Source organism: Camellia sinensis, chromosome 7, assembly GCF_055761805.1.
Source record: "Camellia sinensis isolate YWXY chromosome 7, ASM5576180v1, whole genome shotgun sequence".
Lineage (NCBI taxonomy): Eukaryota > Viridiplantae > Streptophyta > Magnoliopsida > Ericales > Theaceae > Camellia > Camellia sinensis.
The window spans coordinates 169,564,876-169,636,964 of NC_138967.1; the positions used below are offsets into that span (position 1 = coordinate 169,564,876).

Sequence of the window (72,089 nt, forward strand, 5' to 3'; positions counted from 1 at the left end):
CCTCGACTGTTTCAAGGCCTCCAGCTCGGCCTTTATTGCATCTCTCTCCTGCTCGGTGGCACCTAGCTAGCCGAGCAATTTGTTATTGTCTGCATTTGCGATTTGCAGAGAAGACTTGGCCCGCCCGATCTCGGTTTGGAGGCTTGCAACCTGGCTAGCAGAATCATTGGCCTTCTGCCGGAGTCGGTGGATGCGCTCCATGACCAAGTACTGTTTCTGGAAAGTTTGGTTAGAAAGGAAACCGAACAAACACTTGAGAAATTTTGAAGGAGGTTTGAGATTCTTACCCTGGTCATGGATTTAACCGACGACTTCACCAACTGGGTGTCTGGCATATGGTCACTGCCAACCACGTCGCTCGGTAGCAAGAGCACTTTGGTGAGGTCAAAGGCGAGCAAATGCTTTTTGTCGCCTTTGACAGAAGCTGTTGCCGGGATCTCTTGGCCCCGGTGTTTGAGCTGCGGTTTCCACACGGGCGTTGGGTCGACCGTGATGGCAGGTTGCTCGGTATTGAACTCCGCAACCAGCTCGGCAGATGGGTCTGCACGAGGCCTTTTCCCAGCACGGCGGATGTCTTGGCTTGCTTGCCCAGCGGCGGGAGATGCCAACGCCACCATGGCCTCACTGGATTGACCGGCAGCAAGAGAGCGGGTTGGTATGCTCGGTATCTCAGTGGAGGTTGCTGTGAGTAAGTTCTTGATACGACTTCTCTTTGCCATTTCTTCTGCCTCGGTTAAACGGATGAAGGGGACGTCTGGCAGTGTGGGATCTAGAGGAGGTGATGAAGCACGGAGAAAGTCTGTGACCTTACTCCGGCATGGAGCAGAATACCGGTATGTTGGAGTGTAGCCGAGGAGCTCGTTACAATCCCAGTTGCGGTAACGGAGCATGGTCCTGATGGCTGCTTCGTTGGGATTGTAGTAGTTAGTTTGCAAGGCTTGGATCGCTGCAAAAGAAAGAAGAAAAATGTCAAGTACAGAATAATGAAGATAAGTTGACCGAGCAGTTAGCACGGCTTACATGTCTCGCCGAAGTTCTTGCTAATGAACCAGCCCGGTACGTCAGCTGTTTCATAGTTACCAGACACCCAGAAGAAGTCGTCGTCGTGTAAGTCCTTGTCTGGGATGCCAGTCACTATTTTTTCTTTGCCCGGTCGAAATTTTAAGTAATAGGGGAAGCCGTCGCCCGTGTGCCTAAGGGTGTATTGACGGAGTATCTCGGCTAAACCTAAGTTGGTTCCTAGCCGGTTGTTCAACTCGTGGACCCCATTGATTATTCGGTAAGTGTTGGTTGAGACTTGAGTGGGTGCTAGCCCGGTGCAGCGCAAGAATTCGGTCATCAGTAGGTTGACCGGGAAACGGAGGCCTCCTTCAATGATGGATAGCACGGTAAAGGGGCACTGGTCTAATCTGCCCCAAGGGGTTGTCTCAATTTCGCCTAGCTCTAGGTGGACGTCGGCTGGGATGCCATACTCCTCCCAGAATACGGCCAAGGCGGCCGGAGTGTCAACAAGGAAGCGGAATCACCCCATGTGTAGCTGACTAGTTTAGCTCGGCTGAATTGGTTTGGCATAGACTGGAGTTTAATGGCTGCTCGGTCTTTGAGAACCTCGGTAATTGGTCAATGGTCCCCTTGGACTCTGCAGGAAAAGGATGGCAAGTGTAAGTGGAAGCGCGGTCGCGCAAAGCGAGCTTGACCTTAGCCCGGTCATAAAGAGCACCAGACCATCTCGGTCGCGAAGGCAAACCAAGGAGCTCGGTCGCTCAAGCAGACCAGTTGTTAGCCCGGTCGAGCGGCCAAGTCCTCTATCTACCTCGGTTTCTACTAAGGTTTTGGCAAACTTGTAAATTACTCGGTCTAATTGTTTTTTGGATCAAAAAGCGACCTGGAGCCCGGTCCACTCCAGTTCTTGGTGCGTTCATGTGTTCATCACAGGGACTGAAGAACATTGAAGAGAATAGGGGCAAGAGAGGGTTTTTGGGGGGTATATCCTAAAACCTACGGATTTAGCGCCCTAAAATGTGAAATATCAAATGAAATAGCAAAAAAAAAAGGCTCGAAGGACTTACCAGTTGAGGGCAGGAGCTTGTTCTTCGAACACGAATGCAGGGGAGGGCAGGAACGAAGCTTGCAAGAGGCACAGGAGCTCTGGAACAATTGGAACGCAGGAGAGTCAGTAAGATCGAGAGGAAGTGAGTTATGGCATGTTTGTAGGGGTGAAAGAGCGCCAAAAGTTTCGAATGTGAAGGGACGTGATGGTTAGCTGCTCGAGGCCAATAGACGAGAGACACGTGTCCCCAGAAATAGCAGTGTCAGAGTTGAAGAGACAGGAGGGCAAGACGAGGCGTCAACCGAGCAAGTTTTGAAGACAGGCATGTCAACTAGCCTGATCATCAGCTTGCAAAATAAGTACCGAGGAAGAGTTAACCCGGTCTGAATAAGTAATCCCAGTCACGCTTGCGCGGATGGAATTAAGGGGCAATTGAGAGGAAGATTTATGATCTGGATTGGGCCGTGGTATTGGCCGAGCAGATTTGGGCCGAACACAGTTGGGCCATGGTAGCATGGGCCTACTCAGAAAGGTTTTGCTCGGTTAAGGCAAGGCATGGTTGAACCGAGCTACTTGGCTTCAGGGTGCAGAGACCGGTCGAGTGATGGTTCCACCGAGATGTCCGCTACCTCACTGGGTTCCACGGTTCGTGGGATAGCTCGGCAGGAAGGCCGACGGCTGACCAGCATGCACTATCCCGAGCTCAGCTATGCCTAAATGTAACTGAGCTCGATCGTCATTGAGCTTGGCGAGCGGAGCTCTCTGGCTAGCAACACAGCGCGGCCTTTAGCAGCCGAGGTGCGACAGCCCGGCTGCCGAGCTCCCAGTGGTGTGGGCTGGCAGCTTCATTAGGTGATGTTCAACTAGATTTGCGCTGACAGATGGGATAGCAGCACCACGTGTCGAGAGACTAATGGGAGTAGATTTGGGGTGCAGAAGGTATATAAGTGAGTCTGCCCCCCCATGCTGAGGCAGATGAACATTTGGTGAGACTTACATTTGGTGAGACTTACATTACACACTCAATCCTCTCTCTCTCTCTCTCTCTCTCTCTCTCTCTCTCTCTCTCTCTCTATCCCTGTGTGTGTGTCTAACTTGATCATCGGAGGGGTATTCCGGCCACACACCGCCAGGTAGCTCACCGCTGTTGTGCTCGCAAATCGATCGGACAGGCAGGAGCTTGGAAGAAAGGAATACGGGCTTGTCGGAATATTTGCTCCCCGTACAATCACCATATTTTATCTTTTAATTAATTATTTTCTCCAATTATTAAACTGTTTCAAAAATTCAAAACCATATTTTTCTTTACTTTGTTTGAGTGGTCGGTAATTATTTTAAACAAACTGGTCATTGTGGATTTGACCTCAAACTCACCGAGTTATATTACTTCGCGACATCCTGCACTTGGGATTGCAATATAAAAGTAGCAGCAAGTTTTTGGCGTTGTTGTCGGGAACCTGCATCATTGTTTGAAAAAGTACCAAGGAGGTTTGCATTGCGATTTCTCGCAATTTTGATAAACTTGTTCCACTCTTTTTAATTTATTTTATTTTTAATAAGTAGGATTTGAGCCTTTTAAAAAAAATAAAAATAAATAAATAAAAAATAGTGTTATTGTTGCATCGGAACAGTGGGGTAGCGTGTTTGCTAGTGTGATTGTGATAATCTTAATTTTTTTTTCCACTATTACAATTAGCCACTGTTTTATTACTTAAAAAAATATTTTTTAAAAAAAAACAATGTTACCTTTACTTCGGAACAGTAACCAAGAATAAAAAAATTTATTTAGGTAGTGGGTTTGTTGATGTGCATTTGGTAATTAGTCACTGTTTTGTTACATTAAAAAAAAAAAAAAAGTTTGTTTATGTTGCATGCATATTGGTATCGTGATCATCTTGGTCGGTTGGTAAGCATTGATTCTGATTCAAATACATTGTTTGGTAACCTCTTTGAGTTTGAATTTGATTTATTCGTACACCCTCACACACCTGACACGATGGCAAATAATGGTGGTAATAAGAATCAAATTCAAATGGCCCAACCTGTCCGAACTTTGCGTGATTATTTGCAACCCACAAAGAGTAGTGCTCCATCTTGTATTATTTTTCCTCCAAATGCAAATAATTTTAATTTTAAACCGGGTATCATTACGTTACTTCCTAGATTTCATTTCCTTGACTCTGAAAATCCTTACCTGCATATTAAAGAATTTGAAGAAGTTTGTGCTACCTTTCTTGACCAAACCTGTAGGGAGGAGACTATAAGGCTGAAGTTATTTCCTTTTTCTCTAAAAGATAAGGCAAAAATATGGTTAAATTCATTGAGATCTAGATCAATAAGTACTTGGCAAGAGATGCAAACTGAATTTTTAAAGAAAATTTTCCCAATACATAGAACAAATTCTTTGAAAAAACAGATCATGAATTTTTCTCAAAAGGAAAATGAAATTTTTTGTCAGTGTTGGGAATTTTTTAAGGATTTGTTAAACTCTTGTCCACATCATGGCTATGAATCTTGGCGAGTTATTGGTTTTTTCTATGAAAGTTCGACTCCTCAAATGCGCCAATTCATAGAGATGATGTGTAACGGTAAATTTTTGAATAAAGCTCCCGATGAAGCTTTTGAGTACTTTGATTTACTAGCAGAGAATGCCCAATCTTGGGATACCACTGATACTCTAGGACATTCTAGTAAAACCAAGCCTTCTTCTACAATTTCTGGTGGTGGTAAGTACCAACCAAAAGATGAAGATGATTTAAGTGCAAGAATATCAACTTTGACCAAAAAAGTAGAGGCCATGGAATTAAGGAAAGTTAATGAAATCACAACTATGCCTAAAAAAGAAAATGTCTGTGACATTTGCGAGACCATGGGACACCTAACACAGGAATGTCCAACTATTCCAGCTTTAAAGGAGGTGTTGCATGATCAAGCAAATGCCATAAACACTTTTAAAAAGCTTGTTTCATCCCCCTATACTGAGACTTACAATCCAGGATGGAGGAATCACCCAAATTTTAGTTGGAGTAATAATGTTGCACTACCCCCACAACCTCAAGGACATTCTAATTTTGTTCCATATGCTCCCCCGCCAAAGAATAACCTTGAGGATACATTGCAACAATTCATACAAGGCCATACAGTGATAAATAATCAGACATCGTAGGCAATAAATGACATTAAGAACACTCTCACCAAATTGACATCTTCATAGAGCATTCAAGAAAAAGGTAAATTTTCCGCTCAAGCTTAACCCAACCCATAAGGACAATATGGTGTGAGTGATTCTTCATCTTCTGACACTCAGCTTGAACATGTCAAATCTATTACTACACTTCGTAGTGGAAAAATTATTGATAAAATTATTCCTGTCAAGGCCCCAAAGCCTAAGGATATTTCAAAATCAAAGAGTAGTGATGATGTTGACAAGTCCAAGCCAAGTGAAGAAATGAGATGTCCGATTCCTGCTCCTTTTCCTCAAAGATTGCAGCCCCCCTCAAAAATCAAATCAAAATGCTGAAATTTTTGAACTTTTCAAGCAAGTCAAAATTAACATCCCCCTGTTGGATGCAATAAAACAAATCCCGCCATATGCCAAATTTTTGAAAGATTTGTGTACAATCAAGCGAAAGCTTAATGTACAAAAAAAAGCCTTTTTGACAGAGCAAGTGAGTGCAATAATTCAGCAAACTTCCCCACCGAAGTTTAAGGATCCAGGATATCCCACAATCTCTTGTGTGATTGGGAACTATAGGATAGAGCAAGCTTTGCTTGACCTTGGGACAAGTGTGAACCTTTTACCTTGTACAGTTTATGAACAGTTAGGTCTTGGAGAGCTTAAACCGACTACCATTACACTCCAACTTGCAGACCGTTCTATGAAAATACCCAGGGGAATTGTGGAAGATGTGTTGGTTCAAATAGATAACTTCTATTTTCCTGTCGATTTTATTGTATTGGACACACATCCTGTTTTGCATACACACACAAATTCCTGTCATTTTAGGTTGTCCATTCCTTGCAATTTCCAATGCTTTGATTAATTGTAGAAATGGTGTGATGAAATTGTCTTTTGGTAATATGACTTTGGAGTTGAATATTTTCAACATTTGCAAACAACCAAGGGATAGTAATAAGATTGAGGAAGTGAACTTGATTGATACATTTGTTAAAAAGCATTTCAATAACTCCTATTTTTCTGATCCACTTGAATCTTGCTTAGTTAATTCTTGTGATTTTGATAAAGATTTAGAAATTACATACATTTATTCTTTATTGGAGTCTGCACAGGAATTAAAAGACTACAAGTGGAAGCCAAAGTTTGAGCAGTTGCCAACTTCTGTGAGTAAGCCTTTGCCATCAAGTGAACAAGTACCGAAACTTGAGTTGAAACCTTTGCCTACAGAGTTGAAGTATGCATTTTTAGGACCCGAGGACGCATATCCAGTGGTAATATCTTCTAAACTTGACTCTGTGCAAGAAGGTAAATTACTCAATGTTTTGAGACAACATAAAGGGGCAATAGGATGGACCATTGCAAACATTAAGGGAATTAGTCCCTTGGTGTGCACTCACAGAATTTATTTAGAAGAAAATGCCAAACCTTCGAGGGAGATGCAACGTAGGTTGAATCTTACAACGAAAGATGTTGTAAGAAGAGAGGTCCTTAAGCTATTAGATGTAGAGATCATTTATCCCATAGTTGATAGTAAATGGGTAAGTCCCACACAAGTATTACCTAAGAAGTCTGGAATAATTGTGGTAAAAAATGAGAACAATGAAATGATTCCAACTCGTGTTGTTACGGGTTGGCGTATGTGCATTGACTATAGGAAATTAAATTCCATGACTAGGAAAGAGCATTTCCCTTTGCCATTTTTGGACCAAATTTTAGAAAGGATAGCTGGACATGCATTTTATTGTTTCCTAGATGGTACTTGAGATATTACCAAATAGAAATTTCATTAAAGGACCAAGAAAAAGCCACTTTTACATGTCCTTTTAGTACTTTTGCTTTTCGAAGGATGCCATTTGGATTATGTAACGCTCCAGCCACTTTTCAAAGGTGCATGTGTGAGTATTTTTAGTGATATGGTGGAACAATTTGTAGAAGTTTTTATGGATGATTTTTCTGTATTTGGAGTTTCTTTTGATGATTGTTTAACAAATTTACAAAAAGTTTTGTCCAGATGTGAAGAAAAGAACCTTGTGTTAAATTGGGAGAAGTTTTGTCCAAGTACAATCCCAGAAGTAACCATGAATTGAGGTAGATAAATCTAAAATTGAGTTAATTGCAAATCTATTTACCCCCAAGACTGTTAAAGATGTTAGATCATTCTTAGGACATGTAGGTTTTTATAGGAGATTCATTAAGGATTTTAGTACCATATCTAGACCATCATGTAATCTCTTATTAAAAGATGCACCTTTTGAACAGACTAATAAATGTCAAGAGGCTTTTGAAAAATTGAAAACCATGCTTACTTCTGCTGCTATCATGCAACCACCTAATTGGTCTTTACCTTTTGAAATTATGTGTGATGCTAGTGATTATGCAGTTTGAGCTGTTTTGAGACAACATATGGACAAAAAGCTGTATGTCATTTACTATGCTAGTAAAACTTTGAATAATGCCCAAATGAACTACTCAACCACAAAAAAAAGAGTTGCTAGCAGTAGTACTTGCTCTTGACAAATTTCGTGCTTATTTAGTTGGATCACCTATTGTTGTATTTACTAACCATGCAGCTTTAAAGTACCTTCTCACCAAGAAGGATGCTAAGCCGCGCTTGATTAGGTGGATCCTTCTACTATAAGAATTCAACATCACAATCAAAGACAAAAAAGGAGTAGAAAATGTTGTGGCAAATCATTTGTCTCGACTTGTGTTTGATGACTCCATAGAAACAATGCTCACAAAGGATACTTTCCTAATGAGCAATTGTTTACTATTACTGATTTGCCTTGGTATGCTGATATCGTTAATTATCTTATTACAGGCATGATCCCAGTCAATAGAGTGCACAAGACAGAAGGCAATTTTTGGTTGAAGTAAAAAATTTATTTTGGGATGATCCATATTTGTTTAAATATTGTCCAGACCAAATCATAAGAAGATGTGTCCCTAATAATGAAATAAATAGTGTCATCTCCTTTTGCCACTCTAAGGCTTGTGGAGGCCATTTTTCTTTAAAGAAAACCGCTGCAAAAATTTTGCAGTGTGGATTTTATTGGCCAAGCCTTTTTAAAGACAGTCATAATTTTTGCAAATCTTGTGAGCATTGTCAAAAGTTAGGAGGGATAACCCATAGAAATATGATGCCCTTGAACCCTATTTTAGTGATTGAACTATTTGATTGTTGGGGCATTGATTTTATGGGACCTTTTCCTTCATCTTTTGGATATCTTTATATCTTAGTTGCTGTTGATTATGTTTCCAAATGGGTTGAGGCAATTCCTTGCAGGCATAATGATCATCGAATTGTTTAAAATTTTTGAAAGAAAATATTTTGTTAAGGTTTGGAATTCCTCGAGCCATTATAAGTGATGGGGGTTTGCATTTTTGTAATCGATCTTTTGAAGTTTTGATGAAAAAATATTTTATTGCTCATAAAGTTGTAACCGCTTATCACCCATAGACAAGTGGTCAAGTTGTGATTAAAAATATTTTGGAAAAAAACGGTTAACCCAAATTGCAAAGATTGGTCCTTGCGACTAACCGATGCACTTTCGGCATATCGTACAACTTATAAAATGCCGCTTGGCATGTCATCTTATAGACTTGTCTATGGAAAAGCTTGTCACTCGCCAGTGGAACTGGAACATAAGGCATACTAGGCTATAAAAGATATTCAATTGTAATTTAGACAAAGTTGGCTCACTAAGAAAATTGCAGATGAATGAGTTAAAAGAAATCCAGAGAGATGCTTATGATAATTCTAGGATTTACAAAGAAAGAATTAAGGTGTTTCATGACAAGCATAATCTTTGGAAAAATTTTGAACCTTCACAAAAAGTTTTTTTTGTATAATTCTAGATTACATTTATTTCCTAGTAAATTGAGATCTAGATGGACTGGCCCTTTCATTGTTAAAACTATTTTTCCTCATGGAGCCGTTGAAATTGAAAACCCAAAGAATGGTCATGTTTTTAAAGTGAATGGGCAGCGTTTGAAACCATTTTTGGAAAATTTTCCAACTGAGGATGAGTACATGGAACTTAATGATCCAATTTATTAGGATTTGTAAAACTTGGATTTAGTTTTCTTTTTCATTTTGTGTTATTTTCCTCGGTTTTTTTTTTTTTTCTTTTGGGTATTGCTAACTCATTGTAGAAAAAGCAAACATGATTCATTATTTAAGGTAAACCCATTCTTGTTTTGTTTTTTTACATTGAGGACAATGCACCGTTTAGGTTGGGCGGAGGGATTAATTATCAGTTTGTGTTGATTGCAATAAGTTAGTAAAAAAAAAATGTCAAAAAAAAAAAAAAAGAAGTTCAAAGTTATCTCTTATATGTGCATTAAAGTGATTGAGTTTAGTTGTGATATTTCTGTTGCCTTAGCTTGAGAATTGTGTTGAACTTTATTATGCTATCCTCATTGATAAAGTATCTCATGTGTTCATATTTAGAATCTTTGCACTGCACTTTAGCCACATGAATACAATCTTTAGTTGATAAGTGGATGTGACTTAAAAGTCTTGAAGAATGATAGTGGAGACTTTTTACCCTGTGAGTTTCGAGCCATTCTTTTTTTTGGAGGGTTATTATACATTTTCTCTTGATTTTTCTCGGGAAGCACATTAATTTGTTGTGTAGTCTCATTATTCTTTGTTTTGGTTAAATGCTGAGAATATATTTATTTGTTATCACACTATTATTTCCTTGAGATCATGAAAATTGAAGGACCATACCAATTTTTAAGATATGATTTTAGGCATCTTTGTTTCTCTAAGCCTTTTATATATATATATATATATATATATATCAGCAGTGATTTAGACCCCCTCAAACTTCAACCCCCACCACCCCCACACATACGTGGCGGGTGGTGATTGGAAGAGGAGAAAAAAAAGAAAAAGAAAAAGAAAAAGTGACCAATCAAAAAAGAAAGGGGGTCAAAAGGGGGTGGGGGAAGAGGGGTCCCAATCTTTATTCATATATATATATTGTCACATTAATCCCTTACAGCCCATTTGAGCCTATATTTAGCCATTCTTTGTTAAACCCCACATCCAACTTGTCTTGATTCGTTTTGAAATTTGTTGTTTGGGATGTAAAAGGGGACGCATAGAAGGGGTTAATAAAAAAAAAAATTTGAAGTACATGAAGTGTGCTTACTAAAAAGCACAAAAGAAGAATTTTTGAAGGAGTCTGGAAAAATGAACTATCTGCAATAATCTCCTAAATTGTATTATATTTATCTTCATTACTCTGAAGACCTCAACCTTCATTTATTTTTATTTTTTTTTTTCTCCACCTTTACCCTTACATTACAACCAAATAAAAGCCCTATTTGATCTTAGGAATGGTATGGTTTGGATATGGACATGATGGATAGTTAATAATGTGTGAATTTTAATTCTCAGTATTTGGCATTCATTCAATGAGACTATTTATTTACCCTTTCTTATGAGCATTTCTCAACCAATTTAATATGCGAGAAATTTTGCTTTTGGTTTACATTATTCTGCTCACATATATTGAAAGTGATATTTACACCATATTCTGAGTGATTCAATTGTTGAGTGTAAAATCCGGTGATATTGTAGTCAAAGCATATTTCAGGTAGACAATTGAGTTACATTTTACCTTGAGGCTAAGAATTTGATTGATTCTTTTGTTAGTATAATGAAATTCACGACTTTGTTCTTGAACTTTGTGCATGTGAATAAGGGAGACTTTGAGGTTAAATTTTTTGATCTTTGTGGGTATCATATCTGAAAACCCTCACGAGACTATAAGGTTGCGTTTGGTAGAGTTTAGTAAATATGATTTGAGAGTATGAGTTGTATTTTGAGCTTGTGAGTTTTAGAATTATAATTTGAGTGTGGAAAATTTGTTTGGTGAAGAGTTTTGAAAAGAGTTTTGAATTGAGTGGAAAATTTTTGATGTGACATATGATATTTGATACAAAAACTTACAACTCATTACCAAACATACAACTCAAAATTCTATTAAAACACATTAAAAAATTTTAAAAATTCGGAAAATATTTTTTTTGAATATATAAAAATTAACATATGTAAATTGTTAAATAAATAAATAAAAAAAATAAAATTCACTGTTCCGGTCAACCGGTGGGACGATCGGTTAGGCAAAATTTGAAAAAAAAAATTCTGAAAATCGCGCCTGACACAGAGTGTTTTTTGCAGAGTTTTTGAAATGTGTTTTGAGAACTCTAACCAAACATGATACTTGAATGAAGGTGTAGAATCATGATTGCAAAACACAACCAAACATAGCCTAACTCGTCCACTAGGGGTAACGTAGAGGTTTAAAGGCTTATTGCATATACTAAATGCAATCGCGTTTTTCCTACGAAAATGGTTTACATTTTTTTGTTAAGAACTATATTTTTGTAATCGCCTTAATTGCTAGGGACTAGCAATAAGCTGGTTGGGAGGTGTGATGAATGGTTAAAAATGTATAATTATTTTATTATTTTTAATCATTAAGGTACCTTTATTAAATTAATTCCCCCACTTTATTTTTAATTGTGAATTAATGATATAATTTTACTTTATGTAGGATAATTCACAATAAGGATAAGGATTAGGCAAGGTAAGGAAAAGAAGAGGGCAAATTGAAGTCAAACTTAATTCTCAGCAAAAAAACATAATGAGGCCAATGGAAAGGTGGTTTGTTAAATTAACACAACCAATAGAAGGATCTCACGTGAATCAAGGCTCTATTGGATGAATGAAGCAATAAAGAAATCCTATTGGATGGATGATGCTGGAACTGCTAGGAATTTGCCTTAATTTGCGCCTCAGCAGGAGAGGGGAATTAATTTCAAGAAAAAAAGCACATTTTAATACATATTATTTTCCTTTTGCTTTGATGATGTTCTAAATTTTCTTTGTTAAGGTTAGGGGTGAAACCCCAATGTTTTCTTTATAAACATTTTATGATTCAATCATGGTTTTCAATGTCAGATTATTTTAATTGATTGATTTATTTATTTGGGAAATTTTTTTTATTCTGTATAATATCTTATTGTATTGTAGACTCTGGATACAATAGAAGCTTGATATTCTCTGCAAATCAAATAACTAGATTTTTATGGCGTAATCAATCAGTGAAAATAATTAATTTTTTTTATTAATTTTTATATGGAGTAATTATTTTTATCTTTCGATTGAAAATACTTTTTGTGTATGTTTCAATTGAGTTATATAGATTGAATCTAAAATATTTTAAAGAAATCATTAGTGGAGGATCCTTGATACCTTAGCACTCTTTTTATAATCACCTTATTTTATCTTTTAATTAGTTATTTTTCTCCAATTATAACTGTTTCAAAAATTCAAAACTATATGTTCTTTGCTTTGTTTGAGTGGTCGGTAATTATTTTGAACAAACTGGTCCTTGTGGATTCGACCTTGGACTCACCGAGTTATATTACTTCGCGACATCCTGCATTTGGGATTGCAATATAAAAGTAGTATTAACATCCAAACGTAACACTAATGTAACACATAAAAAAATTCCTTGCTATACTTTTCTCAAACGTAACACTTCAATATAACACTCTAAAAAAACTCTTTAGTGTAACACTCTAAAGTAACACACAAAAAAATTTGTTATTGTAACACTCTAATGTAACTCTCTAATGTAACACACAAAAAAATTTCTTAGTGTATTTTTCTCATACATAACACTTTAATATAACACACAAAAGCTCCTTAATGTAACATTCTAATGTAACACACAAAAACTCTTTAATGTAACACTCTAATGTAACATATAAAAAAACTTATTGATATGCTTTTTCCAAATGTAACACTCTAATATAATATTCTAAAAAAATTCCTTAGTGTAACACTCTAATGTAACACACAAAAACTCGTTAATGTAACATTCTAATGTAACACACAAAAAAAACTCCTTAGTGTCATTTTTCTAAATGTAACACTTCAATATAACACTCAAAAAAAAAAAAAAAAAAATCTTTAGTGTAACACTTTAATGTAACACGTAAAAAAACTCTTTGGTGTACTTATCACAAACGTAACGCTCCAATGTAACACAAAAAAAAAATTTTTAGTATACTTTTCTTAAACGTAACACTACAATGTAACATTAAAAAAAAATGTGAGATTCTTCAAACTATTCTAAAAGGAGTACAAATATTCCTTATTAAATTTTGAACAAATGTATAATTTCAAACTATGAGTGTTACATTTGAAAAAAGTGTACTAAGAAGTTTTTTTTAGTATTTTTGTATGTTACATTGAAGTATGTTACAGTGGAGTGTTATGCTTGAGATTACACTGATTGAAGTGTTACTTTTGGAAAAAGTACACTAAGGATTTTTTATTTTTTTATTTTACATTGGAGCGTTATGTTTAAGAAAAGTATACCAAAAAATTTTTTTGAGTGTTATGTTATTACGTTTGGAAAAAGTACACCAATGAATTTTTTAATGTGTTATATTGAAGTATTACGTTATTAGAGTGTTACATTAAAGTTTAGGCTTTTGTTCGTAATGTGTGATTTGTTCTAAAATGAGAAAAATTCAAAACTTCTATAGTGTAAATTGTCCAAATGTATAATTTTTCATTTTGGAAAAATCATTTTTATCCCTAAAAAATTAAACCCAAACATAAAAATGACTACCCTTTTATATAATTTTCACTTTAATAACACCTTTAAGTTTATAAAAAAAAAAATGAAAGATTAAACCATTTACAAAATTATATTTTAAGATTTATTAATATTTCACTCTTATATCTTTAACTAATTATAAAATATTATTTCTCCATTTACAAAATTATATTTTAAAATTTATTAATATTTCACTCTTACATCTTTAACTAATTATAAAATATTATTTTTTCATTATTTTTCAATCAACTAATACAAAATTGCGAACTTTTATTTTTCATTAATCACAGGGACACTGCGTGACATCCGCATTCTTATCTATATATCAAGGTCTCGGTTTTCCCGAAACAATGTGCTTTTATGTACAGATATGTATTTGTATTTAGCCTCGTTTGGTAGAGCTGTGGGAAAGTGCTTATAGCTTATGCCTAAACAGCTTATAGTAGGGGTGAGCAGCAGATATACCGATCCGCCAAAACCGACCGAACCGAACTGATCCGCCGCATTTTGGACGGATGCGTGATGACGAGCGGACGGTTGCGGATTGATTTTCTCTAATCCGCCAATTTGGCGGACGGATGGCGGATTTGAGATTTTTTGGCCGCAACCGAACTGCCAAACCGCCAAATCGCAAGCACCCATAATAATTTATAAGACTTTGTATTTTCAATTTGTTTAAATATTATGTTTGTGTTTTCAATTAAAAAAGAATTTAAATATTCTATTGAAAAAAAATTTTCAACTTGAATATATTTTTTGCATTGAAAAAAATAAACGTATTATTCATCTATATTTTTTAGTTTTTAAATCTAACTCTAAAAATAATAAATAGAAAATATGATATATGCTGGTTGGTTTTTGTTTTCAAAAACATATGTAGATGTAACAATACAGAGACATTCAATCTCTACTACTGCTCTGTTCATGGTTTTGGTGGTTTGAATTGTTATTATATTTTAAGAATCACAGATTGTAATACTTTATGGGGATGAATCATGCTGTGATTGTAACATGTGGATGAGAGATGCAGTGATCGTGATATTCTAAAGTTTCAAACTTTCTTTCTTTGGATAAGGCATACAGTGATTGTAATACTTTTTTAAGTCATTGACTGTAATACTTTCCTTTTTTTTTTTTTTTTTTTTTTTGAGGAAGTGCACAAGTTGAATTATGTTGAAAATTTATAAAATTTTAAACCGTCAAACCGATTCGCATCCATCCGCCAAACCGCCAATCCGCTCAATCCACATCCGCCGGATTGGCGGACGGATGCGGATTGATTTTCTTCAATTCGTCAATCTGGCGGACGGATGGCGGATTGGAGGTTCCGTGGCCGCAACCGACCCGCGCCCACCCCTAGCTTATAGCTTATAACTTTCAGCTTAAGCTGATTTCCAACTTATTCTTAAAGCATATCCTGCCCCACTCAAAGAATAAGCTGTTTTCTGACTTCCACAAAGCTATAAGCTATAAGCTATAAGCTAAACCAAACACATCAAAATAGCTTAAATTAAGCTGAAAGCTGAAATAAGCTGAAATTAAGCTGTACCAAACAGGGCCTTTATATACATCCTAACTTATCACTTGTGCTATGTACGAAATAATTATAAATATTATATTTATTTTAAATTTTTTTAATATATAAATTATGTACTATATACCGATTATATTTATAATTATTTATGTACTATACACAGATTATATTTATAATTATTTATATATGTGAATTGTGATTTTTAAATATTTTTTTTGAAATATTTTTTTATATTATATTAAAATTTAATATTTTGATAATAATCATATGTGTTAGACTTTTCAAGGAATTAAGTATCTTTTTTTTATTATATTATATTAAAGTTTAATATTTTGATAATAATCATATGTATTGGACTTTTCAATAAATTTTTTTTATACTTGTTCTTAATGCATTAAAGTATTATTATGAGGTATAACAATCATATGTGTTGGGACTTTTCAAAAATTTCATGTGCGTTGGATTTCAAATTTTTTTTTATGCTTGTTCGTAAGTGTTATTATGAAGACTTGAGGTTAAAAACCCTATTTTACTTAATATATAGCATAAATATTAAAAAAAAAAAATCAAGATTAACTTGAGAAAACGAGCCGAAAAAAAAAAAAAAAAAAAAAAAAAAAAAAAAAAAAACAGAGTATCAAATTTTTCTCAAATTCATGAGTAAGCTCGACAAAGCAAGCTTGGCTTCACGTGTTCCCGATCCATACCCTGCAACCTGATTCTGATGGTGGTCAGTCCTGACCCATCTCTCTCTCCAGTGTCCCTGTTTCGTCTCTTGTTATTTTAGTCCGATTATTGTTTGGAATTTTGTGCTGACCCTTTTGGGATTTAGAATTCGTCTTCTTATACCCTGCAATTCTCATTTGGAGTAGAATTTTCTTCTTTGTTTTCTGGGTTTGATTGTGTGCGTCGTGATCTTGAGAGTTGTAGTTCGTAGGGTGGTTTTGATTTTTTTTTTTTTTTTTTTTGTGGGTAGTGATTTTGAGGGTTGTAGACTGTAGAGTGCTTTTTTTTTTTTTTTTTTTGGTGGTGAAATACTAGTTAGATAAGTTATTGGAGAATCCATTTATGGGGACCCTTTTGTTTTCTTTGGTGGGTTTTGGGTAGAGAATCGAATCATGGGATGGGTTTGAACTCTATCACCTTCTTTTTCGAGGGTTGTGGAGAGAGAAAAAGTTGGTCTCTTTTCTTCTTTTTCATGATGCCCTCTTAAATTTGGTAGATACTGTTTGTTAATTTGATTTGGGTTGGTTTGATCTGAGTTTATTCTGTGAATTATTTGGTATTGAGCACATCTTTGGAGATTCCATGTCGGAAGGACTTGAATTCCTTTTGGTTTTTTGTCTTGTTTTGGAAGATTCCATCAATCTATTGTAGAGAGGTCATAAGAAGTAGAAGTGGAATTGAAGTGGAATTTGAGTTAAGAAATGTCATCTAAATCCACAAACAAGACGAATTGTTCCAGGAGCAGCTCTGCTCGAACAAAGCACGATGCGCGTGTGGTTGCACAGACGCCCATCGATGCTAAGCTTCATGTGGACTTTGAAGAGTCGGAACGAGGGTTATTTGATAAATCCACATCGGTTGATGTTAATGTATCGAGTTCTACAGGTAATGTCCCCTCTTCTACTGTATCTGCTTATTTGCAGAAAATGCAAAGAGGTAGTCTAATCCAGCCATTTGGTTGTATGATTGCTGTTGATGAGCGGAATTTCGCTGTCCTTGGATACAGTGAAAACGCCATAGAAATGTTGGAATTGTCCCCCCACGCAGTTCCAAGCATTGAGCAAAAAGAAGCTCTGACATTTGGAACTGATGTTCGGACTCTATTTCGATCCTCAAGCGCTGCTGCACTGCAAAAAGCAGCGAGTTTCGGGGAAATTAATCTCATTAACCCGGTATTGGTTCATTGTAGAAATTCAGGAAAGCCCTTTTATGCAATTCTTCATCGCATTGATGTGGGATTAGTTATAGATTTGGAGCCTGTCAATCCAGCTGATGTGCCAGTGACAGCAGCTGGGGCTTTAAAACCATATAAGCTTGCAGCCAAATCCATATCAAGATTGCAGTCTTTGCCAAGTGGGAATATATCACTGTTATGTGATGTGTTAGTGGGGGAATTAAGTGATTTGACGGGTTATGATCGAGTAATGGTGTATAAATTTCATGAAGATGAGCACGGGGAAGTTGTTTCTGAGTGCCGCAGACCTGAATTGGAACCTTATCTTGGATTGCATTATCCTTCTACTGATATACCACAAGCTTCAAGATTTCTTTTCATGAAAAATAAGGTCAGAATGATATGTGATTGCTTGGCCCCTCCGGTTAAAGTTATTCAAGACAAGAGATTGGATCAGCCGTTGAGTCTTTGTGGATCCACATTAAGATCTCCTCACGGGTGTCATACTCAATATATGACAAATATGGGTTCGCTCGCATCTCTTGTGATGTCGGTCACAATCAACGAGGAAGGCGATGAGACTGAGAGTGATCAGCAAAGGGGAAGAAAGTTGTGGGGTTTGGTGGTCTGTCATCACACAAGCCCTCGGTTTGTTTCGTTTCCTTTGAGATGCGCGTGCGAGTTCTTGGTTCAAGTTTTTGGCGTTCAGATTAACAAGGAAGTGGAGTTGGCTGCTCAACTAAGGGAAAAACATATTTTGCGGACACAAACAGTGCTTTGTGATATGCTCCTAAGAGATGCTCCTATGGGAATCGTCACTCAATCGCCCAATGTTATGGATCTTGTTAAGTGTGATGGAGCAGCATTGTACTACGGGAACAAATTTTGGTTACTTGGGGTCACCCCTTCAGAGCCACAAATCAGAGATGTAGCCGATTGGCTTCTTGAGTACCACGGTGAGAGTACAGGGTTAAGTACTGATAGCCTCATGGAAGCAGGTTATCTGGGCGCTTCCATCCTTGGTGATGCTGTTTGTGGAATGGCTGCTGTGAAAATTACAAGAAAGGACTTCCTTTTTTGGTTCCGGTCCCACGCGGCAAAGGAGATCAAGTGGGGTGGTGCAAAACATGATCCTAGTGACAAAGATGATGGAAGAAAAATGCACCCCAGATCATCATTTAAGGCTTTTCTCGAGGTGGTTAAAAGGCGGAGTTTACCGTGGGAAGATGTGGAAATGGATGCGATCCATTCCTTGCAACTGATATTGAGAGGGTCGTTGCAAGATGCGGTCATGGATGATTCCAAATTGATAGTGAATGTTCCATCGGTTGACACCAGTATACAAAGGGTGGACGAGCTTCGTGTTGTTACCAACGAAATGGTTCGTCTTATTGAGACAGCTTCGGTTCCCATCTTGGCTGTTGATGCCTCTGGTAATGTTAATGGGTGGAATACTAAAATAGCCGAGCTAACTGGGTTAAGTATGCAGGAAGCCATTGGCGCGCCTTTTGTGAATCTTGTGGTGGATGATTCAATTGATGTAGTGAAAAACATGCTCTTCCTGGCTTCACAAGGTGACTAAATATTTTGACTTCTTGTTGATAGAATATCATAATATTTTTTGAATCCCTCATGTTTCTGCATTATTTGATGGCTCCTAAAGTCTGTTGCTAAATAGTTCATAAAATTACTGGATTTTGTATAAAAAGTCTGTACAATTTTAGGTAGATGCTAAAAAATAAGTGACTAGATGGAAGAGTCAAGTTCTGTCTATCGCTCTTGTAACTAGTTGTTTGATACATCCTCTATTTGTAGTCAATGATTTTTTTATTAATTGCAGTAGGTTTTTATAATTTTGATCAATTAAACTTTCTGCTATTCCATGTGTCTTATAATTTATTATTGTTGAGTTCCATGTCTCTCCCTGTCAAACTACATGTCCTTCATATATTTCTATTCTTTTAAAAATCTATGCTTGATAATCTGTTCTAATATCAAAATGGCAGGTACAGAAGAGCAAAATATTGAAATTAAGCTTAAAACTTTTGGTCATCAGGAAAACAATGGTCCTGTTATTTTGGTTGCTAATGCATGTTGTAGTCGAGACTTGAATAAAAATATTGTTGGGGTTTGCTTTGTTGGGCAAGATATTACTGGGCAAAAGATGATCATGGACAAATATACTCGAATTCAAGGTGATTATGCTGGAATTGTACGGAACCCTTGTGCACTTATTCCTCCAATATTTATGATGGACGAGCATGGTCGATGCTTGGAGTGGAACGATGTAATGCAAAAATTGTCTGGTGTAAAGAGAGAAGAAGCCACTGATCGGATGCTTCTAGGAGAGGTCTTTACAGTCAACAATTTCGGTTGTCGGCTCAAAGATCAGGACACGTTAACGAAGCTGCGGATATTACTGAATGGGGTAATTGCTGGCCAAGATGCAGATAAATTGTTATTTGGGTTTTTTGATCGGCGGGGTAACTATGTTGAGGCTTTACTTTCTGCTAACAGAAGGATTGATTCAGAGGGAAGGATTACTGGGGTTTTATGCTTTTTGCACGTGGCTAGTCCTGAACTTCAATATGCATTGCAAGTGCAAAGGATATCAGAACAGGCTGCAACCAATAGCCTCACGAAATTGGCTTATATTCGTCGTGAAATCAAAAACCCTTTAAATGGGATAGAGGTTATGCAGAATCTAATGGCATCTTCTATTTTAAGCAAAGAGCAGAAGCAACTACTGAGGACGAGCACGTTGTGTCGGGAACAATTAGCCAAGATTGTTGATGACACTGACATTGAGAGTATTGAGGAAAGGTACAATTTTCTGACTCGTTCTAATTCTTGTGTAGTTGATTACATAATAGATTTTTTTTTTTTTTTTTAATTATTTATTTGTTAAACCTTGAAATATATTATTATGTATGAGGCAGGCTGGAGGTAACATTAGTTAATAACCAAACACTTCATTGTTTAAATCTTGCTTTGTAGATAATAAAATACAAGTTCATGCATGTGTTGCAGGTGATTTTTTTTCTTCTTATGATAAACCAGCAATGTTGTATAGGACGGAATGTTGGGTAACTAAGAAATAACATGTACATAAGATGAGTGTTGCTGAGATGAGGATGCTAAGGTGTATGTGTGGCAAGAATAGAAAAGACAGAATTAGGAATGAGTACATTAGTAAATGGGTAGGAGTAGCACCGATAGAAGATAAGTTGAGAGAGAATAGATTGAGATGGTTTGGTTAGATACAACAGAGGCAGTAGTGAAGAGATGCGATACAATGACGGTAGATGGAAGTATTAGGGAAGGGGCAGATCTAGATTGACGTGGGCGAGTGTAGTAAATAGAGATCTTAATTTGACTAACCAAATGATCGTTGATAGAGTCGAATGGAGAAGAAGGATTCACGTAACTGACTCCATTTGATGGGACTTAAGGCTTGGTTTATGGACCAACAATGTAAAGTTCAATCTCACGAGTCACGAGCAATAGCAGGATATGGTGAATGTGACCAAGGAAGTAAAAGTGACAAATAATTTTAAGATTAGGAGTTTTGTTGTTTGAAATCCATGTATTTGATAAAGATTTTTTTAAACTTAGATTAGGTAGATTCAAAGACCACAAACGATCGATAGTTGGTCAAGATGGAGATATATATTGGAGGAAGGAACGGAAAGCTCAATATTTAGTAGTGGTAGATTTTTATCATTAAGAGAGAAGCTTAAACTGATACAGTATTTGCTGGAGAGGGTAGGTTTGTTCAATGTGGATCTTTGTTCAATGTCAGTGGTTGTACTCGCTACCAGTTTGGCCGGAGTCGGGGCCGTCGGTTGAAGCTTCCCAGCTGGCGACTGTAACGAATAAGGAAACCTAAGTATGGAGGCGTGAAGATCGACGGAATTGGGGGTATGGACGATTTAGGAAAAGTCTTAGCTTTGGGAAGGAGGGTCTGAGAGATGGGTATGTGGGCAGGTCATATGCAAGGCCTTTAATCAATAAATTGGGCCAGGAGAATTTGGGCCCCGTGGCCTCTCAAGTTAAGAAGGTGGGCCAGGGGGTTTTAGGTTCTACCACTTGGGTACCTATGCATGTGGCCCAGTCTTTTTTGACTAGAGATCCAGTTGTGCGGCCTAGTGGGTTTTTGAACTCTTCTTAGACCCTAGCTCAAGGATTACTTGGTCTAGCAAGGAAGGTGGGCTCACAGGTGAACCCGACGATAGACCAGATTTTCGGGTCGTTATACGCTGGTATTGGGTCAGGCCATTGGAATAACGGCAGTGAGGCGCTAATGTCGGGGACGGACGACACGTTAACGCCTCTCAGGCCAGCGGGGTCTCCCACGTTGCCGTTACACCATGGGCAGCACACAGTGGCTGGTGGATTAACTTCTTCACTTCCGCTGCTTGGGAAGGAGCTCGGTAGGGCAAAGCAGAGATGTCAGGAGGACCATGAAGAGTAGGGGGCAGATTCGAAGGTTGGTAGGGCCGAGATTGGTGATGGTCTAGCTATAGTCCTTCAGCCATTGGCAGTGGAAGCTGGGGAAATGGTGGCGCCCATCTCTCAGTTCGATACAGAGCAGGATTTGGAGGTGCATTTCCAGACAGAGAAGCCACCAACGTCGGATGAGGTTTCTGAGTGGGTGTTGGCTCGAATTGCTGAGGCTAGCAAATATTTGGGTGTTTCTTTTGAAGGGCATGAGGAAGAGGCTTTGAAACTGTTTTCGGCCATTGAGATGTCATGGCGAGAAGGTGTGTCAAGGGGGCAAGAGTTACAGAGCACATGCCAAAAGGATAGAAGAGGCCGGGAATTACGCAGATTAGAGTGCTCCATTAATTATGATTGTAACAGGATCGGGGCTGGTCGACGGATGAGGAAAGGGCGTGGAGATCATTTGTTGTTGCCATGCGTTTGAAAATATTGATTTGGAATGTGCGGGGTTTAAATGATAAAGGAAAGAGGGCAGTGGTTAGATCATTACTGAAGAGTGCTAGAGCGGATGCGGTGTGCTTTCAGGAAACCAAAATGGAGTGTGTGGGGGTGGATGTTGTCAGGGATATCTGGGGTGGTAGGCATGTGGATTGGGCCTTCCAACCAGCTATTGGGGCAGCAGGTGGTGTTCTTATGTGTTAGGATAATCGGGTGGTGGTGCAAGAGGGGGTAGAGGTGGGAGATTTTTCCTTATCTTGTCTGTTCAGATGTGTGGATGATGATTTTCGTTGGGTATTTACGGGGGTGTATGGGCCGGTCAGGAGATCGGAACGGGAGGCTTTTTCGGAGGAGTTACAGGCTACTGCTTTTTGTTGGGAGAGGCCTTGGCGTGTAGGTAGAGATTTCAACTTTGTGTGGAGTCCAAAAGAGAAGACAGCGGGTAGGCAGGTGACGAGGCCGATGAAGGTGTTCTCCTCTTTTATTGATACGATGGAGTTGATTGATATGCCATTGCAGGGAGGGGGTTATACCTAATCCGGAGGTCGGGCAATGTCTCGTATTGATAGATTCCTGGTCACGGAGGATTGGGAAGAGCATTTCTCCCAGATGTTCCATGCTCGATTACAGCGTCCGGTCTCGGATCATTGGCCTGTCCTTTTGGATAGTGGGGGAGTGCGGCGTGGCCAGACGCCTTTTCATTTTGAGAATATGTGGTTATAGACCGAAGGTTTTGGCGAGACGGTAAAGGAGTGGTGGGGGGAGTTATAGTGTGGTCGGGTTACCTAGTACCCGAATGGCTCAAAAGTTAAAATTGCTTAAATTTGATTTGAAACGGTGGAATCAGGAGGTGTTTGGTAAGTTGGAGGTACAGAAGGCGAGTACTTTGTCGATTTTGCAGGGGTTGGATAAGAAGGAAGAAAGAGAGGGCTTGTCGGCAGATGATGTGGTGTGTCGGGAGGGGGTGCAGAAGGATTATGGATGGATTGCTAGGATGCAGGAGACTAGTTATCGTCAGAAGTCCAGGTGCTTGTGGTTGAAGGATGGGGACCGCAATACTAAATTTTTCCATCAAATGGCAAATGCTCACTGGCGGGTGAATCAGATAGGGCGGTTGTGGGTCAATGGGGTGCTGCTTTCCTCAGAAGTGGATATCCGAAATGGTATCGTGAGTTTCTACCAGCATCTTTTTAGGGCTGAAGGGGAAGGGTGGCGACCGGATTTGGAGGGAGTTACTTTTGATACTATTTTAGATGAGGCGGTGTTAATGTTGGAGCGCCCGTTTGCGGAGGAGGAGGTTTGGGGTGCGTTGAGAAGTATGTCCGGGGATAAAGCCCTTGGGCCCGATGGCTTTTCCATGGCCTTTGTAAAAAATAATGTATAGAGAAAGAGAGAGAATAAATTGTATGTATTATTATTGATTGATATATTGATATCTATTACAATGATTCATGATTCCTATATATAGAAGAGGGTGAGTGTGTAGTAGGTAAGGAGTAGGTGAAGTGGAGGTGGTAGTGGTGTAGTGGGTTAGGTTTAGTGGAGTAGGTGAGGTGGTAGTGGTGTAGTGGGTTAGGTTTAGTGGAGTAGGTTTAAGTGGGTGAAGTAGGTGGAGAGTAGGTGGATTTTAACAGCCCCCCGCAAACTCAAGGGGGATAGGAACTAACCAACTTGAGTTTGGAGAGAGTAACAAAACAAGAAAATACATAAAAATAAAAGAGGATAAGAGACACTGTATGGTCGTGTCAGACCATTGGCGAAGACACTGGATGGTGGTGTCATAACGTTGTAGAGGACACTGTATGGGGGTGTCATAACCATGTAGAGGACACTGTATGGTGGTGTCATAACGGTGTAGAGGACACTGGATGGCGGTGTCAGACCGATGTAGAAGACAGTTTATGGGGTCATGTCGGACCGTTGTAGCAGACAATGTTGTGACAGTTGTGGTGACAGTTTACGGAGTCTTGCTGGACCCTTGTAGAAGCTAACCGGAATCAATGTCGGGACAGTTTACAGAGTCTTGTCGGACCCTTAAAAAGTCGCACCCTCAAAAGGTATGCCCAATCTTTCAAAAGGCGTGCCATCAAAAGGCGTGCCCAATCCATCAAAAGGCGTGCCCAATCCATAAAAAGGCGTGCCATCAAAAGGCGCGCCCACTTCATCAAAAGACGTGCCCGACAGAAAGCGTCGAGCCATCAAAAGGGGCGCCTGACACGCGGCGATGCACGTGATTGACAGAGCGCGTGTCGGCCTCGTCGTCTCTGTCTTTATAAACCAAAGCGAAGTCTGAGGCTTGGAAGCATAACAAACCAGTTGAAACCTCTTCGTTCTCTGTAACATTCTGTAACCAACCCTTCTCTGAAACACTCAGCAACCCAAAAACATGGCTTCTTCTTCCCGTTCAGCTACCCAGAACATAGCCTCTTCTTCCCGTGGTCTGCTCACTCTCTTTCCCGACCTCAACGAGTCAACAAGAGAGATAACTGGTGCGGTGGCCTGTGAACCTCAACCAAACACCTCTGGTTTTGCTTCGTTGAACTTTCCGATGCGGTCGGTGGAGCAAAAAATGGCGGTGCAGTCGGATGTGGAGGCCAATCAGTATACCTTGAAGTCATGTGTGGAAACCATGACTGCGGTTACAAATTTGTCGAACCGGCTGCAGAGTAGGACAAATGAGGTGCAGCAGTTAAACGCCCAACTGGCTCTGCTCCAACGCATGTATAAGGATGCGCGAGCAGAGATAAGTGTGCTAAAGGCGGAAAACAAGGAGCTGAAGCGGAAGGCCAGTTTTATGTTCCGATTTGGAGGGCCGCCATATGCTGCAGTGGAGGAGCAGGGAGTAGTGATCATGCCCAGTGGAGTGGGAAACACGGAGGCAACACCGGCAAGGGCCGCCCAAGACGGTGGCAAGAAGAAAAGACCGGCAGAATAGGCGAGAAGAAAAATCCCACTGTTCCGATTTGTGTTGGTTGTGTTTTGTTTTGTTTTGTGTTTTTTTTTTTTTTATTTTTTTTATTTTTTTTTTATGGTGTAAAATGCTGATCGGGGTTGATCCCCGGCATGAAGAAATGACAAGTTTGTAAAATGTTGTTGTTTTTTTTTTTTTTTTTTTTTTTGGGAGTGTTTTGTTGAAAAAATAAAAATAAAATGAAAGAAAACAAGGGAGAAAGAAAATAGATAAAAAAATATTTATAGATGGATTATATGAAAAACATCAGTGCGATTGTTTCAAAATAAAGTGGGGTATTTAAAAAAGAGGAAAAGTGACTTGGAAAAAATAAATAAAAATAAGTGATTTTTGAAATCAAATGGAGGAGAGAGAGGGACAAACCCATGTGATAAAGTGGAGAGAGAGTCGGTGAGTGGGGTGCAAAAGGTGAAGGAGAAATGATGGATTGAAAATGGTTTGGGTCAAAAGTGGACACTGTTAGTGGGGAACATGAGTGCATTGATTATTTGATATAATAATAATAATAATAAAAATAAAAAGTTAGAACAGTTGGAGAGAATGAGTGGAGTATGGTAAGGGTTTCATCCAAAGCCAAAATTCCTGCAGCGAATCACTTCGCAAATCCTAGCATGAGCTTTTTCTCTTTCCAGGCTTATTCATGAATTTCCTGGTGATTTCAAGAGCCTCTGGTGGCATTGTGGCAGAGAACACCCCAACCTGGATTTTGGGTGGCAGCAACTGAGAACACCCCAACCTGGATTTTGGGTGGCAGCAACTGGAAAATATCATAGATCTGATTTTTAAAAAACCTCGTGACAGCATTTCATCAGCTTCATCCAAGACAAACATTTTGATGTAAACAGGGCTGATGTAAACAGGGCGAAGTGATTGTCTCCGCAACATGTCAAACACACGACCAGGAGTACCAACAACAACATGAACCCCACTGGAGAGAATGCGCTGATCTTCGCGCACACTAGTCCCTCCAACACAAGCATGAACCTTCACACTTTGCTGGGCAAGTTCAAGAGTGGGTGGAAGAACCAAAGCTTGGCACTCAACCAAGCTATAATCTAGCTGCTGCAGAATTCCAGAGCAGAATGTTGCAGTGTTTCCAGTTCCAGACTGTCTCGTCATATGAGGTGAAGAATTCTTCTCCATCAGCCTCACACATGACTACAGTTGCACAAATCTTTGTTGATTTTATCAGCGGAATAGGTTGAGGTCCGGCGGGCGGCTAAGGTGAGATTGCCGCCCGCCGGGGAAGCGAAAATACTAGGTTTTAAACCAGCTCTGATACCATGTAAAAAATAATGTATAGAGAAAGAGAGAGAATAAATTGTATGTATTATTATTGATTGATATATTGATATCTATTACAATGATTCATGATTCCTATATATAGAAGAGGGTGAGTGTGTAGTAGGTAAGGAGTAGGTGAAGTGGAGGTGGTAGTGGTGTAGTGGGTTAGGTTTAGTGGAGTAGGTGAGGTGGTAGTGGTGTAGTGGGTTAGGTTTAGTGGAGTAGGTTTAAGTGGGTGAAGTAGGTGGAGAGTAGGTGGATTTTAACAGCCTTCTTCCAGCATTGTTGGGGGGTGGTGAAGGCGGAAGTGATGGCCGTATTTGGTCAATTTTATCAGGGGGGATAGTTTGAGAAGAGTCTTACTGCTACTTTTATTGCTTTGATTCCCAAGAAAGGTGGGGCGGAGGATATTAGAGAGTTTCGGCCAATTAGTCTTTTGGGTAGTGTCTACAAATTATTGGCTAAAGTTCTGGCTAATCGACTTCGGGGTGTCCTGGAGGGGGTGGTGTCAGAGTCTCAGAATGCGTTTGTGAGGGGCCGTCAAATTTTGGATGTTGTGCTTGTGGCTAATGAATGTGTGGACTCGCGGGTTCGGCAAGGGAAGGTGGGGAGTATGTGCAAGCTGGATATTGAGAAAGCTTATGATAATGTGAATTGGAATTTTCTGTTGTATGTGCTTCAACGGATGGGTTATGAGAAGCGATGGAGGCAGTGGATTCAGTTTTGCATTTCTACGGTGCGGTTATCAGTCTTGGTTAATGGCACTCCGGCGGGCTTTTTTCCTACATGGCGAGGATTACGGCAAGGGGATCCTCTATCTCCTTTATTGTTTATTTTGGTGATGGAGGCATTAAGTCATTTATTGTCCAAGGCAGTTCAAGGGGGTTTGTTGACGGGTTTCAAGGTGGGGCAGGGGCTTGCTCCTCTGGGGGCTACCTTTAAGGCGATAGGGGTGTGGGATGGGGTGGTAGATAGAGTGCAGTGAAGGTTGGCGGGGTGGAAGCGACAGTATTTGTCTAAGGGAGGGCGGCTTACATTGATCAAGAGTGTCCTTTCTAGTATTCCGACATACTTTATGTCGTTGCATGTGATTCCTGTGGCGGTTGTTAGGCGGTTGGAAAAGTTGCAACGAGATTTTTTGTGGGGTGGTGGTGGCAAGGGTTTTCATTGTCATTTGGTGGCTGGGGATATGATTTGTATTCCAAAGGAGAGGGGGGGGGCTTAGGCGTTAGGAGGTTGGTGGGTTTTAACCGGGCTCTTTTAGGGAAATGGTTGTGGCGTTTTGCTATGGAGAGGGAGTGGTTATGGAGGAGGGTGGTGGTGGCGAAGTATGGGGTGGCCAGAGGGGGGTGGTGCTCAAAGGGGGTGGTCCATCCTCATGGTTGTGGGTTGTGGAAAGGGATTTGGCTAGGGTGGATGGAGTTTTGGGATAGGACTCGGATTAAGGTGGGGGAAGGGGATAGGACTTGCTTTTGGTAGGATCGGTGGTGTAGTGAGGTGCCTTTGGCGAGTATGTTTCCTATGGTTTATGCTATTGCTGCGGATAGGGAGGAGTTGGTGGAGTCTGTTAGAATTAGGCAGGGGCAGGTGTTTGTTTGGAATGTTCACCATCGCTGTAATGTGCAAGAGTGGGAGTTGGATCAACTGGTGGACTTGCTGGGCGTTTTGTATGGTGTCAAGGATGGGGGGGATGGAGCGGACTCTTTGGTGTGGGATTGTTCGAGATCTAAAGGGGTGTTTTAGTACCTTCTTTTTATGGTATGCTTGAGGGGGGGAGTGGGGTAGTGTTTCCTTGGAAGAGTATTTGGGTGACGGGTTCACCTTCCAAGGTGGCTTTCTTTGTTTGGATTGCTGCTTTGGAGAAGATTTTGACTAGTGATAACTTGCGTCGGCGGGGGCAGGTTCTGGTTAATTGGTGTTGCATGTGCTGTAGGGATGGGGAAACGGTGGATCACTTGCTTTTACATTGTCCAGTTGCGTCTCAACTTTGGAATTCTATTGTGGCTTTGTTTGGGATGGTTTGGGTGCAACCGGGGTCGTTATTGGATGTGATTTAAAGCTGGGGTGGGGCTAGGGTGGGAAAGCAGTGTCGGAAGGCTTGGGTTCTTGCTTCTTACTGTTTGATGTGGTTGGAGCGGAATAGGCGTGTTTTTCAGAATGAGTGCCGTTCCGTTTCCTAACCTGAGAGTCAGTTGTTGCGGGTTTTACATAGTTGGGTTACGGGTTTAGCCGATCCAAGTGTTTTGGTTTTTGTAGATTTTGTGGAAGATTTACTTAGATAGTTTGGTTGGCCTTTTGTGGGTGGTTTTTGTATTCCTTGCATCATCTTGATGCTTTTCTAATAAAATCCATTTATTTATCCAATAAATAAATAAATAAATAAAATTCACATAACATTTAGACCTCCTTCTAATCAATAATTTGATAGTCATATAGATGAAAAAATAATGTTGCCATATCTTTTACATTGAAATATATATGTTTCTTTGTTTATCCCCATTTCTTCACATTGTTGCATTAGTTTCGGTCCATTTGGCCTTACTAAAAGGGTGGTCGGTGTCATTATACCCTTGATTTTTTTACTCCCAAGGAAACCTGTAGAAAATATATTGAAAAAAATTTTGGGATTACTTTGGATCAAGAAATTTACCATTTTGGAATGAAAATGTGCACCATGTAATTCGTTAGGGAATTAGTGTTTTTTTTTTTTTGGTGGCAACATTGACCTAGATTATTGCATCTGAAAGGGGACAAATAGAGCTAGGAGTGTAATAGGACTAGAAGGATGATTTTATAGTTGATGCTTTAGATCGAGACAAGGATTCACATAGATAACCCCAAATGTTGGGTGAGGCTCCATGATATTTACAATAGAATTAATAGTAGAAACCTGTTCATAAGTTGACTTCCACATGCTTCTTAGAAAGCCCACTCCCCGTCTTGTGTCAAGAAAAGGAAAATGCTGCCACATAGTGATGACAAAGATGATTATTTGATGTGATCCCTATAGAGATAGTATCAGATATAGATTACCAAGACTAACAAAAGGTGGTCCAGAAGAAAATAAAGATGAGAACGAAAAGGAAAGAAGAATCATAGAAGAGATATCCATTAAAGAGACCTCATAAATGTAAATGACATTTGATTCATAATAATCTTACTTCATGTATTTGTACCTTGGGAAGTTCCATCATTTTGTTTGCTACTACGGTATAAGAATTTCTGGTGAGTTGATTCGTTATTTCTTTTTCTTTGTACTATCCGTTGTTTGTAACTTCCTGCTCCACATATGTCCACCACTTTCCTGATGTTGGGTTTGGATCACGGATTTGGGTAATGATTTGGAAAGAGAAAGGAAAAAGTGAGGGAAATGTGCATGAAATATAAGCTAAAATTTTCTTCATTTCTCTCGCCTTTTCTTTTTTCTTTACAAATCCCTACCTAAACCCATGATCCAAACACGTACTTACTAATTACTAAATTATTTGTGTACAAGATTGATTTTAGATTCTTTGTGATTATTTGTGTATATCGAGGGCTCCGAGTCTCCGACGTCTGGCTTTAAATGTGAAATACTCCTGCCTCTAAGTAGTAATCTTCATGCTGTCTGACATTTGGCGTGCATCATAGAAACTACCCTTTCTTGGATTGGTGCAGTTGTTATTTGTTTCTTCATATTCAGTTATTTATTTATTTGTTTATTTTTATTTGACAACTTCTGATCCTTATGAAACCTATTTTTAGCTATATGGAAATGAACTCAAGTGAATTTAATCTCGGGGATGTTCTGGAAGTGGTCATAAATCAAGCCATGACTCTGAGTCGGGAGCGGCAAGTGCAGATCATATATGACTCACCAGCCGAAGTGTCATCCATGTTCTTGTATGGCGACAACTTGAGGCTTCAGCAAGTCCTTTCAGATTTTCTAACAACCGCTCTCATTTTCACTCCTGCATTTGAAGAGTCCTCAGTTCTGCTCAAGCTGATTCCAAGGAAGGAACGGATAGGAACAAAAATTCATGTCGTTCATCTTGAGTTTCGGTAAATTCTCTTTCATAATTATCAGTTATCACCATTTTTATGATTTATTGGTGAGATAAATAAAATCAAAAGATTCTGGAAAAGTAAGACATAGATATGGTGGGGACACAGATACTATACATGCATATACTATTATGTGATTATTTATCATATTACACATGTTATTGCAATATGCTTGGCAATGCCTTTTATCTACTTTTCAACATTGATTTCTTATTTTTACTGAAGTTCAGAATGGAAAGTTTGGGGATTATGTTGTGTGATAATGAAGTTAGGACCATTTCTCCTGCCTCGCGCCCGATGAGAAAGTGGGGCGGAGGTGGATTTTGCTTCCCCACCCCATTCTACCCAACCCCAGTCCTGATTATATTTATTAAATATATTTATATGTATATAATATATAATTTAACTTTTTTCATTATAATAAAATTAAAACATTAATTTATTATACTTAATATTAATTTTTACTCGTTTATTTTTCATCTTATATCTTCTAATTCTCATTAAGTATAAATCATTATCCATAATATATCATATTATCTATAATTTTTATTAATATTTTTATTTTTGAACTTCCAAAATTAATCTGTCTCCCGCCCCCGTCGTCGTCTCTGTACCTGTCTCTGTCCCTCCCCCGCTACCCCCAATATGATATGGCGCAGGAGTGAGTTACTACAAACTGCCCCAAGCTCGACCCATGACCATCCCTACAAAACAGTGTCTACTTATCGAAAATAAAACTAAACTACAAAACAGCATAAATTTGGCCAATGACAAAGATGGACCAATAGATGAGAGTGTGTATTTAGAAATTTGTTTGTTTCAATTATTTCCCCGAGGGATAAACGACAAAACAGTGTGTACTTACCAAAAATAAAACTAAACTACAAAACAGCGTGAATTTGACCAATGACAAAGATGGACCAATAGATGAGAGTGTGTCTACGTAGTAATTGGTTTGTTTCAGTTATTACCTTGAGGGATTTCAGTTATTACCTTGAGGGATAAACGACAAAACAGTGTCTACTAATCAAAAATAAAACTAAACTACAAAACAGCGTAAATTTGGCCAATGACAAAGATGGACCAATAGATAAGAGTGTTGAGAATATTGAAACGTTACTAGAAACTGATGGCAATAGTAATGATTTAATACTTTCCATATTTTTGTGAATTGAGCATTTTCTTTCTTATTTAGAAGTCCATAGTTTGTCGAGCATCATGATTAATGCTTTCCATATTTTTGTGAATTGGGCATTTTCTTTCTTATGTACAAGTCCATTGTTTGTCGAGCATCTGATGATCAAGTATATTACATGGACTCTTTAAAATAAATCAAATACCTATGTCGGACACTCAACACTTGAACGAGGGTGTAAGATATGTGTCCAATACTTTTTATCAGACATTTCTTAGATATTTGTATTTAACACCATCATTATATGTATATATTATTGTATAATTGCTATAAAATAAGTAAAATACGTTTTCGATGTTGTATATAACATAATTTTCTCCCATAATAAATTAAAATTATAAAATTATGACTCTTTTTCCCTAAGTTCGTGTATCCTTAAATTTTAGGTTTAATAGGTCTGACCTTTAGATATGCATCTGTACCGGACACTTATATTTGAGTCGGTGTAAGGTGTAGACTTTTAAAGATGGAGATTTATTGATTTTACTATCATCCTTCCATGATGATTCCAGTTGCAATAATGTCTATTCAAGAGATGATATGTACCTTCCAAATGTAGATTGGTACTTAAATCTATTCATTTTATCTATACCTAGTAAGAGGTTTACGGTACAACTTTTGGTTCTGATTACGTGGTTTGTGTGGCAGGATCACCCATCCAGCCCCGGGGATCCCACCAGACTTAATTCAAGAGATGTTTCAACACAACCAGTGTGTGTCAAGAGAGGGTCTTGCCTTGTATATCAGCCAAAAGCTCGTAAAGATCATGAACGGCACTGTCCAATATCTTAGAGAGGCAGAGAGATCATCCTTCATAATTCTCGTAGAATTCCCATTGGTTGAGCAGACAAATCGCCAACGAAGCCAACAGCTCGAAGCATCCTGAGGAAAAGGCAAACGATCTTCACAGTCATCTTCACACATGACCTAGTCAGTGCCACATCATCTTGCTGAAAAGGGTGCCTAAATAGCTCAGAGTGGATGAACAATTACTTGGGATGGTGGATGATTCTGTAAATGATGCTGCTTACTTGGCGAACTGGGTTTATCTCATTAAAATTTTCCAAGCGGGTATTAACAGAAGAATGCAGTGCTTCATTCTCGGTCTTTTTTCCCAGGAAAATTTCGGTACATGTACTCTTTTGGTTGAAATTCTTATATCTGTGGGTTCACAAGGAGGTGTTTCAGGCACAATGTACAGAGGCCTCTCTTGGTGTTGATTAACACAAGACTCCGGATCCAATTATAGATGTGGACTAAGATTGTATCTTGTTTAGAGTAGAATCAGTGTGTAACTGTATTATGTTCCATTGCGCTCAGATTGATTCGCCCAAATTGTACTTTTAAGTTTGTAGAAGGTGCTGAAACACATGATCTTAACCCCTTTTTCTCTCCCCAGCAGAAAATTTGTTCTTTGTACATCAGATTAGCAGGCATTTGTGGCCTTAAAAAGGAAATATTCATGTTTGCGCGAAAAAAAAAAGAGAAGCTATTTCTTTGTGGAATTAGATTTTGAGTTTTTAGTTTTATGATTTATTGATTATTTTTTCTTAAGAAAAATACTATTTTTCCAAAATCTTTGTATAGAATCTTTTGCAACAAATGGTGATAAATATTTGCAGCAAGGAAGGAGTGATAAATATTTGTATTTTGACTACATTCCTTTATACATTAAAATCGCCATGCTTGCTCAATTTTATTATGAAATTGAATAGATAAGCCATATGAAACATTCCAAGTTTTGCAATTTCTCTTTCAATTTTCAATCCAAATTAGTTTAATAGAATGTGAAATGATGACAACGGGCAATGTTGAGTTAACTGGAGACTCAACATCTAAGATTTAATTCAACATCCATTTACTAGCTTTATGCCTAATTAATGTTTGAAACTAAAATTTTAAAAGGCAAACTAACTATGTAATATTAAAATCAAGAATTTAATATTTGATATCGTACCCCATAAAGGCAAAACTCGACGAAACATCAACCTACTTTGTTATCCGATTAATAGGAACAAGATTTCGTGAACAATTGACTTATAAAAATAGGACAAGTCAGAGATCTTGGATAATTTTTTACTGAATATTTTATTCTCTTGTTTTAAAATACTTTTATAATTTTTAAATTAAATTTTTGGATTTTTCTACTTCAATTTTTACATGATTTAATTATAATGAGAATTTTAGGATTGGATAAAATAGAATTTTGGAGAGGATCATTGGCTCACTTTTTTGCCTTAGAAGGGCCCATAAGAGATGGCCCAACATTGACATTGACATTCACATGGACATTAGACAGGAAATATTTTTATGGTGGTGTAAAATTTGTGTGTATAGTATAAGGTTTTTTTATTGTGTAAACTTTTTATTTGTATGTAAGAGTTGTATTACAAAAAATTATATTTATAGTATAATTATTTTTTTATTATTTTACTTGTTTATAATTTCTCAAAATATATATAGAGTTCATTACACAAATACCTCTCAATTATTAATAAATATTATTTTATTTGTTACCTATGAATGAATACTCAATTATGAAAATCGTACAAGTATACTCTTTTTAAAAGGTTAAAAATGATGGGTGTGTTTGGTTTGTATTTTGAAATAAATTTTCAAAAAAGAATTTTGGGAAGAGAGTTTAAAATTATTTTGATTTATTTGGTTATATATTTTGAAAATAGTTTTAGAATTTAGGATGATTTGATATTTTGTTATAATTAAGTAGATATATATAAGAAAAAAAGTGATTGAAAAGGAGAGATGAGAAAGAAAAAGTGATTAATTGATGTGTAATAAAAAGATAAATAATTTTGAATTTTTTTTTGAAAAAATTTGTAACTAAACACGTTTTTGGAAAATTTTCTTTCAAAAACATGTTTCAAAACACAAACCAAACTCACCCGATATATTTTGGGTCAAGCTTTGGTCCAGTCCACCATCGGATTGGACCGCGCTATTGGACCCGTGGGGGCTCATTGCGGGTCCCGTTTTGAAAATTTGAACCGTTTAATGTGTAGAACTCTTCGAGTACTATATATCTGTAAAAAATCACGTTGATCGGATATCGATAGCTATGTGATCAAATCAGTTTTGTATAAAAAAAAATGAACGGTGAATAAATTAACAGTTGACAAAAAATTGATTTAATCACATAGCTATTGATATCCGATCAACGTGATTTTTTACAGGCATATAGTACTCGAAGAGTTCTACACATTAACGGTTCAGATTTTTAAAACGGGACTCGTGGTGAGCTCCCACGGGCCCAACAGCACAGTCTAGTCCGATGGTAGACTGGACCAAAGCCGCTATATTTTTATAATTGATATGATTAAAATGTACAAATATACAGATTTGGGGGTAAAGTAATATGTATTAATAATTAATGAGTATTTATACAATTAATCCAAATATATATACATATACATACATATGGATATCCAATTTCTTTGCAGCAAATGGCAGACCCCAAAGCGCGAAGAACACGAAAGATCGGAAAGGGGTTCCTTTAAGGGTTTATAGGATCATCTCTACAAGATTCCAACTTTCTCTTCCTGGTATGTGATTACACTTCAATTTCATTACATAGCTTCGTTTTAGACCCAAATAAACTGTAGTTATTATTTTTTTATTTACTATTAACATTTGTTTGGAACCTCCGAATCTTTCATTTGTCACAACTTGGAATTCCACAAAAATATCTAGTACTGTTGGACAATGTCCAACTATAGAACAAAAATCAATTAAGTGTATTTATGGGTTTAATTTATAGTTTCTTTGTTTGTCTTTTGGTTTCTTATCTGTTTCAAAATTTACCCATTTTGAATAATCTGATACTTTTTACTTGAGATTTTCGTTTAATTTCATCTATTTAGACATGGAGTTTCTAATTTCAGTAGTTCAATGGGGGACTGTTGTGTAAATGAGTAGCCGTTGATGGGCAAAAATTTGAACAACTTAAACCATACAACCAAATACTCATTTTTCTTACTCACTATTTTGAAATGAGGAGTGGAGAAGAAGATAGGTGTTTGTTTGTAGGGTTTAAGTTGTCCAATACAGTGTGAGTAAGAAAATGGGTGTTTGATTGTATTATTTAGGTTATCTAAATTGTAAAATTACTTTCTTTGAACAGTGTGTTAGGTTATACCATTATTGGTTTGAACGGGTGTTTCTAATTAGCTAATTAGACTGTAAAGTCAGAAATTCCATGGACTAAATAGATGAAATTGATAGTTTAGGGATGAAATAAACAAAATGATAATTGATTGCTGGATAAAAGAGAAATTAACCCTTTTGATTTTTCATTGCTTTCTTTGTTGCAATTTGAACCCTCATACGAAAAAAAAAAAAAAAAAAGGGTTGGGCAACACCAGAATGTTGTTCTAGTCTAGTAAATGCAATGTATGAGTGAAACCAAATTTACTTATTGAGCTTGAATTAGGACTTTTGTTGCTTTAATTTTTTTTCTTTTTTTGTGTGGCGTAAAGGGTTCAGCTCAAAAGTTGCAACAAGGGCTTCAAAGCCGGTATATTGTGTAGATTTGTCATGCAAAATGGCAACAAAGTCATTGAACAACATTTGGATTCGACGCCAGCAATGCCCATGTGGAGACTGGAAGTGCTATATTAAATGTGAAGGAGATGATCAGACGACATTAGGGTCACAACTGGTAAAGAGCGAGACAGCATCGTCATCGTCATCATCATCAGATGTTTTCACTCCATATGTTGGTCAGATATTTAAAACTGATGATGAAGCATTTGAGTACTACAGCAACTTTGCTAGAAAAAATGGGTTTTCAATTAGGAAGGCACGCTCAACCGAAAGTCAAAATTTAGGGGTCTATAGAAGAGATTTTGTTTGTTACCGGTCTGGATTTAATCAACCAAGGAAAAAGGCCAATGTGGAGCACCCCAGGGATCGGAAATCAGTACGGTGTGGATGTGATGCAAAGTTGTATTTGACAAAGGAAATTGTTGATGGTGTTACGCAATGGTACATTTCACAATTCAGTAATGTTCATAACCATGAGTTACTGGAAGATGACCAAGTTCGCCTTCTTCCTGCCTATAGAAAAATACAAGAGGATGATCAGGAACGCATTCTTTTGCTCTCTAAAGCTGGGTTTCCGGTGAATCGGATCGTGAAGGTGTTAGAAATAGAAAAGGGAGTTCAACCGGGACAGTTGCCCTTTATAGAGAAAGATGTTAGGAATTTTATTAGGACGTGTAAGAAAACTGTTCAAGAAAATGATGCATTGCTCACTGAGAAAAGAGAAAATGATATGTTAGAACTTCTCGATGCTTGCAATGCTATGGCGGGGAAGGATGAAGGATTTGTTTACAATTTTACCAAAGATGAAAATGGAAAAATTGAAAACATTGCATGGTCATATGGGGACGCTGTTCGTGCATTTGCAGTCTTTGGTGATGTCCTCACTTTTGACACCACATATCGCTCTATCACTTATAATATGCTTCTTGGGGTGTGGTTTGGCATTGACAATCATGGCAAGGCAATTTTCCTCGGGTGTGTTCTGATACAAGATGAAAATTCGCAGTCATTTTCTTGGGCATTACAGGTTTGTGGACAAAATTCCTTGTGATCATTCTCTGTCTATATTTCAATTTCTTCTTATGGTTTTTTTCTTTTTAGCAGACTTTCATGCGATTCATGAGAGGAAGACGGCCAGAGACTATTGTAACTGATATAGATGCGGGGCTTAGAGATGCTATGGCAACTGAGTTGCCAAATACTAAACATGTCATATGTCTATGGCAAATTCTATCCAAAGTATCTAGTTGGTTCTCTTTGGCACTTGGTTCGCAGTTTGAAGAATTCAAATCCGAGTTTGATATTTTGTGTCATCTAGAGAATGCAGAGGATTTTGAACACCAGTGGAATAATCTTGTTGCTCGGTTTGGACTTGGTTCAGATAAGCACATAGCTCTACTCTTTTCTTTTCGAGCATCCTGGCCATTTTCCTATATTAGAGGTTACTTTCTAGCTCGCACCAGAACACCCGAGTATTCGAAATCTGTGGACACATTCTTGAGGAGTATCTTGAGCGCACAAACATGTTTGCAAGTCCTGTTTGAACAGGCATACAATTTACTTGACTTTCTTTTTCTTTTCAAGTACTTTAACCATCATTTATTCAATTTTATTTATTACAGGGTTGGGATTTTTTCAGGTTCATACTGCTGCCAACTTTCAGTATCAGACGCGGGGTGAGCCGCAATATATGCCCATTAAAACATGCCTCCCTGTTGAAGAACATGCACGTAGTATGCTTACACCTTTTGCCTTCAATGCATTACAACATGAAATTGTGCTGTCTATGCAGTACGCAGCAACAGAAATGGCTAATGGTTCATTTCTTTTGAGACACTACAAGAAAATGGAAGGAGAGTCTCTTGTGTTTTGGATACCAGAAGAGGAGCAAGTTCACTGTTCTTGTAAGGAATTTGAACATTCTGGCATTTTATGCAGACACTCTATACGGGTATTTGTACTGAAGAACCACTTCCAAATCCCTGTAAAATATTTTCCGCTTCGATGGAGACTTGAGAGTTCCTTAGTTCCTGTGGATGATCCAATCATTCAATGCAACAACGACGAGTGTTCTCAAGCCTTTCATTCTCTTACTGCAACTCTTTTCTCTGAATCATTGATCTCCAAGGAACGCTTTAATTATGTTCATAATGAACTTACGCAGCTTCTTGAGAATGTGCAACAAATGCCAGCTAACAACAATGAAATCACTTTGAATTTGGCTCCTAACAATGTCAGTGAGTCTTAGGTTTGTGATGTACAGCTTGACGTCTAATGTAACTGCATTTGGGACCTTTTATTTAACAAGTCTAGGGAAATTGGATGATGAAATTAGTTGTTGAAAGCATCAAAAAGATAAAGTGTTGTTATTATTGCTTTCAATCAAATAAACTCATACTTTGCACACTGGAAAACTAAATAGGGGCAGTGAAATGTAGATTTCTTCTCAACATCCAACAGTCATTCCCAATTTTTGTGGGTGGTTTTTTTTTTTTTTTTTTTAAATTTAAATTTCTTCCTTTTTTGTCTGAATAGATTGTGAAGAAAGCTGTCATTTGTCCTTGATAAATGTAATCTGCCCTTTTGACATGGATTCTCTTTGAATTGGAAAGATGTTGCTTTCTTGTGATTTGTTGAACTTTTGATTGTTTTATCACAGCTGGCTGATGTTAGGATCTACGAGAATGACTTAGATTGCATTTTTGAGTAATGTTTTCCTTAAGTTTTTCTTCTCCACCTTTCAAATTATTGTTGAAAAATCTCAAACATATGATGTTTTAGCTTAGTTTTATTCTTCGAATCAATCCATTCAGCTGGAACAAGAAAAGAGGCAGAAGAAAATATATGTTCAAACTTCATTTGCAGTGTATTTATACCAATTGCTTCTAATGCAGGTGAATTTACTGAGGTAAGTCTTTATCTGTTGTTTAATTATTGATTCTCTTAGACAATCTGGAAAATGCATGATTGTTATTTTTCGCTCTTTCAGCTGATTGTTTCTACAACCTGAATTCTTTTTTGCATGAGTTTGTTTGATCAGAAGCCTGACTGATTTTTCCTGTGGGATTGTGTAATCATTGGCTAAGCAGCATATCATAAGGTACATCTCATTTGCTTCTAATTTAGCCGTCATATAAAAATGTTAATTGACAGTTCTACGCAGATCTTTTTGTCAATGATTTACAGGTTTAAGTCCTTAAACTTTTGTTATTATATCATTGTTATTGTCTGTGTTGATATTAAGCCATTGCTCCATACTTTGTTCCATATTTATGTTATCTTTTGTTGGTTTTGAACTTCTTTTTCTTTCTTAAGTAGTCAAATAGGCCAGCATGTTTTGAAGGAGGAATCAAGTGAACAAAGACAATGGAAACAATAGATGCAATGACAGTCTAAGAAGCAAGGATGCGGATATGGACACAAAGATGACAATTTTGAAAAATTAAAATACAGACATGTTGGAGATATGACGAAAGAATTTTTTTTTTTTATATGTGTATTTGCTATATATATGAATATAAATTTAGGGCAATTATATATGTAAGGCACAAAGGTATATGTAGCACTATTTTTATTTTTTTTCACTTCCAAGCAGAGGAAGCACGTGTCCGTGAAGTGCCCTCAAAAAATAATAATTAAAAATGGACACGCCACATGGTGTGTCTGATACGTGGACACGTGTGTCTCAGGGTGTTGGTGTCCTATATGTGTCCAACACGGACGCAACATCTATTTTGAAGTGTCAGTGCTTCATAGGTTACACTTCATATAAAAATTTATCTCTTTTAACCTCCAGATTCACTGACATCAAGTGCCATAAACTTATAAACAGTTACTAAACAGCTAGTTTTTGAGGTTGTTACAGGAGTGTTGGACTATAACCTTTAACTAGATTAGTTAGATCTTATACATGCAAATCAAAATCCCTTGGACATATAGTAGTTTTGAATCAAATCTCCTCCAACTAGTAACCAGACTATGCTGAAGTAAAAAACTTTCTGAACTCATAGTACTTCTGCTAAAAATGAAATTTGATGTAGAATACAAGAAGCAACTTTGGCTTAGTAGTCTTGTTCTGTTAGAAATTATGAACATTTGTTATTAGGGCTGGCAATTAGTATTTTACTAGCTATAATTATTCTTCTTTAAGGCAAAGTTATATCGGAGATCAAATACACAATTGTGAATTGACTGTCGATTTTTTGTTTTTGTTTTTTGACATGCAATTGTTTAACATATATACAACTAGAAATGATGCACAAATAGAGGATAAGCTATATGGAGTGGTATGTGCATTTGAGTAGGCGACTATCCTAACTCCATAACTGAGATTTTGCTAGTGAAGTTGCGGAACCTACGTTTGATGATTTTAGTCACATGACTTTTACTTATATGCAGTGCAGGCCATCCTATAACCTATTTAAGTGTTCCAATACTGTTAGAATTTTGATGATCCCTTCGCTGCATTTTTGGCATAGGTCTCTTGAGGACTTGTAAAAGTTTTGTCGTTGCTTACTTGCCAAAGTTTAAGAGGCGATTGAACTTAACAAGTCAAGTAATTCCTCTTTGTTTTGTCTTTTATTTTGCCCTTTTTATTTAAAACTAAAATTGATGTGTGGTCGCAGGTATGGTTCATGGTGGTGAAAGCTACAGATAGTTTTTAGTTCTGTGAAGCGTAAAGTTCAAGTTTGTTGTTACGGATGTTTTTGCAGTCTTCTCCGAGGAAGTTAGGACTGGCTTCTTTTTCCAGACTTACTTGCAATCGTAGGGAGACTCCTGAATATAAACATACATTACGGTACATGTGCATATACTTGATGCATTACATTCATAAAATTTCAGCCTTGGTGGCTTGTTCATTCCTTCACTTCCCTCCCCTCCCCTCCTCTGGTTGACAGGCACCTTAGTTCATTTTATATCTGAAAATTAAGAACGCTGGTTTTGACAACAAAATTTCAGTGTAATGTGTGATTGTATAACTTTCAATTAATGGCTTAAACTACTAAGCCTGAAGGCTGACCAGGGTGTAATCTTTTATCTGCTAGAATGTAGAACCTTTTACTTACTCTGTTTCCTCCACTTGTAGATGAAATAAGATCACTTTCAAGATGCTGTATTGCTTCATCAGGTTTCTCTAATCAAGATGCCCTTGATCTCAACCATTCATTGATATGTTTAGTTGCTGCAACACATTGAACATATCTATGTCCAATTTTGAATTGCCCATGTATAGCAGATAGGTGGTCTCAACACATTAAACTACTAAGCCTGAAGGCTGACCAGGGTGTAATCTTTTATCTGCTAGAATGTAGAACCTTTTACTTCCTCTGTTTCCTCCACTTGTAGATGAAATAAGATCACTTTCAAGATGCTGTATTGCTTCATCAGGTTTCTCTAATCAAGATGCCCTTGATCTCAACCATTCATTGATATGTTTAGTTGCTGCAACACATTGAACATATCTATGTCCAATTTTGAATTGCCCATGTATAGCAGATAGGTGGTGCCAAAAAAAAATTATTGCAATTTATATATATATATATATATATTCATTAGAAATCCTAGCCCTAGCCCTATCCCTATCCCTATCCCTATCCCCTCACCTCTCCAACCCATTTAAAAAAGAAAAAAAAAAATCATCAAAAAATATTTTTAAAAAAAATGGTTTCCAATGAATTTCAAATAGAGAATGGGTGTGTGAGATTAAAAAAAAAGGGGGATAATTTGGTTGTATCATCGTTTCCATAATGACACCAAAAAGAGTGTGACATTGAAGGTCTAATGGTATGTTTTTATAATTTAGTAGGTTAAGTAATACTTTATGATAATTTAGGGGATTTTCATGTAATTAAGCCCTATACTATAGGATACTTTGGACGTAAAAGTAGGTTAAAAAATGATTTTTTGAATTATTATTATTATTATTATTATTATTTTAATGTATAAAAAAGTATGGAGATAATGTGATCTCAAAAAGTTAAAGTGGCCGAAATGGGCCTATTTACTTGTAGCTAAAGGATGGAAGGGGTGTATGATGTAATACATTTTGATATTGTTTTTTATTTTGTTTTTGATTTCATATTTTGATAGTTAAATGGGTTTAATTATATGTTTTTTTTAGTTGAGGAATCCAAGTGACACTTGACAATAAAAAGGTTTTGGCTAAGGGTACTTATTTAGTAATTTCGCAGTATAGATACGTGATATTTTATAGCATTGTGATTGGTAGAAAATGTTGAGGAACATGAGAGATATATTAAATGATGATTGGTTAAAGAGCATAGACAAGTGATATTTCGGGAATATTGAATAATTTCCTTTTGGCTAATTCCTTAAATAATGGGTGAATTATTTGTCAGTAGAGCAGGGAGAAATTTTTTACAACTTAATAAAAAAAAATATAACATTTTAATAATTATTAAAGTATATAAATTTTTACATTAATTTTATTTTATTTTTTTTATTTTCTGGCACCGTCTGCCATTATTTTTCCTTAAATAATTGTGTGTGATGTTGGTGTGGATAGACACAATCATAGATCCGTCCATATTGTCACTATTGACAAGTCTAACCCCGAAATGACAATTGAAAGGAACCAGAACATTGGATACAAAATTATTTTTTCTAACTTTTTTTTTTTGAGAAATTAAAAATTAGTTTGACAAAAATAAATAAAAAATATATTTAAAAAAATTATTTTCTCTCCAAAAAAGAAAAAATTATTATGTATTTTTTATTTTTTTTTTTACCAAATTATTTTTTGAAAATCTTTAGGAAGAATCAAAGACTCGGCTCTCTATTTTTTTTGCATATTTTTTTAAAAAATAAAAAATAAAAAAATTAACTTTTAATCAACTTTTCAAAACAACCCAAAGAGTGGTGGTGTTTGGTGTAGCTGTTAAAACAGATTATAGATTATAGCTTAACAGATTATAGATTATGACTTTAATCAGAAGCGGTTAATCTGTTTGGTATAGCTGTTAGATTATAGATTTAAGTTGCTGAGTAGTGTTTGTTAAATAAGCTGTGAAGTAGCTTTTTCAATTAATTTTTATTTTTTATTATTCACTATTTGTCTACATTTTTCATAAAAAATAATAATAATATTTAATAGTCCATTTGAGTCTTTTTCTATTTTTAAAAAAATAAAAAATAAAAAAATCTAAGAGTATAACCGTGAATTAACATGTCCACAGCAGAAGCTGATAATCAGAAGCAAGGGGTGAGCAGCTTCTCAGAATCAGCTTTTTTGACTTAAAATAAGTTGTTAGAATCAGAAGCTGTTTGAAATAAGTTTAACCAAACAGTCCAAAATAACTTTTTAAAAGCCAGAAGTCATAAGTTGGCTTAAAAAAGCTGCACCAAACACCCCTGTTTAGGAAGAGATTTTTTTTGGTTTTCATGTTAAAATAGCACTAAAAGACAAAATAAGTTTAAATAATTAATAAGACAAAATGTTACATCAAATTCATAATTATTTTATTTTTTCTCTTACAAACATCCTTATCTAACTATAAAAAAATTCAATCATTTTTTTAAATAAAACTATTTTAATTAAAAGCAAATAACTATTAAAATAGCCTATCAAAATACTGAACTTCTCAAACAGGATAAAATCAAGCAGGTGCAGGTTATTGCTTGGCACCTTCCATAGGTGTGAAAACAAGTGAGGAACACACAAAAATAAAAAAATAAAATAAAATATACAATAAAAAATGCATAAAGTAAATGCAAAGTGAAGCACAGTTAAGCAGGTTATTGCTTGGTACCTTCCATAGGTGTGAAGACAAGTGAGCACACAAAAATAAAAAATAAAATAAATTTTACAATAAAAAATGCATAAAGTAAATGCTAAGTCAAGCACATAGATGTCTTTCCAAGAAAGACGCGGGATTAATTGGAAAAATAGATTAAAAGTTGATTTTTTATTTTTTATTTTTTTTAAAAAAATATGTAAAAAAAAATAAAAAAATAGAGAGCTGATATAACCAAAAATAGATAATTGGCTTTAGCCAAATTCCCAAATTGACTCACAATCTGTACCAGGTGGCATTATTGATTGCAAGAAGGTAGTGGTTAGTCTTAAGGTATCGTTACATGGTGCTCACAATATTGTAATTGATAAAATGAGTGAGACTTATAAATGTAAGTGGGGTGATTAAGGAATTAAAGAAAATATTGTGAATTGTAATTAGTGAAGAGTATATCCACATAGCACCTTAGACCAACTAATAATTTTTCATTAATTTTAAAGGATACAAAATTGGTATGTACCTTTTGCTATCATTTGAGAGTTTACGGAACCAATGGGGTGTGGCATTTTGATAAGAATTTGGGATATAAGTTGTGACGCCTTAGATTCTATTTTTTTTTTTGGGAGCCAATTACCCGAATGACAGTGCATATGATTGGTATGACAAACTTTTTAGGTTTGGTCAAATTGTGGGTTCGAATTTCTACATATACGTTTACCGCTATATGGTTGAGTGACCCTACTATGTAGAAATTACTTAAAAGTGACCTCTGGGGACTCGATTCCTTATAGGATCTAATCCCAAAGGTTAACCCAGTAATTAGGCCTTTGAGAGTTATTACGAATTTAGAATTCATGCATAGAAAATATTTTTTAAAAAAATATTCGTAATTTAGATTCATTTCATATACGAAATGAAGAATGGTTACAAGTCTATTCTGTAGACCCGTTTTTTAGAATTGACTTAAATATTTTAATAGAATGTCATATCATTAAGTTTACAAAGTGAGTTTAATTTTTGAATTTAAATAATAATACTCATAAAAAATTTATTAATGAAAGAGTTAAATATAAATCACACATTATTTTTCTCGGTAAATTTATATGCACAAATTCTGAATCTGGAGGGTTGTGTGATTTACTCCAACAAATGGTCGCTTGCTTATTAATTTAATGTTGGAACAAAATACATTCAAAAATTAATGTGGTTTCTACAAGCTTTGAAGTTTTACATTTTAGCTAAAATTGAAACTCAAACTGATACATGAAGAGGTAGAAGGAAATTTTTACACAAGGGGCAAAGAGAGTACAGAATCACTTACGTTATTATTAGGTCTGTTTGGTGTTGTTTTTATTTTTTGTTTTTATCTTTTAATTTTTTTTATAAAATATATATATATATATACTTTAACACCAAAATATTGTTTTAGAATTTTTGAAAATTATTTTTTTATACAAAAATAAAAACCAATATGGAAAACAATTTAAGTTCAGAAATTATTTTTAGACAATTTTCGTTTGTTTTTAACCAACTTTTTTAATATTTTAGTTTTTTTTTTTTTTTAAAGTCCAATTTTGTTTACCTTTAGATGTATATCAGATATATCAGGACTATATTTGTGTTTTCATTTTTTTTTCGTATTTTAGTAAAAAAAAAAAAAAAAATTGTAATGTTTAGATACAAACGAAAACCTGTTAAAATCAATTTTTAAACAGAGTCTAAAATGTTTTTGAATTTTTTCATTATTTTTATTTCTAATTACACAAAAAAAGGAATAAGAAACAAAACAGGAACAATCTAAACTATGATCAGTTGTTGAGCTTCAATTTTGATTCCCTCTTTCACTTTCCTAATGAAATCCTCACATTTCTTGTTCAATTCCTCTGCACTCAACAACCCATTTTCCTCTTCTTCATGATAAACAACAACAAATTCATCTTCTTCTTCTTCTTCTTCAATTCCTTCTTGTTGGGTTGTCAAGATTTCAGTTTCACCTTCTTCTTCTTCTTCTTCAATTCCATCTTGTTGGGTTGTCAAGATTTCACTTTCACCATCTCCATCTGTAACCAAATTCTCACATTCTCTTCCTCTCTCATCTTCATTTTTGTCCAGCTTCGCGTGCTCGTAATTGGGATCAGTACTCGATGAACAAGTGTCGGTCATACCGGAGTTTTTAATCAAGAAAACAAGAATTCCATTGCAGAAAAGAAAAATGTAGTTTCTATCACTGGTGTAGCTGAAGAGTTGCATGGAAAATGAACTGAGAAAATGACCCAATGGGGAACAAGAAAGTAGGAAGGAAAATAAAGAGATGGAGAAGAGTAGAATTTGGATTGATTTCTTTGAGATGTGGAATTGGCTGAATTGAACCAGTGTTTGGTTGTTGTGTTGCTTGATTTGATCCATATATTTCTTGTGCCAAACAGAGGAAAAAACAAAAAAAAAAACTCTGTTGAGAGGGAAAGGAAGGGGAGAGAAAGTTGATAGTGAGTGGAAATGAGAATGTTTGTGAACTTTGGCTTGGTGTTTGTTATGGGGGGCTTGGGGGTTACTTATATCATTGGAATGATGTGGGAGTGTGGGGTGATTTTACAAAACTACTTTTTCATGAATGTGTGAAGTGTACTGTGGGTAGTTTCGTGTGAAAGATCCAAAGTCCAATAGCAACACTTTTTAGCCCTCGGTAGTAGTTTTGGGTCATTACTCTACGTCATTTATTGGGAGTGCTTGATGGAGATTATTTTAAGCAAAAATTGATAATGATAAAGTAAAAATTAAAAGCATTTCTCACTAATTTCTAAAAAATTAATTTTTTTCATAACTTATTTAAATTATTTTTATCTAATAAGTTATAAACATAAATTACACTAAATAGTCTAATATAAATTCTAATATTAAAATAAGCTATAAGTTGCTCCCATAATCTCCACCAAACATAAGGGTTGGTTTGGAATGTTCTAAAAAAATGTACTTTTTGACTTATTGGCTTATATGGGTTGGATTTGGGTTGGGTTTGATGTGATATGTTAGAGAAGTGATGTGATTTAAATAAGATGTTGTGACTTAAATAGGATAATAATTTAATAATTGTCAAATTATTTCTCAAGTCAAGTTATTTCTCAAAATCCTAACAAAAAGTACTAATTTCACAACTTTAACCAATAAAATTAAGTAGGAGCACCATGTGAATTTGTCCCAACATCACTACATAATTTTTCATATTCGGAAACTTCAAAGAGAAAAGAAAATAAATTATTACATAATTAACATAGGAGAAAAGAAAAAGAAAAAGAAATTGTATTTTCTCTTTCTTTTGTTTGGATAAATAAAATAAAAAATAGAAGAATAATGATTTATCTCTTATCTTATTTAGTTAAACTACATAAAAATAAAATAAAATAAATTGTTTTATAATATATAGTTAAAATAACTTTTTATAGCTGTCAACTTTTTCTGCTTCTATATCTAAAGGAATAATTTTGATATAGCTCAGAGCCATTTGAGTCACAAAATTTTGAGCTACCTAGCATTATTGTTTGATATTATGGAAACAGCAATGGTTGAGGGCCACAATTTTTGTGGCTCAAATGGCTCAAAATTGCCAAAACGACGCTGTTTGTGGCTCAAATGGCTCAAAATTGCCAAAACGACGCCGTTTTTAAAACGGCGTCGTTTTGGCAATTTTGAACCATTTGAACCACAAAAATTGTGGCCCTTGAACATTTTTCTTATGAAAAAGAGAGCAATAATATATAAATAGAAATACATACAGAATGATGTGACTTATGTAGATTTCACTTTTAAATAGAAACACTTGTAAAGATAAATTTATTTATAAAAATGACATTGTCACGTCATTTTTGTAGAGTTCTTGTATGAATATAGTTTTTTTATGAAAATATAGTAATTTATTGCTTTATTTTTCTCTCAATCTTTTCATTTTTAGAGAAATTCAATACAAGGATTATAAGAGAAATATGTCCTCAATTTCTTTTGATTTCGCTCCCTTTTACTTATCTAAGCAGATAATATAAACCAAACAAATGCATTTTTTCTTTTTAAATCATCCAATCCAAACAGTTTGTTAGCATGCATCCTTGCTATCTCTCTCTATATATATAATTAATGAAGGCATACCTCACTTTATTGTGCGAAGGCTAGAACGAAGTTGTGTGATGGTTTCCTTTCCGAAGTACCTAAAAAAAAGTTGTGTGATGGTTATTCACCCCAAAAAAAAAAAAAAAAAAAAGTTGTGTGATGGTTTTTTATTTCCAAAACTGTTCCAAAGTACACATTTTTTACCATTCATTGATTGAAAGGGTAAAACTGTAAAAGAACACAAAACAAGTGGTTGAAATTTCTAACATTTGAGCAATTACCTACCTCTATCACACGAATTAGTTCACCCCTGGTCCTACTTCTATCACACGAATTAGTCAACTACTTAATTAATCCCTCAAACGATGGTAATGTGAAACTTACATTTATTGATTTATTTATTTTTATAATCTGTGTACATTTTTTTGTCTGTGTTTGGTTGTCGAATAGGGTTTAATTATCCGGAAATTATCAATGCAAGTTGTAACTTTAACATAGTAATGTTAAATTTACATTTATTTTTAATAATGCATAAATTATTTTAATATTAAATATTATAATATAATAATTTATTTCAATATAAACAGATATTAATACGAGCATTTCACGAGTTTTAACTCTTTGTGTTTAATATGATTTGCTTTATAATCATTGAAAGTTTGATAGTGTAATCTACACAATGGTTGAGTTGTCTATCTGTCATGGTCATTGGGCACATAACGTATCAAGTAATTAATACATGTGAATGAAAGTTGTGAGTTACATACATTGGTGGTGATATATAGTTGATTAATTATTGTGACTATTCATGTTTTACTGATATAATCAGATAACTTATAAATGTGTTTTTTGTGGTAAAGTTTTGGACTCACCTACTTGTGCAGGGTTGGTTGAATTAACAAGACTAAAAATTGACTTGTTGTATCCTAGAAGAAACAGACTGATATGTGATATTTTGTTACACCGGAGGTGATAGTTTTACAAATTGATAAATGCTTGAATCTCTTTAAAAAGAGGGAGATTACTGTGCCTTAGTCTAATTTATTGTATATTCATATATTTGGAGATATGATATGTAACACATATTTACTATAATAGACGAGGGATAATATCCGTGGATGTAAACAAATTTGCCGAACCACATAAATTCGGTGTCTTCTCATGATAATGATTATTGTCCATATTTATTTTGACTCTATAATTATTTATTTATTTTGATAAATACACCAATAGTACATATAAATCTATGTATGCATATAAAGAGTCTTTATCGTCTGATTGTATGATGAAGAGATAATTTAGAATAAGATAACAAAAGAGATTCAAAGAGAGAATTTCCTGTATTTTACATGGCCTTCCCTCCCATGGAAAATTATTAAGTTCGGTATTATATAATTTTATCTTTTCTTTAATTAAAAAAAATAAAAAATTGGGTACCTATTCGAGATAGGTTTTGAAAGACATACAGTAATTTCATCATAATTTACATGCCAAAATTCTTGATTAACTTGAACTTTTATGTGATTTGCAGTAAACTGTACATGAAAGAATAGATATCTTCTTGTGTTCATAACATCTTCATAAAATTTTTTGTCTGCTCAAATATTAACTTATTAAGTAATTATTTATGTAAAAAGATTTAAATTATTAAGAGATTTTACTAGGAAGATAAGCAAAACTTGAGGTTATTTGAACCTACCCAAAAGCTTTATATTGTAAGAGAAAGTCCTTATGCCCCGTTTGTTTAGAGAGTTAGAAGGGGGATTGGGACTGGTAGTGAGGTGACACCCACTAATATTGTTTTGGTTTTGAGAGATGGAGAGGTAATTAATAGTGAGTTTCGGATTAGGATGGGCCTCCCCAAAGGGATTTGGATGGGTCTCCAGGACTTGGTATTAGAAAAATAGTCCGGCGAACTAGAAATTTTTTTTTTATTTTATTTTTTTACATGTCGGGCATTTTTTTTTGAACATTAATATTTAATTTTTTGTATTTTTTGTTAAGTAAAAATCATTATTTTATTTTTTTTATTTTTTTCTGGAAATTTTTTATTTTTTTAAAATTTTTTACATGTTGAGCATTTTTTTAAAAACATTAATGTTTAATGTTTTTGTATTTTTTTTTATTATTTTATATCTGTTTTATATAAAAATAATTTAACAATCCTTATACTAATAATTATCATCAAAACAAATATAATTTTACTTAATCTCCTCACTATCAATTCTCTCCATTCTATCTCTGAAAATAAACGGAACTTACAACTTTCTTCTTTGAAAAAAAAAGAAAGGAAAATTCTACATAGATCAATATATTCATCATTTAAAATTTGAAGTAGGATCAAATTGATTTACTTGGGGTGGGTGGACTTGACGGGATAGGAGGTATACCTGTCAACTAGATGAACCTGCCAACGTGGCCTGAATTTTGTCATGGAAAATACTTCCTAGCTCGAAAAACATGTGGCTCGAATTAGTTCGAATATTCAAAACGACGTCGTTTTGGGTTTTTTTTTTTTTTCAATTTATTCTTCCCTGTTTACAGAGAGGGGGGAATAGATCTGAAAATCGCCAGATCAATTTTTTCTCTGAATCGACAGAAGATGGAGAGAGAGAAGGAGGAAAGATGGAGAGGAGGAGGAAGATGAGGAGAAAAAAAAGATGGAGAGTAGGAATGGATCAGTATACAGACAGATCTGTATACATCACACAGAGGAGACTCTTTTCCTCTCTTTCTCTTGTGTGTGTCTGTGTGTTAGGAGAGATTGATGAGCTACTTATTAATGAAGTTTAGGTAAGGTGGGTGGTGAAGCATTCAATGGCCTCTCTATTATTATGGATGTCTCTCATCTCATCTCATCTCTCTGCTACACACACAGCTTTGATTTGAATCTCCGTGGGTTTGATTTTTGGTTTTGATTTGAATCTCTTTAGGTTTGATTTTTGGTTTTAATTTGTGGGTTTGATTTTTTGTTTTGATTTGAATCTCTTTAGGTTGAATTTTTTGTTTTAATTTGTGGGTTTGATTTGTTAGTTTGATTTTTGGTTTTGAGTTTTGGGTTTGATTTGTCTGATTCTTCCTCTCCACTTCTCTTCTTCTTCTTTCTTCCTTCTCTATGGAACCTGTGAGTTACGGAAAACAAAAAAAAAAAACCAAAACGACAGCGTTTTGGTCTCGAGCCAGTCGAGCCTCATCTTTCGAGCTACCTAGCGGGGTCGTTTTGTCATTTGTTAACAAAAGGCCAGGGTACTCACTAGTTTGAGATCTAATTGGAATATATTATTAGATTTGTGAAATTTATTACGGGTCTTGTTTTAGTAATTCGAACTGTGAAATTTGTATAACTCATCGAATACTTTATCCTTGTAAAAAATCACATTGATCGGATATTGATAGTTACTTGATCGGATCAGATTTCTGTCAACGGTAAATATGATTTTTAAAGTAAACTGTTGATAAAAATTTGATCCGATCAAGTAGTTATCGATATCTAATTAACGTAATTTTTTATAATAATAAATTACTCAACGAGCTCTACACATTGAACTGTTTGGATTATCGAAACAAGACCCGTGATAAACCCTATAAGCCTAACAACACCGTCCAGTGAAGTAGAGACAAGCCTAACCCCTTAACCGAAGCAATCAATTTGTTTGATGTTTTAAAAAATAAATTTTTTATTTTTTTGTGTCTCTTATATTTTTAACATTTACATAGATACACATAAGTTAGATATTTATGAAAAAATATTTTAAAATTTTAATAAATACATAAGAATACAAAAATGTATTGAATTTTTTATTTTTTTTTGTATTTTTTCTATTTATTGATTTTTTAAAGATTTTTTTTTCATAAATATTATATTTTTTAAGTATATCTAGATTAGGTGTATTTAAAAAATAAAAAATTCTTAAAATATTAAAAATTTTACTAAAAATTAAAAAAAAAAGAAAAAAAATTCGGAAATCAAATAAGGTGCAGTGGTATTTTGTTGAACTTTTGATTTTTTACAAAAAAAATTTACAGAAAAATAGAAAAAAAAAGTTAGCTTTTTAATAGTGACTTTTTAACTATTTAAAGTGTTTCCCAAAACACATAAAAATATAGTTAAAAAAAATGATAATTTTATATTCGTATATCTTTGTATCTACAAACCATATGTATTAATTTCAATTATTTTAATCTTATTAAAAATAATATCATTATAATTATAATAAATTTATAAAATATATTATTGTATATATATAAATTTCAGGAGTTATCAGAATAGTTTACTAAAACAAAAAAATATATATATTAAAAAAACAAAAAACAAAAAGACCACAATGTCTGGTAGAGAGAGGTTGTGAATCTGTGATGCATATTTTACAAAAGCTGTATTTAATTAAAAAAAATTTATGCTATATCATGTGACAAAAGAATAAAATAGATTCCTTTGCGTCTTGCGTCATGTGATAGATCATCCAAGTGACACCACATTATCAAAGAAATTAAAGAAGAAAAGAAAAAAAATATTATGTATATCTATTATTTGGAAATTTTTATTTCGCAGCAGCATGCCGTGGGCTCTTGTAAAGGCTTGTCTCGAGTCTTTTTTTTTAATAATTCCTATCATTTATTTATATAGGGTTCATGTAAAAAATTAAGTTAATCAAATATTTGTGAGCCCATGATCATATCATAATTATTTTTAAAAAATTATAAAAATAATATAAACCGTTTATTTTTTAAAAAACAAATATTCTCTTATTATAGGGTTGCAGATTTTTAATCAATTTAATTTTTTGTATAGATGATATACTCAACAAACTCTATAATATGAGTGATTTAGATTATCGAAAAAGCTCAAAATGGGCCTCCACCAGAGTCACAACAACATCTTCATTTTTGTACTGTACGGGAAAGAAATACGCCTTCTCGTATAATCCTGTTGACCAAGTCCACGCTCCTCCGTACGACGTCGCTTTATCACCTGAAAACATAAACGTGAGCTAGCCGGCGGGTGTGTGCCGGAAACCTCTCCGATGCCTAAGTCAGAAAACTTGACAAATAGACAAAGCTCAATGTTCTCAGAAAGCAAAATTATGTTGTATTCTGTTACCTCCTCCAAGGTGATGTTTGTGAGCTTTTATAAGTTTCGAGTGGCACAATCCTAGTAGGACTTGTACTCCTCCATGCAGAGTCCTCCTAGGATTCATACTCCCAAAGGATAATGCTTATCCTTTTACACCCTCCCCCACTGCTTAAACCAAGTGGGATGGTTTTTACTCTGGCCGAACTACTATCTGACCGAAATAAGCTTGGCTATGCAGAGCCACTGCTTAGGCCGAACTCCCTTAGTTCGGTTTTGCTTTTACCCTTTCTTATATCGGTTCTCTCTTGTTCAACCCGTGGCATGGTTGGAATAAACTTTAACCAATTGCGACCGGTATAACTCCTAGGTCGGTCTAACTCAAAGGCACTGTCAGGCCGACCTATTCAGGGGACATCCCGACCGGACTAAATCCGCGACCGGACCTACTCCAAGCTACCCCGGACCGGAGTAACTTTACATCATCTTGGGCCGAATTCCCTTTATCCCTCCTTGGGCCGGAGTAACATTATGGCCTTTTACTGAGTCCTCATACTTTGGGCCACAAAGTCCATCTCGCAGCTCGGCCCAATTTTCTCCAAAAATTACCCTCTCAATTGCCCCTTAATTCCATCTGCACAGCATGATTGGGATTATCAGTTCAATAACCGAGCTGAAGTTTATTAAGCCTTTCCAGCCGAGCTAAAAAACCTTTTAGCCTCTCCAGCCGAGCCAAAAAACTCTTGGGCCCTTAAGCCGAGCTAATTTTACTTCGGGCTTTACTTTGTCCGGTTAAAACGTCTCTTCAATCACGACTGTAAAGCTTCCCTTTCCGTATACACGTGGCACGCTCCCATTCGTAGAAGGCAGCTGTCAACGCCGTCTTCGTGTTTCGCAATTTTTGAACAATTCCCGCCCTCTCTCTCTTTCCACAAAACAATCATCCTGCCTTTGAACCATTCACCTTTACTATTCTTCATCTTCTCTCTTTGTGCCCTTGCTGTTCTTCCGTTGCTTCCGAAGACTGATTTTGCTGCCACTTTCCCATCTTCAGTCTCCTCTTCTTCAATCTGGTAAGTAAACTCATTTTGTTTCTTTTGTTTTTGTTTTCATATCTGTTCTATGCATTTGTTTTACTGTATTTTTGCAAAACATGCTCTTCTATTTCTGTTTTGCTTCTGTACTTTCATGAAAAAACCAGTAGAACTTATGTATGTATGAACTATTCCGTAGAAAACTAGTCTTAGATCCAAAATCACATAGCAACCGAACTAGGATACTGTTTGTCCAATATTGGTAAATCACTCTAGTCAATAACCGAACTAGGACTGTTTGTCCAACTCCTGATTCACTGTAGCCGAAATAAAATCACCGAACAAAGTTTGAACACTTTAGGCTAGGAAACCACGATCTTCGACCGAGCTAAGCCTTTGGGGCTAAGCCAGCTTTCTAAGTTTCTAAACCAATCTCAGAAAGCTGCCCCTAGTGGCTTAACCGAAGTAAGAAACCCTCTGTTCAACCCGAGATAACAAAAACCGATCTTGCGTACCCAAAGTTCAAACCGAACTACCAAGTAATTTGCCGAACCAAGACAGAACCTGCCCAGAAAGCCGAAGTAGGGCTTATTTACCTTGTTTTTAATTTGTAGCACGGTCCAACGATCTGTGCTTAACCCCCTTTGTTTTCTACTTTGCAGACTTAGGTTACCCAGGCACTCCTACGTGCGCTCAACCGAGCTACTGAGCACCATTTTTGCACCGATATAACTTATTCGTAAATTATACAACAAATGGGTAAGTATAGATATCTAGTAAATACTCCGGGTGGCCTAGCCGAATTCAGGAAAGACTACCAAATACCTGACGACGTCCAGCTGGTTTTGGCCGAAAAGGACGTCATTCCCTGGGAAAATGAAGGCTTCGTCCCCTTCACCCTTTTATCCATTATAGAAACCGGGCTACGGTTTCCGGTTCAACCGTTGATCTGTGAATTTCTTAGGCAGACCAGATTATGCCCTACCCAACTGTCCACCAATACTTACCGTATCATCATGGGGATAGCCGCACTGAACCACCAAACCGGACTAAACCTGGGTCTGGCCGAAATCTTCCACCAATATTCCATTGGCTCAAAAGAAGATGGGTGGGTCTATTACCTTAGAATACGCCGCCGCCGAGAGAAGATAATTAAACACACACCGGACAAAGACGTAAATGATGACGACTTTTTCTAGGTCTCTGGGAACTTTGAGGATTTCCAAGCCCAAATTCATGGCCGACCTATAAATTGGAAAAAAGGGGAGCCCGGTAATTTAACTTCGGTCTTGTTTCTAGCACTTATTTATTTCGGTTTTGCTAGTCTATCAGCCGAACTAACAGTTGTCTCTCTTTTTGGCAGATTCCGCGCACCTCCATTCCTTATACAGCTATCCCAACCTTGCCATTTTGCGAGCCGCACTACGAATTAAAGAGAGGAGTTGGGCTAAGCTTCTAAACTTTGAGCCGACCTATCGATACAGCGGTCACCGAAAAGCAAGAGTAACCGACTTCCTTCTTGAAGAAGCACCTGAACCGGATCCAACCCTGCCCGAAATACGACTTGTTCCACTAACTGCTGAAGAGGAAATGGCAAAGAAAAGCAGAGTTAGGGCCCTTCTAACCGCCACAACCAGGGCCAAAGTAGAACCGTCCGAACCAACGCAGCCTGCCGTTGTGGCCCTCCCTACTCAACAGCCTTCTTCATCTCGCCCTCCTAAACGCGCCCGATCTACATCGACCGAATAGCAACTTGTCGATGAGGTTGAATCCATCCCCCAAAGTCCTCAACTAACCCTCCAACCGGAGCAAACTGACCGAGCAGATTCTTCAAAATGGGCTCCAAAGCTAACTTTCAACGACCGAGACATCAAAGCTTCTGATTCGGTTGTTGCTGAGAAAGATCATCAATTGGCCTTTAACCTGGCCAAAAGTGTGTGCCTCCCCAAGGACATGGAGCACCACCTAAAGCAATTAAACACCGAAATGAAGTCCATCCGGTCTACATCGAAATCCATGATTTTGGTAAGTAGTTCTATCCGGTTTTTCTGTCTATTTTTTTCCAACTTTTACTTCGGCTCAAGAGATGTCTTTGTTTTGTCAGGCCTTACAGAAAAACAACATTACTTACAAAAAAGTCCAAGAGCTTAGAAAAACCACAAGGCAGGCCATGGCGGAAGCCGAAGCAAAGGTGGCCGAGCTAGAGGAAGCCGAAAAGAAGATGGCCGAGCTACAAGCAGAGAACGGCCGACTTGCCGATCTGGTTAATTCGGCTGAAGCGGAGAAGCAGAAAGCCACCATCGCTATCAAAGACAAGTATCTGCGCGAGTTGGTAAAGCTTGAAAAAAGAAAGGACACCGAAATAACTCAGCTAAGGAAGAGCGCGGAGGGAGCCGAAAAGCGGGGTTACAAGCAGGGTTACAAGAAGGTAGAAGACGCTTATGTCAAACAGTGCGACGCTGCCAAGGAGCTGTTCTTTAAGTGCGGCTGGAGGGCGGCCGTTGAGAAGCTCGGTCACGACCCACAAACCGAGGTTTTTAACCCTCCAGCCTATTTCATACCAAGCTCACTTGGGGAGTATGCTAATGCCCTGCAACAAGAGTTTTTAGAAGACTCTGATTCTGATGACTCCTCCGCTTCTGAAGATGCTCCGGTTGTCAGTGCTGACCCAGCAGTTCGGTTGGAACAAACGGTAGAAGACCTGACTATAGAACTACCAAGTGAGACCGTGGTTCCAACCGAAACTGCCCCTGAGAGTGAGATTCCACCTGAAACCGGTCTTCCAGTTGATGTTGATGCGGCTTTTGATGCCGAAATTGAAGAACTTTTCTCTTGATTATGTATATTTTTTTTTCCTGTTGCTTTTTGTCTTTGTAACCGAACTATGCCCCTTCTTTGTAATTACCTTTCAATGAATGAAAAATTTTGTTTGAACACTTGTTCCGGTTTTGATATGTATGCCTGTACTTGTAATGTCTTCTATCACTCTAATTGTTATTTCGGCTTTAGCTGGTTAGACTATGCTTACCAGCCAACCACTCCTTAGCCGATATAATTACTTCGGCTGAGGAGTACACAGAGTTTGGTTAATCAACCAGTTCTTCAGCCATGCCCTTACTTCGGCTGAAGAGTAACAGGTGTTGGTTTATTCCAGCCAACCACTCTTCAGCCATACCCTTACTTCGGTTGAAGAGTAACAAGAGTTGGTTTATTCCAGCCAACCACTCTTCAGCCATACCCTTACTTCGGCTGAAGAGTAACAGGTCTTGGTTCATTCCAGCCAACCACTCTTCAGCCATACCCTTACTTCGGCTGAAGAGTAACAGGAGTTGGTTTATTCCAGCCAACCTCCAAGTTAGTTTTTCCAACTAACCACTCTTCAGCCATACCCTTACTTCGGCTGAAGAGTAACAAGAGTTGGTTTATTCCAGCCAACCACTCTTCAGCCGTACCCTTACTTCGGCTGAAGAGCAACAAGTGTTGGTTTATTCCAGCCAACCACTCTTCAGCCATACCCTTACTTCGGCTGAAGAGTAACAAGTGTTGGTTTATTCCAGCCAACCTCTAAGTTAGTTTTTCCAGCTAACTTAGAATAATGTTTTGTTATTCCGACCAAACGTCCTGTAGCCTGGATCCTTATCCTGGGCTTAGGAAGGTGTTGGTTTAATCCAGCCAACCTCCAAGTTAGTTTTTCCAGCTAACTTGGAATAATATGCTTGCAATGTACCTAATCTTTACTAAAGCTAACTTTTACAAAGAACAACTTGTGCGGCAAAGAATTGCTTGTTTTATTGAAGAAAGAAAAAATTACATATGTTTGAAAAAAGAAAAGCTAAAAGTAAAATAACTTGATATTGGCCGTGTTCCATGGTCTAGGGATTGCTTTGCCGTCCTTGTCTTCTAGGTGGTATGCCCCTTTGCCTACTAACCCAACCACCTTGTAAGGACCTTCCCAGTTTCGCCCCAACTTTCCATCTCCTGGGATCAAGGTGTTTCCCATTACTTTGCGCAGTACCCAATCGCCTATCTTGAATTGTCTTGGATGCACTTTTTTGTTGTATTTTCTGATCAACTCTCGTTGGTATGCGGCGATGTGAACTAGTGCTCTTTCTCTTCTTTCTTCTGCAAGGTCAAGTTCCAATGTTATGGCATCTCCATTCAAGTCTGGATCAAAATTTTCGCTTCGAATTGTGGGGAGGCCAACTTCCAGTGGGATTACTGCTTCCATTCCGTAGGCTAAGGAGAATGGTGTTTCTCCTGTTGATCGCCGAGGTGTGGTGCGGTAAGCCCATAAAACATGAGGAAGTTCATCCGCCCACTTGCCTTTTGCCTTTTCTAGCCTTTTCTTTAGTCCATCCAAGACGACTTTGTTTGATGCTTCTGCTTGCCCATTTGCTTGTGGATATGCCGGTGTAGAATTGTAGAATTCTATCTTGTACTCCTCACAAAAGCTTCTGAATATCCTGCCGTCGAACTGCGTACCATTGTCTGAGATTAGGGCTTTTGGTATGCCAAACCGAGTAATGATATTCTGCCAAACGAACTTCTTCACATCTTTTTCCTTGATTGATGCCAATGCTTCTGCTTCCACCCACTTTGTGAAGTAGTCTGTTGCTGCGAGAAAGAATTTCCTGCCGCCGGGTGCTGTTGGAAGTGGTCCTACTATGTCCAAGCCCCACATTGCGAAAGGCCATGGGCTAGTTAATGGTAGGAGTTCTCTTGCTGGTTGGTGTATTTGGTGCGCGAATTTTTGGCATTTCTCACACTTCTTCACATATTTCTCTGAGTCTGCCTGCATATATGGCCACCAATATCCTTGTGAAATGGCCCTGTAAGCTAGCGATCTTCCCCCTTGATGACTTCCACACACCCCTTCGTGTATTTCGAACAAGAATGCTTCCACTTTGCTGGGATGAACGCATTTTAGGTAAGGCCCTGAGAACGACTTCTTGTATAATGCCAAAGATGGAGATAGCCAAAATCGTTGCGACTTCGCTCTTATTCTGTTGGCCTCTTTTTTCTCTTCTGGTAGGATGCCGTCTTTTAGGAACAGGATGATGGGATCCATCCAAGAGGGGCCTAATTCTGCGCAACATACCTCTTTTGCTTCGGGGTCTTCTATGCTTGGTCTTGGTAAGTAGTCGATGAGCAATGGATGAGGGATGGATGCATCTGCCATTGAGGCAAAGCTTGCTAGTTCGTCTGCTCTGCTGTTTTCCTCCCTGCCTATTTGTTCTATTCTTACTACATCAAACTTCTTGATCTCTGTTCTGACTAGTTCTTGGTACTTGGCCATTCTGTCATCCTTTGCTTCATAGTCGCCAGAAATTTGGTTTACCACCAACTGCGAGTCGCTGTAGACCATTAGTTCGGCGGCCTTCATGTAGTACGCTGATTTGAGTCCTGCCAGAAGCGCTTCATACTCTGCTTCATTGTTGGATGCTGGGAAGCCGAGGTTGATTGCTTGCTCTACAACCAGGCCGTCTGGAGAGATGAGGACTATGCCTAGTCCTGCACCATGCCGGTTGGATGCTCCATCCACAAAGAGCTTCCACATCTCTCCAACGAACAACTTCCAGCAAGTGGAAGGATCAGACGATGTCGTGGGGTTAAGAGTGGTGTTTTCTTCAATGTCCATGCTTGCAGTTTGCCCCTCGCCATCTGATTGGACTGTTGGTGAGTCTTAGTTTGCTTGGTTTGCCTCTTCCTTGCTGTTTTTAGTTTGGTCTGCCTTGGAGTCTGACTGAGTGCTTTCTGCTAGGGGTTGCGTTATTCCGGCGTCAACTTCCATCCCTAGTTCGGTTGTGTCAGTTAGGTCGACTGGGCAGATATGATGACTTCCAGGAGTAAACTCTGCGATGAAGTCTGCCAAGGATTGGACTTTTACTGCGGTTCTGGGTTGGAACTTGATGTCGAATTGTCCCAATTCTACTGCCCACTTCAAGATTCGCCCAGAAAAGTTCGCTCTCTCAAACAAAGCTTTTAGTGGAAAAGCTGTGAGGACAACTATGGTGTGGGCATGAAAGTAGTGTGCCAATTTCCTTGAGGCCATCATTAAGGCTAATGCTAGCTTCTCTAGTGGCAAATACCTTGTTTCGGCTCCCAGCAATGTCTTGCTGACATAATAGATGGACAGGTGTTGGATTCCTTCTGTACGAACCAATACTGCGCTAACTGCATGCTGGGAGACGGCCAGGTATAAGAAGAGTTCTTCACCAGGTACTGGGGTGACAAACAGTGGTGGGGAGGACATGTATTCCTTTAAGCTTTCCAGAGCTTGGTCGCATTCTTCGTCTCATTCAAACTTGGCTTTTAAAGCTTGGAAGAATGGTCGTAGTCTGTCTGACAACCTGCTTATGAACCGGTTGAGTGCAGCCGCCATGCCGGTGAGATGCTGCACTTCTTTGACAGAGTTTGGTCTCTCCAACTCCTGGATCGCTGTCACGACCCAAACCCGGCCCTATGGGTTTAGCACCGTAACCGGCCAGTAATCCGAGATTACCGAAGGCCTGCTTAACAGTAATACAGTAAAACAGAGTACAGGGCCTGGCGGAAGCCAATACAGTAATTAAACAATGTCCAATGAGCTGTGACAGTCTGTATGCCAAAAATATTTTTCATGCATTCATACATACACAAACAGTACAGTCTATACAGAATTTACAGTCACATAGTACAGGGACCTAATCCCTTGATAACAGTACGGTAAACATTCAGTCTATATAGAACAGCTAGACAGTATGAAGGCAGGCGGGGGAAAACAAACAAAACACCCCCAAGCCATAGCATGGCAACTCGGAACCTCGCAGTGAGGCACAAAGGCTGGCTTGACAAAACTGGAGTTACCCTGAAGCTCCTAGCTCCGATCTGGTGCCTGTACACCTACATATATATATGAGCAGTGAGCTAAAGCCCAGTGAATAATATAAAGCGTAAAGAGGTTTAGAATGAATGTCCTTACGGTAATGAAAACAGTTCAATTCAATCAGTATTTCAGTTGTTCAGTACAGTAAACGGTCATATGTGGTACATCCATTAGCATAACAGTAACAGTAGGTCTTAAAAGACCGAACAGTAATGATGGCCATCAGTCAGTAAACAGTAGTGGCTCCACGAGGGAACCGACAGAGATCTCTGTAACAGTAACAGTAACAGTAAACAGTAGGTACTAAGGATGCCACAGTACAGTTCAGAAATAAAGGACATACATTCATTCAGTAATACCAGTTCAGTAAACAGTTCAGTTCAGTATTCAAAAGATATCAGTTGAACATATCTTTACACAATTGTTACTCACAGAGTTCTGGGCTACAGTATGCTAGAGCGTGTCTCCCCAGTCGCCAACCCTACACAGTTCAGAGGTTGAATACACACTAAGCTACACAGTTGGGAAATATCATGACTTAATCCCTAATTTGCCTTGGTGTGTTCTACAACGATACCCTCATCAAGATGTCTTAAACTAGGCCTAAGAATGCCTAGGATGGGATGAGGATGCAAAAATACACTTAGAAAACATTTTGCAAACTTTGCTGAAAATAGGAGCCTCGCTCGAGCGAGACTTTCTTCGCTCGAGCGGAAGTCCAAAATCAAAGGCTTCGCTCGAGCGAGGAATCCTTCGCTCGAGCGGTCTGCAAAACAGTAAAAATACTGGATGCTGTGATTTTGCGCGCGATGGTCGCTCGATGGTCGCTCGAGCGGAGCCCTGGACAAAGGTGCTCGCTCGAGCGGGGAATCCTTCGCTCGAGCGAGGAAGCCAAATCTGGAATTTCCAGATCTGCCTCCCAAGCTCAAACCAAGCATTCTACCACTCCAAACTCGACCTCTTGGGCCCAAATTCTGGAAAACATAACTAAATTCAATGTATAACAAGTTTCAAAGCTCAATTTACGAATTCAAGCCCCAAAGGTGAGTCAATTAAAACCATATTCAAACCCATTTTCAAGAATATGAAGAACATGCAAACATGCATGGATTCAAACCAAATTCAACCTTCAAAGCTTGTTTAGCTGGACTCTTTTCTTCAAGAACATGATGGATTCGTGGACTCAAGCCTAATTATGAACATGCATGCACTATTTTACCATGAATTCAACTCAAACTCCAACAACACTAACATGCATGCAAGAAATGAGCTTCAATCCACCATTAATGAACCAATTCATGACTTAGCTCTACAAATTAACATGAACCATGCATGAATCAACTTAAAGACAAAATCAAAAGATGAAATTCATACCTAGGTTCCTTGAATGCAAGTCTAGAGGTTCAATTAAGCAATCTACACTTCAAGTTCTTCAATTAGCAAGCAAACCCAAGATGGAAGACAAGTTCTCTCACTCTCTCCCTCTCTTGGTCGGCTAAGCTCAAGGAGAAATGGCTGATGGAAACGTTTTGAGTCAAGTATGCAAGGCTCTAGCATCACTAGGTAGTGGGCCACTAAGGGTGGCAATATGGTAAATAAACCAAACTCCTTAATTAGCTTATTTAATCTAATTTAATCATACCTAGACAGTTTTCAGATAAATACACCATAAAATCCCATTAATTATGAGGATCATAAAACACTAATCAATTTCCAATTCGGCCGCCGATAAAGCCTTCAATTAGCAGTTTAAACATATAAGCATGAACAGATAAAGTAATCAATCAAACAGATAGATTACAATTAACATACATATACTCAATCAATTCGGTTTCCAATTTCAGTCAGTCATTTCAGTACTTTAATCAATTCATTTATCAGTCATGATCAGTCCAGTTATCAGTCATAATCAAGTCAGTTATCGGTAACCAATGTTTATCGGTAATCAGTGGTGAGGGTTGTTACAGTCTCCCCTCCTTATAAAGAGTTTAGTCCTTTAAACTCGAGTTACCTTCATTTTGGAAGAAAACAGGATTCAGTGGAAACAGTTCAGGATATCGTTTGGCCATGTCATCTTCCCTTTCCCAAGTGGCATACACGCCACCGTGGTTTTGCCAGTCAACTTTCACTAACGGGATCTCTTTGTTCCTCAGTTTCTTGATTCGTCTGTTTACAATCTGTATAGGTCGTTCCTCGTAAGTGTAGTCATCACTCAACACTACGTGGGTAGGCTCTATTACATGGAAAGGATCCCGAAGGTAGTCTCTCAACATAGAGATGTGGAAGACGTTATGCATGTGCTCCATTTTAGGAGGAAGCGCAACTTGATACGCCACCGGATTAATTTTCTCAATAATCTCATACGGTCCGACGTATCTTGGTGCTAACTTGCCTTTGACTCCAAAACGAGTCTGGCCTTTCATTGGTGTCACTTTCACAAATACGTGATCACCCACTTCGTATTCTCTGTCTCGTCTTCTAACATCTGCATAACTCTTCTGTCTACTCTGTGCAGTTTTCAGTCTTTGCTGTATCAGTTTCACTTTTTCAGTTGTTTCATACACAATCTCGGGCCCAAGCAAAGGCCCATCTCCAACTTCTGCCCAGCAAATCGGAGATCTACATTTTCTGCCATACAATGCCTCGAAGGGCGCCATACCAATACTCGAATGGTAGCTGTTATTGTAGGCGAATTCAACTAATGGCAGATGACTTTCCCAGTCTCCCTGAAAATCAAGGACACACATTCTCAGTAAATCCTCCAGAGTTTGGATGGTCCTTTCCGATTGGCCATCTGTCTGAGGATGATAGGCACTACTCAGTCTCAGTTCAGTACCCAGTGCAGTTTGTAGGCTTTGCCAAAACCTCGATGTAAACTTCGAATCCCTGTCAGAAACAATAGACACAGGCACTCCATGCAGTCTTACAATCTCATCAATATAAATAACGGCCAATTTGTCCGCATTATAGATGGTCTTGACAGGTAAGAAGTGAGCAGATTTGGTTAGTCTATCAACAATAACCCAAATTGAATCCATACCTTTTCTGGAGCGAGGTAGTCCAACGATAAAATCCATCGTGATATGCTCCCATTTCCATTCTGGTATGGATGAGGGCTGCAATAAGCCTGCGGGTCGTTGATGTTCAGCTTTGACTTGTTGGCAATGAAGACATTTGGATACAAAATCAGCAATTTCTTTCTTCATTCCCGGCCACCAGAAATTCTGTTTCAGATCTTGGTACATTTTCGTATTCCCCGGATGGATAGACAATTTCGAATTGTGGCTTTCTTGCAGAACTCTTCTTTTTAGTTCAGTATCATTTGGTACACACAGTCTTTCTCGAAATTTCAGTACATTATTCTCAAATTTGAATCCCGGTCTCGGTTTAGATTCTCTTTCTTCGATGATCTTTTTCAAGAAGTCATCCAGTTGCTGTTTCTCTTTAATCTCCTCAATCAGCGCCGGTTGAGCAGCAATAGCCGCTAAGATTCCGCCTTGTTCTCGTAAAACAATTTCGATTTCAGATTTTTCAAGGTCACAAAGCAAATCTTTCTGTCCTGTAAGCAAACAGGCTAAGTTTCCAATCGATTTCCGGCTCAATGCATCGGCAACGGTATTGGCTTTTCCCGGATGGTACAATATCTGTAGGTCATAGTCTTTAATCAGTTCCAGTCATCTCCGCTGTCTCATGTTCAGTTCTTTCTGTGTGAAGAAATACTTTAAGCTCTTGTGGTCGGTGTATACTTCACATGTCACCCCATACAGATAGTGACGCCAAATTTTCAGTGCAAACACCACTGCAGCAAGTTCCAGGTCATGGGTCGGGTAGTTCTTTTCATGTGGTCTCAACTGTCGGGAAGCATAAGCAATAACTCTCCCATTCTGCATTAAAACACACCCCAAACCCTTATGAGAAGCATCACTAAATACAGTATAGCCATCCGTGTCTGAAGGTAAGGTAAGAACTGGTGCAGTCACTAATCGAGTTTTCAGCTCCTGGAAAGCAGATTCTCTTTGGTCAGTCCAGTCAAATGATGTCCCCTTTTGAGTTAACTGAGTCAATGGTAGGGCAATTTTGGAGAAATCTTTGACAAATCTTCTGTAATATCCAGCCAGTCCCAAAAAGCTTCGGACTTCAGTCACATTTGTCGGTCTAGGCCAGTTCACTACAGCTTCAATTTTCTGCGGATCAACAGAAATTCCATTTTTGCTAACAACATGCCCCAGAAACATAACATGGTCAAGCCAAAATTCACATTTAGACAGTTTAGCATACAGTTTCTGTTCTCTTAAGGTTTGTAGGGCAAGTCTCAGATGATGTTCATGCTGTTCTATACTTTTGGAGTAAATCAATATGTCATCGATAAATACAACAATAAAGTCATCAAGGTATGGTTTAAAAATTCTGTTCATGAGGTCCATAAATGCAGCAGGGGCACTCGTGACTCCAAAAGGCATAACTAAAAATTCATAATGGCCATACCTCGTTCTAAAAGCAGTTTTATCAATGTCTTCTGGTTTAACCTTCAGTTGATGATACCCCGATCTAAGATCGATTTTGGAAAACACTTGTGCACCCTGTAACTGATCAAATAAGTCATCAATGCGCGGTAATGGATATCTATTTTTCACAGTTACCTTGTTCAGTTCACGGTAGTCTATACACAATCTCAACGAGCCATCTTTCTTCTTGACAAACAAAACAGGCGCACCCCATGGTGAGGTACTGGGTCTAATGAACTTTTTGTCTAACAGCTCTTGCAGTTGCACTTTCAGTTCTTTCAATTCAGTTGGAGCCATTCGGTACGGAGCTTTAGAAACCGGCTGTGTTCCGGGAACCACATCAATAGTAAACTCAATCTCCCTGTCAATCAAATCTCCTGGCAAATTGTCTGGAAAGACGTCTGGGAATTCTCTGACTATAGGAACACAGTTCACATTAGCATTATCATCAGTAGATACAGTCAGTACAGAGCACAGATATCCCTTACACCCCTTTCTAATTAGTTTAACAGCTTTTACTGACGAAATCAAATACGGAGGAGGTACTACTCCACTCCCATTAAACACAAATTCAGGCAAACCAGGTGGACGGAAAACAACTTGCTTGGTCACACAGTCAATAGTGGCATGATATTTTTGTAACCAATCCATCCCCAATATTACGTCAAAATGATCAATGTTCAATGGCAGTAAATCAATAAACAGATGCATATCCCCAACAATAAGTTCACATGCGGGGTACATATAAGCACATGTCATGGACCCTCCTACGGGTGATGATACGGCTAGCAGATAGTTCATAGGTTCTAAGGGTCTATTCAATTTCCGTGAGAAAGCATGCGATACATAAGAATGTGTAGACCCCGAATCAATCAATACATATGCATTTTGCGTACAGATAGAGAGGATACCTGACACAACGGTCTCAGTATTTTGCACGTCTCCCGGTACTAGGGCGAACACTCGGCCCTGCCTCATGGGCTCTTTCCCGGTAGCTCTGGGGTTAGGCTTTGGTGCTACAGTTGATGCTGCTGCGCTTGGTGCAGCTTTACTACTGGCTTGTGGAGCAGAGGGGCAGTCTTTAACCATGTGGCCCACCTTGCCACACCTGTAACAGGCTCCAGAGATTCTGTAGCAGACCCCCTTGTGCTTCTTGCCACACTCAGGACAGGGTGGTACGAACCCACTCCCTTGACTGGGGCTAGTTGTCGACCCCGTATTCTGTTTCTTGTTGGCTGGGTTATGCTTGCCTTTCTTGAATTTGAAACCCTTCCTTTTACCATGCCATTCAGTTGTTGGTGTTTCAGATTGTTTCACTGCTGCAATGTTCGACTCGGCCATCAATGCCCAGTCGAGAACACCCACAAAAGTCGGTAGTTTCAAGACATTTATTCGATCAAGGATTGCAACATTAAGGCCACCTTCGAATTTCCTGGCCTTCTTATACTCAGTATCCACCATGTGCGGTGCATAACGGGCAAGTTCAGTAAATTTTGTTTCGTATTCGGCAACCGACGTGGTGCCCTGTTTCAGTTGTTCAAACTCAGTTACTTTCCTATCCCTGACACATTGTGGGAAGTACTTTTCAAAGAAGGACTCCTTGAAATGAGCCCAAGTCATAACAGTATTTGTGTCACGGATCAACATCCACCACCTTCTAGCCTCTTCTTGTAGGGTGAAGGTAGCTAACAGTACTTTATTCGCTTCTGAACATGGGAACACTTCAAATAATTTTTCTGTTTCCAGAACCCAAGCTTCAGCTTTTAACGGTTCAAGGCCTCCCTGAAAGGATGGCGGTTTCATTTTGCTGAACTTCTGGGTCAGAGCAATTATATCCCCATCATTCACATTCACATTAGGTTCCGGTTGTACCGGAGGAGGAGGAGGCTGTTGGTTCTGTTGCTCAAGTCTAGCAGTTATCAGTTCCATCATTCTTTCCATTCTTTCCATTCTTGCCTCAGTAGATGAGGACTCAGGTTCATTTGCATTGTCCATTTCACTATAAGCAGTTATAACAGTTTAAACATAAGCAGTCATTTGTTTAACAGTTTACCACATTAGTATGTATTCAGTCATAACATAACCACACACTTATCATGCTCATGAGATGCCCTAATCACTTTTCTAGGACACCCTATAGCTTATTTGGACACGTGTGTGCGGTATAACTCGTGGTAAGTATCGCTCTGATACCACTCTGTCACGACCCGAACCCGGCCCTATGGGTTTAGCACCGTAACCGGCCAGTAATCCGAGATTACCGAAGGCCTGCTTAACAGTAATACAGTAAAACAGAGTACAGGGCCTGGCGGAAGCCAATACAGTAATTAAACAATGTCCAATGAGCTGTGACAGTCTGTATGCCAAAAATATTTTTCATGCATTCATACATACACAAACAGTACAGTCTATACAGAATTTACAGTCACATAGTACAGGGACCTAATCCCTTGATAACAGTACGGTAAACATTCAGTCTATATAGAACAGCTAGACAGTATGAAGGCAGGCGGGGGAAAACAAACAAAACACCCCCAAGCCATAGCATGGCAACTCGGAACCTCGCAGTGAGGCACAAAGGCTGGCTTGACAAAACTGGAGTTACCCTGAAGCTCCTAGCTCCGATCTGGTGCCTGTACACCTACATATATATATGAGCAGTGAGCTAAAGCCCAGTGAATAATATAAAGCGTAAAGAGGTTTAGAATGAATGTCCTTACGGTAATGAAAACAGTTCAATTCAATCAGTATTTCAGTTGTTCAGTACAGTAAACGGTCATATGTGGTACATCCATTAGCATAACAGTAACAGTAGGTCTTAAAAGACCGAACAGTAATGATGGCCATCAGTCAGTAAACAGTAGTGGCTCCACGAGGGAACCGACAGAGATCTCTGTAACAGTAACAGTAACAGTAAACAGTAGGTACTAAGGATGCCACAGTACAGTTCAGAAATAAAGGACATACATTCATTCAGTAATACCAGTTCAGTAAACAGTTCAGTTCAGTATTCAAAAGATATCAGTTGAACATATCTTTACACAATTGTTACTCACAGAGTTCTGGGCTACAGTATGCTAGAGCGTGTCTCCCCAGTCGCCAACCCTACACAGTTCAGAGGTTGAATACACACTAAGCTACACAGTTGGGAAATATCATGACTTAATCCCTAATTTGCCTTGGTGTGTTCTACAACGATACCCTCATCAAGATGTCTTAAACTAGGCCTAAGAATGCCTAGGATGGGATGAGGATGCAAAAATACACTTAGAAAACATTTTGCAAACTTTGCTGAAAATAGGAGCCTCGCTCGAGCGAGACTTTCTTCGCTCGAGCGGAAGTCCAAAATCAAAGGCTTCGCTCGAGCGAGGAATCCTTCGCTCGAGCGGTCTGCAAAACAGTAAAAATACTGGATGCTGTGATTTTGCGCGCGATGGTCGCTCGATGGTCGCTCGAGCGGAGCCCTGGACAAAGGTGCTCGCTCGAGCGGGGAATCCTTCGCTCGAGCGAGGAAGCCAAATCTGGAATTTCCAGATCTGCCTCCCAAGCTCAAACCAAGCATTCTACCACTCCAAACTCGACCTCTTGGGCCCAAATTCTGGAAAACATAACTAAATTCAATGTATAACAAGTTTCAAAGCTCAATTTACGAATTCAAGCCCCAAAGGTGAGTCAATTAAAACCATATTCAAACCCATTTTCAAGAATATGAAGAACATGCAAACATGCATGGATTCAAACCAAATTCAACCTTCAAAGCTTGTTTAGCTGGACTCTTTTCTTCAAGAACATGATGGATTCGTGGACTCAAGCCTAATTATGAACATGCATGCACTATTTTACCATGAATTCAACTCAAACTCCAACAACACTAACATGCATGCAAGAAATGAGCTTCAATCCACCATTAATGAACCAATTCATGACTTAGCTCTACAAATTAACATGAACCATGCATGAATCAACTTAAAGACAAAATCAAAAGATGAAATTCATACCTAGATTCCTTGAATGCAAGTCTAGAGGTTCAATTAAGCAATCTACACTTCAAGTTCTTCAATTAGCAAGCAAACCCAAGATGGAAGACAAGTTCTCTCACTCTCTCCCTCTCTTGGTCGGCTAAGCTCAAGGAGAAATGGCTGATGGAAACGTTTTGAGTCAAGTATGCAAGGCTCTAGCATCACTAGGTAGTGGGCCACTAAGGGTGGCAATATGGTAAATAAACCAAACTCCTTAATTAGCTTATTTAATCTAATTTAATCATACCTAGACAGTTTTCAGATAAATACACCATAAAATCCCATTAATTATGAGGATCATAAAACACTAATCAATTTCCAATTCGGCCGCCGATAAGGCCTTCAATTAGCAGTTTAAACATATAAGCATGAACAGATAAAGTAATCAATCAAACAGATAGATTACAATTAACATACATATACTCAATCAATTCGGTTTCCAATTTCAGTCAGTCATTTCAGTACTTTAATCAATTCATTTATCAGTCATGATCAGTCCAGTTATCAGTCATAATCAAGTCAGTTATCGGTAACCAATGTTTATCGGTAATCAGTGGTGAGGGTTGTTACAATCGCTTTGATCTGAGAGGGGTCTGCTTCTATACCTCGGTTGGTCACCAAAAACCCCAAGAATTTGCCAGATCCCACTCCGAAGGCGCACTTGGACGCATTGAGGCGCAACTTGTGCTTTTTTAAGATTTCAAACATTTCTCCCAAGTCTTTGAGATGGTCATTCTCATCCTTGCTTTTGACCACCATGTCGTCGATGTAAGCCTCCATTATTCTGCCTAACAATGGTTTAAACATCTTGGTGACCATCCGTTGGAATGTCGCCCCAGCGTTCTTTAGGCCAAAGGGCATGACCTTGTAGCAATATAGCCCCCTTGGTGTTGTAAAGGATGTGACCTCCTGGTCTGGTTCATGCATGGCGATTTGGTGGTAGCCTCTGTATGCATCTAGGAAGCTAAGTCGATTGTGCCCCGCCGTTAGATCTACCAGTTGATCTATCCTTGGTAGGGGAAAGCTATCTTTTGGGCACGCCTTGTTGACTGTTTTGTAATCGACGCAGACACGCCATTTGCCATTCTTTTTTGGTACTACGACCGTGTTGGAGATCTATTTTGGGTAGTGTACCTCTCTAATTGCTCCTGCCTCCAGCAGGTTACCAACTTCTTCTGCCACTATTTCGGCATGGTGAAGTGCCGATCTGCGAGTGCACTGAATGACTGGTCTGGATGATGGGTGGACATTGAGTTGGTGACAGATGAAGTCTGGATCAATGCCTGGAATGTCGTAGGGCGTCCAGGCGAACACTTCAATATTAGACGTCAAGAATTCCAAGACCTCTAATCTCTCAGTGCTGGACAACGACGAACCGAGCAAAAAGAACTTATCCGGGTTCTTTTCATCTATTTTTACTTCTACCAACTCCTCCACTGCTTTCTGATCTGCCGCTTTGCCAACTTCGGCGAATAGCTCACTACTTTCAGGCTCTTCCACCGAATGAACGTATCCTTTGGCAGCGCGGCTACCATTCACTGTGGCGAAGCATTGTTTCGACATGATCTGATCCCCATAGACTTCTTCAATTATACCAGTGTCGCTGGGGAACCTCATTACTTGGTGGTAAGATGACGCTACCGACCGCATTGCGTGTAGCCATGTTCTGCCTAGGATGATGTTGTAGGTGGAGGGGACCTTCAATACCCAGAACTCCACTTGTTTTGTTACGCTTCCTACTCTGACTGGAAGAATTATCTTGCCGACGGGCCACTCTGGCATGGAATTGAATCCAATCAGGGGAGATACGGCAGGTGCCAAGTCTTTGTCTTGTAGCTTCAACTGTTTGAATGTTTCGTAGTACATGATCTCACATGAACTACCCTGGTCAATCAGAATCCGCTTGACGTCAAAATCCTTGACTCGGAGAGTGACGACCAAGGCATCATTGTGGGGGCAGTATATTCGATCCAAGTCTTTATCCGAAAAGGACATGACGTTTGTTGCCTCTGTCTTCCCCTTCTTAATGGCAGGTTGGGCACTTTGTACTTCTCTAAAATGCTCAGCCTTTTTGATTGAACCCTTGAGCTCACATACACGCTCGGGTTCATAGACTCCATGTATTACATTGATGATTCCTTGGGGAGGAGCGTCCATCGACATTCCATTGGGGTTATTATGATTCTGGGCGGCTGGCTGCGTTCCTCCCTCAATGTATTTATCCAAGTGACCAGCCGCCACCAACTCTTCCAGGTGTTGTCTCAACGGTGTGCAATTCTCAGTTCGGTGACCTTTTTCTTTGTGGAAGGTGCACCGTGATCTGTCGTCATAATCTTTTTGAGCCTCTCCTAGCTTGGCTGGCCACTTGACGAAAGGCTCATCTTTTATTTCGCTTAGAATCCGATATATCGGCTTTTTGAACACTGTTGTTATGG

General features: G+C 37.8%; 2 protein-coding genes, 1 long non-coding RNA gene and 1 other non-coding gene across 5 annotated transcripts; 2 read left to right on the plus strand and 2 right to left on the minus strand.

Annotated features, from left to right (window-relative positions):
- Positions 1–4,451: 4,451 nt before the first annotated feature.
- On the minus strand, positions 4,452–4,558 carry LOC114287700 (small nucleolar RNA R71). Its single transcript, XR_003637987.2, has one exon. It is a non-coding gene; the product is annotated as a small nucleolar RNA R71 (small nucleolar RNA).
- An 11,463-nt stretch (positions 4,559–16,021) lies between these two features.
- PHYC (phytochrome C) lies at positions 16,022–33,373 on the plus strand. The gene is made up of 4 exons (XM_028231135.2): positions 16,022–18,887; positions 19,320–20,136; positions 30,254–30,550; positions 32,397–33,373. The coding sequence occupies exons 1-4, from the start codon at positions 16,841–16,843 to the stop codon at positions 32,632–32,634; spliced, it is 3,399 nt and encodes a 1,132-aa protein (XP_028086936.2). The 5' UTR covers positions 16,022–16,840; the 3' UTR covers positions 32,635–33,373.
- Positions 25,345–26,073, minus strand: LOC145795435 (uncharacterized). The gene is made up of 2 exons (XR_014336390.1): positions 25,962–26,073; positions 25,345–25,924 (listed from the first exon to the last, which is right to left on the minus strand). It is a non-coding gene; the product is annotated as an uncharacterized LOC145795435 (long non-coding RNA).
- A 1,716-nt stretch (positions 33,374–35,089) lies between the features above and the next one.
- FRS10 (FAR1-related sequence 10) lies at positions 35,090–38,946 on the plus strand. 2 transcript variants are annotated; one of them, XM_028231134.2, is made up of 4 exons: positions 35,090–35,308; positions 36,242–37,335; positions 37,413–37,856; positions 37,948–38,946. In XM_028231134.2, the coding sequence occupies exons 1-4, from the start codon at positions 35,137–35,139 to the stop codon at positions 38,554–38,556; spliced, it is 2,319 nt and encodes a 772-aa protein (XP_028086935.2). In that variant the 5' UTR covers positions 35,090–35,136; the 3' UTR covers positions 38,557–38,946. The 2 variants fall into 2 exon arrangements, with proteins under 2 accessions (XP_028086935.2, XP_028086934.2); XM_028231133.2 differs by having other exon boundaries at positions 35,124–35,308; positions 37,410–37,856.
- Positions 38,947–72,089: the final 33,143 nt, after the last annotated feature.

Excerpts from the sequence above, each read along its gene's own strand:
- PHYC (XM_028231135.2), top strand. The coding sequence starts at position 16,841 with ATGTCATCTAAATCCACAAACAAGACGAATTGTTCCAGGAGCAGCTCT. Across the intron at positions 18,888-19,319 it reads GCTCTTCCTGGCTTCACAAG|GTACAGAAGAGCAAAATATT; the intron begins GTGACTAAATAT and ends TCAAAATGGCAG. Across the intron at positions 30,551-32,396 it reads GTCGTTCATCTTGAGTTTCG|GATCACCCATCCAGCCCCGG; the intron begins GTAAATTCTCTT and ends TTTGTGTGGCAG.
- FRS10 (XM_028231133.2), top strand. The coding sequence starts at position 35,137 with ATGAGTATTTATACAATTAATCCAAATATATATACATATACATACATA. Across the intron at positions 35,309-36,241 it reads ATTCCAACTTTCTCTTCCTG|GGTTCAGCTCAAAAGTTGCA; the intron begins GTATGTGATTAC and ends TGTGGCGTAAAG. Across the intron at positions 37,336-37,409 it reads CATTTTCTTGGGCATTACAG|CAGACTTTCATGCGATTCAT; the intron begins GTTTGTGGACAA and ends TTTTCTTTTTAG.